The 72,089-nt window shown below is 34.8% G+C and overlaps 2 protein-coding genes and 1 long non-coding RNA gene across 3 annotated transcripts; 1 reads left to right on the top strand and 2 right to left on the bottom strand.

The window, feature by feature from the left end:
* Positions 1–12,914: 12,914 nt before the first annotated feature.
* LOC130052812 (uncharacterized) lies at positions 12,915–20,075 on the bottom strand. Its single transcript, XR_008801202.1, has 3 exons — positions 17,494–20,075; positions 16,258–16,406; positions 12,915–13,682 (listed from the first exon to the last, which is right to left on the bottom strand). It is a non-coding gene; the product is annotated as an uncharacterized LOC130052812 (long non-coding RNA).
* A 14,476-nt stretch (positions 20,076–34,551) lies between these two features.
* Positions 34,552–39,853, bottom strand: LOC130046615 (uncharacterized). The gene is made up of 4 exons (XM_056161010.1): positions 39,776–39,853; positions 37,394–37,449; positions 34,900–35,031; positions 34,552–34,640 (listed from the first exon to the last, which is right to left on the bottom strand). Exons 1-4 carry the CDS (start codon positions 39,850–39,852, stop codon positions 34,552–34,554), a joined length of 354 nt encoding a protein of 117 aa, XP_056016985.1. The 5' UTR covers position 39,853.
* A 15,045-nt stretch (positions 39,854–54,898) lies between these two features.
* LOC130052805 (multiple epidermal growth factor-like domains protein 10) lies at positions 54,899–70,059 on the top strand. Its single transcript, XM_056158837.1, has 8 exons — positions 54,899–55,023; positions 56,847–56,893; positions 57,563–57,712; positions 58,912–59,100; positions 59,584–59,641; positions 67,274–67,320; positions 67,769–67,957; positions 69,431–70,059. Exons 1-8 carry the CDS (start codon positions 54,929–54,931, stop codon positions 69,517–69,519), a joined length of 864 nt encoding a protein of 287 aa, XP_056014812.1. The 5' UTR covers positions 54,899–54,928; the 3' UTR covers positions 69,520–70,059.
* The last annotated feature ends 2,030 nt before the right edge of the window (positions 70,060–72,089 follow it).

Genomic DNA, 72,089 nt, shown 5'->3' with positions numbered 1-72,089 from the left:
TACGCCGATCTATGTAGATGCAATCTCAATAAGGAATTACACTGTAATCGCATTATACAGATGCCGCCCCAATAATTTTGAAAAACAGGAGAGGGGATGAGGAAAAAATGACGAATTTATGACGGTCGGTGAAATAAAACAAATTATTTGCAGCCGTTCTTTGAAGCTTGCATCAATATCTGCAACATTGGAGCAGCGAACATAACTACGACATCTGTGGTCACTGGAGCAGCGAAGTGTGAATTTTTATTGTTACACAAGCTTACCATGTATTTGTTCATGATAATTTGGATTCAACAGCCGCGTAGTTTTGAATTAGCAATTATTACGCTCGAGAATTTTTTACTCATATGGAGACGTCACCATTGTCGGTGAAGGGCTGCAAAACTTAGGCCTATGCTCGACGCCGACGGTCTTTTTAGCGTGTCACACCTGCTGTGACACGGGGCCTCTGTTTTTGTGGTCTCATCCGAAGGACCGTCCCATTTAGTCGAGGCGACAAGCATGGGGTACTGATGACCTACTTTAACCCGGATTCTCACAAAATAAATAATATTATTATTATGATGCTGGTGGAAATATGCACTGGTTCCCCTTTCCCATCCGTCTCTCCAACTTTCTGATGCCCGCGTAGTTCCATATGTTGAACATCGATTATTTTCAAACTTTTACATACATGAATAGTCAATGTATCTCACGGACGCCCTCATACGCCAAAATGTTGTCTGTTCTCCAACCGATTTTTATCTAAAGCTTGAATCATCTTTAGCCCCCCCCCCCTTTTTTAAAAACAAAAACATTGTACAAAATTTGACCGCAGCTGATAAGAACGCCTTGGAGGAATTAATATCAGACAATCATATCGCCATGTAAAAATTCAAACTGATTTCTTTGAAAAACCATATTTCGGAAAACGGACGCATGGTTCCGCATTTACATTTGATTGTGACGTAGGTCGTATATAGGTTTACTTTAAATGTAAAACAAAATCATTATGAAAATTCTTTGTAATGTTTAATGCAAATAAAAAAAAATCAAGAAATGAATTTACATTTCTTTCTTTTTTTAACATGGGCCCTATCACTGTTTTCTTGATTTTTAGAGAGTAAGACTTTCAATATATTTTTTTTTTCATTTATACAATTTGCAGGTCTGAAGATGATAATACATATGTATGTATGTGTGATAAAATTGTTTGACGGGTTCACTGAAGGCTTGTTTTGCGACTAGCCACCTGATCCCAACTCTGGTGTGTCCAGAGATCCGTGTTTACCATGTTTTTAATTTTTTATTCTTTGTAGGGATTATGAGACTTCAGCTTCTCCATTGTCAACTTCCCATATTCGTGTAGCAATATTTCATTACCACCTGTATATAGTGTTTGTCTTTTAACTGATTCGGTACGCAAGAGTTAGTTCTGTTTATGATCAGTTTTTAGATCACGACAGGCTACTAAAACGAAGCTGATGTTACAGGTCTCCTAACTAAAGAGTACAGTTCATTTCCATGGGAATACCAAGATACCGTTGGAATGCGTGATCACCAACGATCACGTCGATATTGTATGATCAAATCTGCAAGTTATTTAGTCAAGTGCTATTTACATAACGCAAAAAATCCTCTTTGAAGTTTGAATTTTAATTCATTTCCCACAAGAAAGTTCTAAAATCTTTGGAAATGTCTGTTCTCAGTTGTGATATTGGCGAAAGGGTATGGCGGTCACCACAAACGCAAAATATGAAATGCGGACGGACCGCTGGACATACCAGGGGTATATACATCACATATAACATATGTAATAAAATATAACAACTTATATCACAACAAAATAACATATGTAATATCGCTGCAATGCAAAATAGAATTCTGTTAGTAATTAACGCGAATACAAAAATCACATAATTACTTTGTGTTGACATTGTTATAAAGATTAAGAAAAGTTCATCACAAATCTAACACACTGTATATACATCAAACAACATTTAGATATCTTCATCGTTCACAACTACTTAATGAAAGGTAAAGATAACGAGCAGTGATCAATCTCATAACTCCTATAAGCAATGCAAAATAAAGAGTTGGCAAACACGGACCCCTGGACACACCAGAGGTGGGGTCAATTGCCTAGGAGGAGTAAGCATCCCCTGTCGATCGGTCACACCCACCATTAGTCCTATATCTTGATCAGGTAAATGGAGTTATCTGTAGTCAAAATCAGTGTGCCAAGAACGCCATAACAATCGGTATGAAATACGTTAGACAACATTTTGCACTATGTAATTGAAACAGCACAAGATGTCAATGCTTATTACACAAGGATTTCCAGGTTAAGCAACCAAATCGTCAGAATGAATTAACGCAATGCAAGCTGTGACTGAATAATTTCAGCTATCCAATTATGCACCGATTAATACTTCTTGGTATAACTAATATAATCCCCAAGATCTGATAAAAATTCAGGAGAATAAACAATGGAATATTGCTTGAGAGCATACATGTACCTACGATGAGAGTTTCGTATAAACCGCCATAGCCTCGGACGCAATCATCGTATACTCGGACATGGAAACGATATTGCTGAACATAACCGGGTGTCTGAGATCGAGGTCATATAAAGTTAGATACTGACGTGAGTAACTGCACGTTTCGTTTCTTTTAAGACTTACATCGTGTTATGAATGACTGTAAGTATTAAGAAAGTAATTATGCAAAGGCGATATTTATTCCTCCTCTGAACCTGATCCGACCTCTGGTATAAATATATCCAGGAGTCCGTAATTTACCAACTCTATATTTTGTTTTGCTTATAGGAGTCGTAGGATTGGGTGCTGTTCGTTATCTTCACCCTTCAAATGAAATTGATACAATGAAATGATTGCTATGAAAGTGACATATCATGTTGTTTACAAATCTGACACATGCAGAGTGCCTTTCTGCCATTGTTTTCCGAAATGGTGACCTCCGAAGTCAATGCACATGGGAGATTACGAACAGGGATTACTCTCAAGAACATAATTATCCATGAATCAACATTTTCTGCTGATCTGATAGGTTTATTGCTTCAGATCCAATCTGATTGAATGAGGCCGTTAATATCTAATCACAAATATGTTATTCTGTTTGTTCTTTTATTTTTCAATTCATTTACCGTCAGTTACAGCTTGTAATGCTTTACACTTCAACACACAAGTAAAACACACTGTATATGCATACTGCATTGAAATATCTTCATTGTTCAGAACAATGTAGAGAAAACTGTTAAATATGTTAATGTTTATAACACAAGAATTTCAAGGTTTGACAATCAAAATCATCAAAATTAAGGAAAGTTTAGCACAAAACTAAAGCACACTGTATATACATCAAACAGCATTTAGATATCTTCATTTTTCACAACTCTATGGTACAAAGAAAACTGCTAAATGTGCCAATGTTTATTACACAATGGTGTCAAGATCAAAATCATTAAGATAATTGGAAAATAAGATTACAAAGATGCGTTTCCATGTGATGTTTTTTTTTGACAACTGCATAATGTATGAACAAACAATGTCACAGTTCGTCAATGCAAAACAAAATTTCCAAGGATTGGAAATGCAATAGATTGTGATAATGCAAAGAATAGCAAAGTTACTGGTGTCGAAGTAGTGATTATGCTAACAATATCTAACAATTTTCGTGTCAAATAACTACGTAACGTAAATGAAAGATCAAATTATGTCAATGTGAGACAAGGTTTTCAAAGTTTGAGTATCAATGTCATTAATACTAAGTTATAAAATTGTTTAAATTGCAAAATGTTCGTTTTCAATTAATTCTAGAAATAATGTTCTTAAGATATATGGGATTCACAAGAATTCAGATCCCGACATTTTCCTAGTAATACAGATTTTGTTTTATAAAGTAGTTCTTTAAAAAAGAGGTACAGCTAATCACTTTGTAGATTCCAACTTCCAAAAATACAGTATTAGTTGACGCTTTGCAACAAAGCAAGAGCATGTTAATTACTGTGTAATCATTTACTTCGTGGGGGCCATTTTTTGTGGGAAGACAGAATTTTGCTGGTTCGTGGGGAGGTAATTTCGTGGATAAGCGATATGTCACTAGGAGATATAACTCTGGTTGGTTTTACAAAATGCTCGAGGACATGTAAATTCGTGGGTCAGACCGGTCTAGGGCTTCAAATTTTGCCTACCCACGAACATTGGCCCCCACGATTTAAAATTATTCCACAGTAATTAACATGTCCTTGCATTGTTGCAAAGCGTCAATTAATACTGCGTTGTAAGTTAGAATCTATATAGTAATTGGCTGTACCACTTTTTTTAAAGAACTACTTTAGAAAACAAAATCAGTATTACTAGGTAAATATTGGGATCTGAATTATTGTGAATCCCATACATCTTGAGAACATTATTTATAGAATGAATTGAAAAAGGACATTTTGCATTTGAAGTGTGTTCTTCGATGATTTAATAAATTGCTATTAATGACATTAATACTCAAACGTTGAATACCGTGTCTCGCATTGACATAATTTGATCTTGCATTTACATTACGTAGTTGTTTGAAATGAAAATTGTTAGATATTGTTAGCATAATCACCACTTCGGCACCAGTAACTTTGCTATCTTTTGTATTATCACAATCAATTTTATTTCCAATCCTTGGAAATCTTGTTTTGCTTTGACGCACTGTGACATTGTTTGTTTATACATTATGCAGTTGTCAAAAAAAACATCACATGGAAGCGCATCTTTGTAATCTTATTTTTTCAATTATCTTAATGATTTTGATCTTGACACCATTGTGTAATAAACATTGGCACATTTAGCAGTTTTCTTTACATGATAGATTTGTGTGAAATGAAGATATCTAAATGCCGTTTGATGTATATACAGTGCGCTTTAGTCTTGTGCTAAACTTTCCTTAATTTTGATGATTTTGATTGCCAAACCTTGAAATCCTTGTGTAATAAACATTAACATATTTAACAGTTTTCTCTACATCGTTGTGAACAATGAAGATATTTCAATCCAGTATGCATATACAGTGTGTTTTACTTGTGTGTTGAAGTGTAAAGCATTACAAGCTGTAAATGACGGTAAATGAATTGAAAAATAAAAGAACAAATAGAATACCATACTTGTGATTAAATATACACGACCTCATTCAATCAGAGTGGATCTGAAACAATAAACCTATCAGATCAGCAGCAAATGTTGATTCATGGATAATTGTGTTCTTGAGAGTAATCCCTGTTCGTAATCTCCCATGTGCATTGACTTCGGAGGTCACCAGTTCGGAAAACAACGGCAGAAAGGCTCTGTGCAAGTATCAGATTTGTAAACAATTTGATATGTCAATTTCATAGCAACCAATTCATTGTATTAATTTTATTTGAAAGGTGAATATAACGAACAGCGACCAATCCTACAACTCCTATAAGCAAAACAAAATAGAGATTTGGGCAATTACCAACCCCTGGATACATTTATACCAGAAGTGGGATCAGGTGCAGAGGAGGAATACGCATCCCATTTAAATGTCGCCTTTGCATAATTACTTTCTTAATACTTACAGTCATTCATAACACGATGTAAGTCTTAAAAGAAACGAAACGTGCAGTTACTCACGTCAGTATCTAACATTATATGATCTCGATCTCAGACACCCGGTTATGTTCAGCAATATCGTTTCCATGTCCGAGTATACGATGATTGCGTCCGAGGCTATGGCGGTTTATACGAAACTCTCATCGTAGGTACATGTATGCTCTCAAGCAAAATTCCATTGTTTATTCTCCTGAATTTTTCATTAGATCTTGGTGATTATATTAGTTATACCGATAGGTGTTAATTGGATAGCTGAAATTACTCAGTCACAGCTTGCATTGCGTTAATTCATTTTGATGATTTGGTTGCCTAACCTCGAAATCCTTGTGTGATAAACATTGAGATATTGTGCTGTTTTAATTATATAGCGTAAAATGTTGTCTAATGTGTTTCATACCGATTGTTAAGGCGATCTTGGCACAATGATTTTGACTACGGATAACTCCATATACCCGATTAAGATATAGGACTCACGGCGGGTGTGACCAATCGACAGGGGATGCCTACTCTTTTGAGGCACCTGCCCCCCCCCCCCCCCCCCTCTGGTATGTCAAGGTGTTCGTGTTTGCCCAACTCTCTATTTTGCATTGCTTATAGGAGTTATGAGATATATCACTGTTCATTATCTTCACATTTCATTAAGTATTTGTAAACGATGAAGACATCTAAATGTTGTTTGATGTATATACAGTGTATTAGTTTCGTGATGAACTTTTCTTAATCTTGATAACAATGTCAACACAAAGTAATTATGTGGTTTTTGTATTCGCGTTAATTACAAACAGAATTCTATTTTGCATTGCAGTGATATTACATGTTATTTTGTTGTGATATAAGTTGCTATATTTTATTACATATGTTATATGTGATGTATATACCCCTGGGGTGTCCAGGGGTCCGTCTTTGCCCTAATATCTATTTTGCATTGCTTATAGGAGTTTTGAGATTGATCACTGTTCGTTATATTCACCTTTCATCAAGCGTATTTAATTATACATGTAGCAAGCAGATGGAAGAAAATCGAGATGGATTTGTATTCAAGGAATGAAGCGTAATCAACCGTGGGTTTCCGACGATGAAGTTCTACTAACTGTTCAAATATATGTTTTCTCTGAATTTCATCGGCATTACGTTTGCTAATTTGTATACTTTTTATTTTCATGCTATATAGAGGTGAAATATTTCTCATAGATGTAGCAGTTTAGTGTTACAATCCCATACTAATGACAGTGGATGTACTATGTAATCCTTAACACCAACATTGACATATTGGAATGAATGTTTGAGCATATCTGTTGTTTGAATATTACTCTTTTAAAAGTATTTCAAATAGTCCAAATATTAATGAAAAACAGATTTACATAGGTATACATATATATTTATATCGCATACGTAGATTTTCATATAAAAGACAATTTGAATAGGCATGTATTGTTAAGATGAATTTACTAAAAAAAATAGTAATTACAATGGGATTTACTTATTTGATCAAAAATCACGAACACGAATTTACAAAATTGCAATTTCATTTCTTTTTTCCATTCCACCATTTACTCATTTCCTATCAAAATCGTTTTTATAACTTTAATTTTTGTTAAACGTAACCATCAAATTGTATATCTGAATCTAAATACAGAAACTAGTATTGTGCTTGATACATAATGCGTGATTTACTGAATCAAGAAATTCGTGCAATGAAGAGATGGTAAAGAAGGTGTTGCACGTCTCATGTTAATTTCCCTAAAGGTGTTGCATGAAAGATTGATAAAATCAAGTTCATCAAATATATGATAAAAACCAATTGAAACGTATGTCTTAATTCAAATATTTCTGAAAATAAGTTTAAAAGACGTGTATTGCCAAAAAAATAGCCAAATTGTTCCGATTTTAAATCAAGCAATAAGCGATTTATATTGTATATAATTTTAGCATTAAAATGGAGGGGTATCCCAGAACTTCAGAAGAACTGCCTCCGTGAATCAAAACAAATTTAGCAGGAACATGTTCGTCGAGTGTTCCTCTAAATAAACGGTCGCTTTGAAAATTTGTTTAACACGGGCATTTTTTTGTTGTTGATAAATTTCAAATAATCGAAATGACCTCACTGATGAAATTTTCAACTTCACCTCTATGTTAATTTTCCTTAGTAATGTATGGTCTACTGCGTGGTTCAGTGGGTAAGGTTATCGACTTTATGTGTAAAGATGTTGTTTATTTTTTTAACGACTTGGTTCGAATCCCTCATGAACACAATTTTTTTGTTATAATACGTTTTTGATCTAGATATTTTCTTCTTAATTGAAACACGATTCTATTTTTGATAAATGTTTCATGTCAAATCCCTGTGTATTACTATGTGCCGAGTTTGAAATAAACTTCCAACCTGGACAATTTTTAGTTTGTAAATAGGACTCGTAACAAACACGCCGAATACAGCATGCAATATCTGTGTATTAATAGTCAAGGTTACTAACGAGAACGTGTATGTTTTTCTGAGTGAAAGTGTTGACAAAGGCATGGTGCGTTTTACGAAAACCCGTTGTGAACTTTGCAAAGCTTTGGAAGAAACACTTAAGACCAAACTGGGTAAATAACGGTTAAACATTTTGAGTGGAGAACATGATATGAATTCCAGTAGCAACTTGCTATGGTGAATCAATTTTTACAGGTTCATGTACTTCGAATTATGTTGAACTTTATTAATGTGTATTAAACTTCCCATATTCTTTTTTTTGGGGGGGGGGGGGGGGGGGCAGAGTCATGTAAAATGGCCAACGGTTGGTTGTAGAAAATAATACATACGAGTAAACTATTTTAGACTGTGGTAGTATAGAATATTAAATAGTTGATACATTCGTAACATGTAACCGTATACATACTCAGAAGAAAAACCACCACAATTTAATTTTCACGATTTCAAAAATTGTGTTTAGACTACATGTATAATGTATCCACATATAAAATGTATTAGGCTTGTCCTTAGTACTCGGGAATTCTACACGTATTAAAATGGCAAATACGCAATAAGAGTATAAATATGGATGAAGGTCAGTTCTACGTCACGAGTGCTGGCACAGAGTTCCGATTAGGGGAAGTCTCCACTTCGGTGCAATACCCTTTTTCGCTATTATTCACCTCGACTATGCAGTGGAGTATTGTCATAATTAAAGCCAACACTTTGATTTAACATTTTCAAACAAAATAACTAGTTTTATTTGTCATTTATGGTCCAACTTTGAGCTTCTGCTATAATTTATGAAATAAAATAAAGGTGAAGATAAAGAAGAGTAATCAATCTCATAACTCCTATAATGCATACAAAATAACAAATGGGCAAACACGGACACATGGACGCACCAGAGATGGAATCAGGTGACTAGGAGAAGTAAACATTCCCTATAGACCGGTCACACCCTCCATGAGCCCTCTCTTTATCACGTAAACGGAGTAGTCCGTAGTTAAAATCAGTATGCAAAGAACGGTCTAATAATAGTCATCCCTTGATCAGGTAATCGGAATTAAAAACAGTTAGCCAACAACGGCCTTACAACTGGTATGAAATACGTCAGACAGCATTGACTCAATGATAGGTTGTATTTCGAAATGCTGACTTTAAACGAGACTGTTCAAACCCCTGTAACATCAACGTGTTTGTCAGTAGCCTGCCTCGATCTAAAAACTGATCATATTAGGACTAGGACGATCCAGGGTTAGCTCGATTCGGTTCGGTTTCGATTCAGAACAGCACGGTTCGGTTATTGTCGATTCGGTTCATATTAGGTCCAATTTATCTAATAACACCACAACAATTAACAATTTTAATGAGTAGCATATTTTATTTTATTTTTTTCAAATTATATAACTATATGTCGTCATTTGTAAACATCATATATATTCATAATGGCATTTTATAACTTTGATAGAAAAAAGAAAATACTGACAGTCTATTGATATTTGTTATATTAATGTGCTCCATACGTTTTGGATTATTAAACAAATCTATAGTGAACCTAAAATGTATATGATATTGTTTTCATTGATATGCAAAAAGTTAAAAATTCTATGAATTAAGAGTCTTTGAAAATCTCTCCTTTATTGATTTACTTCTCTCATCTTAATTGTCAAATCTGTGTCATTACCTACGATGTTGATTTCACTCCACCACTGACAGAAATGCTATATGCCATGTAAATATAAACTGCAATGATCTTACAGACCATATTCTGTTGGTATCTGAGTGGTGAAAATGCTAACTCGCAACACAGCGGTGATTTAAATCTCTGTTGCCTAAAAAACACATGTTCTGCATATCACTAGGACGCCATATTTGTGGTTTTGATGTAAGTAAAATTTAAACCAAAACGAACCGAAATCCGGAATTTGTTCTAGGTGCATCCAATCGAATGGTATGAATCGCGGTGCACCGCAATTTTCGGTGTACCGCACAGCCCTAGATCATATGCAGAGCAAGCTCATGCATATCGAATCAGTTGAGAGATACAAACATCAACTGCAGGAGATATTTGAATATTGCTACATTAATATGTGAAGTTGACAATAGATAAACTGAAATCAACCAGTTTGTCATAAAGTTGATTTATTAGTTAGCCGTTAATATATATTTTCTATAAAATATCTAAGTATGAAGCAGATGTTAAAGACTCTATGTTATCTTTTATTTCGAGTTAACAGTGATGTATCGAATCGACATAAGAATGAAAGTGATTAATGTTAATAGATAAAACGTCGTAGATATATGTAAATGCCGAGTTGAGGGCCGAAGCAAGATACTTCTTCTTCTCATGTAGAAGCTTTTGAATAAATTCTGCTTCATATGAATATAAAAACAGATCAGCTAACAAATGAACACAACTGGTACCCATGGGAATTCCAACAAACTGTTGGAAGACTTGGTCTCCAAAGACAACGGGGATATTGTCAATGAGGAACTCCAGCATATGTTTTATTTCAACTTGTGGGTACTTCAACATGGAATCAGAGTGGTGTTTAAACAAAATAATGTTTTGGATGACTGATTGCTAGATACGAATATGTCCTTGTTTCTTTGTCTATGATGTCAAAAAGTCTAGAATTTAATCCATCGTGAGGAATGATTGTGTAAAGTGTTGAAAAGTATACGTTTTCCTGTTGCTGATTTGAGTTAAAGGTTTACGATTTCAAATTTACTAAACATTCTTAAGAATATTTTAGAATGCTCATTTGATTCACAACACTTCTGGCATATGTTAAGGCACAGTACGTTTGACGTTTCTCCTTCTATTCGTGCTATTTATCAAATTCAAACGAGTGACAATTTGTACCATGTATTTGATGAACTTATGCTGCACGTGCTGTGGAACAACGTACCGACAATTGGGATATATAGCATATGTGTTTGTTCACAGGATGTCGAGAATGTGGGTGTTTCATAAAAAGGTGTGAACGTCTATGGATAATTTGTATACGGATATATGTAAATATCTATATCTATCCAGAAATAACCCCGATTCATAAACATTTTGAGTGTTCAACTTGAAGATAAATATTTCCATCTAACGACGCTGTCCACTCAATCTCTATTTTATAAACAATTTAATTATCTAACGTTATCCGCTTCAAACATATAAATGTGAAAATTTGATCATAACGAAATAAGTTAAGGATAATCAAGATGAATTATTGCGAATAGCAAACACCAATATGTAAACACCTTATGATTGATTGAATATTGTTTAACGTCTCTCTCGAGAATTTTTCATTCATATGGAGACGTCATCACTACCTCTGAAGGGCTTCAAAATTTCGGCATATGCTCGGCCTCTATGGCCTTTGCGCAGGGAGGGATCTTTGTCGTGCCACACCTGCTGTGACACGATACCTCAGTTTTTGCGGTCTCATTCGAAGGACCACCCCATTTAGCTGTCTCTTACGCCACCAAGGGGTACTAATGACCTATTCTAACCCGGATTCCCACGGGATGCAAACAATTTTAACAATGTATGTAAGTTATCAAATCAGTATGATACTTTTTTAATTAAAGTAGTATTATAAATTTAGTATAAAATGTTAAATGATATAAATGTATACAAGTCACCGTTTGATAGGTATCCATCCACTAATAACATTTTGATTACCGTATAATTTTTATACCTACTCTGAACATGGTGGACGAAAATTTTTATAGACAGGTAAAATGTTTGGAAAGACTAACAAATTTTGGAAAACATTATAATTTCTAGATAATGGATGGGGGACATGTTGTCCGAGCGAAGCTTCTTGGGGATTATTTTGGAAAATGTATTCTTGATATTATCATTTCTTTTATTACTTTGTTTTATCACACCGAGGTGCAGAAGGATTATTCGTAACCTCAAGTATGACCCGGGGTCACCCGAAAGTAGTTCTTGTATCTCGTAATAAATGCGCGTAATAATAAATTCAAGTAAAAGTCTTATCTGTTCGAAAAGGGCGAATGTGCCTACTTTCTGCAAGGCTTTGTCATTGTCGAAGCACAACTATTTCGGCAGGTAGACATGCTCCAATCTACATCTTTTATTATGCCTTTCCACTTTTCTGTGTTTTTAGTATGCTTATTAATTGATATTATTATCGTCGATCTACATTTTATTTCCTGACGGACTGATTTTTTTGTTTTGATGTTCACAGATGAATGAATCTCACCATTATATAAAACCTAACAAATTATGCTTTAGTGGGGCCATATTGATATAGGGGAATTGTTCCCAACCTGTTGATCAATGCTTCTACAAATGTCACCCGTGGTCACCATTATGATATACAGATCATATACAATGGTAACCACTGGTCACCCATTGATGTAATGGTCCTATAAGGGTTACTTCTTCTGGTCACCCATTGATGTAATGGTAATACATGTAAAAGGGCTACCTCTGGTCACCCATTGATGTAATGGTCAAATAAAGGTTTCCTCTGGTCGCCTATTCATGTAATGGTCATTTAGGGTTACTTCTTGTCACCCTTTGATGTAATTGTCATATAGGAATTGCTTCTTGTCACCCATTGATGTAAATGTCATATAAGGGTTTCCTTTGGTAACCCATTGATGTAATGGTCATGCAAAGGTTACCTTTGGTCATCGCTGGGAATAAAACTATAGAAAGGTGTCCTTTGTTAACCGACATCAGTGTAAGGATGACCATAGGTCACCCTGGTTTACATTTCTACTTTAAATACATAGCAAGAGTAGCAGATAAAGTCACCACATGACCATCCTACTGGTATGTCCCAAATTCAACTTTCCATCATTGTTATATTTTTATTTACAACAATTGTAATGAATAATTACAAAGTCAAACCCAACATACAATGTAATTTAGACAAAATACCCATAGACCAGCTGGGCGTTACTCTGGACAACCCTTACTTAAAGTTTGGTGAAAATATGCCCAGTAGATAAAACAAATTACAAACAGACAGACAAATGATCAAAACAATTCATTCCATTCTTTGGCTTAGGTAATCTAAAAATTCACCTTGACACTGTTGTAGCATCATATGATATAATATATAGCAACATAATGTTCATGTCTGAAATCAATAGGTGACCAGAGGTCACATTCCAGGTACAACATCATCATATGATTATCTGTAAGTGAATTGCAAATAAATAAAAGGATGGCATTCTAAGTTCAATTTCACTCTCACTGCATTGTATTCATGATAAGCTAGGTTCATATCACGTTTTCGTATTTGGAATGTTTACATAACAAGGACTTGTGACCTCTGTATCTCCCATGTACCTTGACTACTGACATTCAAATTTTTGCTGATCATTAGTAATACTTTAGTTAAGCATTCTAAACATTAAAAATTAAAAATCAAATTTGAAAATGTTCAGCTCAAATCGTGCCCACAGTATTTTCTATTTTAAAATTTTGTAAATATGATATACTACAAAAAGCATTGTTAGACGAATGTCGATCAATCCGGCCCTAAGGTCAATCCGGCCCTAGTCGACCCGGCCCCTGTTGATCCGGCCCCAAGTCATTCCGATTCTGTTTTCCGTCCCATTTTCAATTCCCCGTCCTAGCAACAAAACAAATGTATAGAGTTATATTTAGACTCACTACATATCAATAATAATTCTTAATAACACATGTATATATATTTTACCGAATTGCATTCATATAATATGGTATACTATCTAACTTTTTCCATTATTGAAAGTACTCGCACCTCAGCAGTTAGAGATAAAATAAAAGGTTAAGAGCTCTTCCTGCTTTCAAATTTCTCAGACACCAGTTTCTTAAAACAATGTATCTATACCCAAAGGCGGATCCAACGCCAGCGACCCCACCCCTTGTTTAGTGTGTTTCGCCAGACCTCAGATACTGTAACTCTCCGTTCTGAAATTCATTGATCTGAAACTAATTGCACATGTTATTTAATCAACTTCGGATATTTACATTTTGCTTACTCACCCCCCCCCCCCTTTCCACCTTTAAAACTGTGTATCAGTCAAGCTGAAAGCCTAGATCAAAGGGGAAGCGAATTTTATTTATAGGTGGTAATTTTCACAGGGGCTTAAGATACCATTTCTAATAAAAGAGTTCGGTTATACAATCTGTTTCGTTTCATTTCGGTGGGTTTTCGTTTCGGTAGATTTCCTTTCGTTTCGCACTTTACAGGTACCCACCTGCATCTACATGTATATATTTCGGCATCGTCGGAAGCCCAAAGTTGATTACGCTTCGTTCTTTTCTCCATCACCCGTGGGTTCATTCATTCCTACTCGCTGTGTGTGTGTCTGGATGTATGTCTGTCTGTATGTATGCTGAATTAAGGAACATTTTCATCGTGTCTTTATAGAAAGCTATGTAGATACATGTAGGTATACATATATATATATATATATATATACAGATATATATATAGGCTTGTAGGGAGGGCTGACAGCGGATACTCGTCAGGGACGTAGCAACAGAGGGGGGGGGGGTGATCCCTTCCCCACTTTTAAAAAAATTTCCCTTTCTTCTTTTTTACGTGTTAAAACTCTTTTTGGTTCGGCTGCCCCCTCCTTACACTTCTGGGACCCCAAACGAGATCCTCATCTTTATATCAAATGTTGTTTGATAACATCCTCCCCTTAATTCTAGTGCAAGAAATTTCTGTTCAAAAATTGTTATTTACTATAAAGAAAGGTATACCATAAAATTGGTATAAAATTCGAATATACAGATTTGCGTTGAAAAACTTAGATAGGCTCTGATTGGCGCATAATTGCATTATTGTCGTCCCATACAAAAATTGATTTCATTATTGATTGTGTTATGCCCCGTTATACAGAAAATTTTCATTTAATAAACTTTTGCCCGTGGATGGGGGGGGGGGGGGGGGGACTTGAGGTCTACTTCAAACTTTTAAGACTTAGCAGGGTGTAGGGATTCCTACCATTTTTAGCTTGTTATTTCAGGGGTTGGGGGTGATTATGTAGGTTACCGTCGCCATCTTCATGACGTTTATGTGGAAAATTTTGGAATTGAATCCCATTTTAGCATGTGTCCCAATCTAAGTTTTGTGCTCTCCTACCAACACTTTACGGTATTTGACTACGGCATTGGCGTTGCCTTATAGCTAATAACAAATTCGTCCGAACAAATAGCTAATTCGTCCGAACGAATTACTAATTCGTCCGAACAAATAGCTAATTCGTCCGAGGAAATTGCTAATTTGTTCGAACGAATGTCTATTTCGTCCGAACAAATCCATAATTCGTCCGAACGAATTACTAATATGTCCGAACAAATAGCTAATTCGTCCGAACGATTTTCTATTTCGTCCGAACAAATCGATAATTCGTCCGAACGAATTACTAATATGTCCGAACAAATAGCTAATTCGTCGGAACAAATTGCTAATTTGTCCGAACAAATAGCTAATTCGTCGGAACATATTGCTAATTTGTCCGAACAAATAGCTAATTCGTCCGAACAAATTGCTAATTTGTCCGAATGATTTTCTATTTCGTCCGAACAGATAGCTAATTCGTCCGAACGAATAATATATTTATATATGGCCTTTCTACGCCGCCGTAAGTTCACACTTGAATGATTTTGGTCAGAAATTGATTGTCTGATTTATAAACAGGCCGTGTCGATTTTGGCGATTTCTGGTAATTTCCTTAAAATAATGCCTGACATGACTACATTTTAACTCTATTAATTAACATTTTTGGTGATGGTCAACATGTCGGACTATCGGACCGTCGGAATATTGAACCGTCGGACTATCGGCCCGTCGGACTATCGGACCGTTGGAATACTGGGCTTGAACCATTGAATATACTATACACTTTACCAAATACTGCACTTGATTATGATGTGTAAACCGATAACACCGTGTACACAGCGGTATCAACAAATCAAAAGCGCCCTTTATTCCTTGTATAGAGTAGACATTTTCGGCGATTTGATGTACTAAGAGATGTGTATGCACTGGGAAGAAGTAATCAAAACTATCTTAATGCACAAACTACTATCTGTTGTGAATGATTTTTTTGACGGTGTGCGATTTAAACCCTGAAATTTACACCGAGTCGTTAGTGCGTGTAGACTGTGCTGCCATAAAATTCAAAACATTCCAACTAGTTTTAATGACCTACTTTAAACTCTCGTAAACGTTCTAACATCGATTTGGTCTACGGGAGGTAACCGTGTAAGTTTTCTACAGCGGAGGAGAGCGGTCTTAAAGCCCTTGCTTCATCCCATTTTCCGTTTGAATTCTGGATATTTCCTTTGAAGGCGATGTACTCTAGGAAAAATAATAAAATTAGATATATCTGAGTCAATAATAATTCGTAAGTGTAGAATTGTACCATGAACTTGTTTACATGGTGATCATATTAGTTTAGATGTAATGCTAAACACATTTTTAATTTATCATGTTTTAAATTCTATCAGTTATTCAACTACTAGTAACCAATGCTGGTAGATAGCTTCCGCTGGAGGTATTTATAAAATAGGAATTTCGATAGAATTCGTAGTTTTCATGGGTTTTAAACATTATAATAAATGAAATGTAAAATGCATGCATTCAAAAAAGGTTTTATGTTACTAAGATAGGAAAAAAATGTTCCTAGTTTAACTTTAGAAACGAAATACATCTTGAAATAGTAAAACAGTCTTTTGCCCTGTTCCGGATCACATTTTCATTAAAGGTCATAGAAGACGAAAAAAAAAAAATGTTTTGAAACAGGGTTTCTTTTAAATTTCCAAACCTAAAAGAATTCATGAAATTGTTTTCTAAAGTGTTTTGTATGCGAACTCACCGTGTATACTGACTTTACAGTCGTTTTACGAATTATTTTCTTCGTTGTTTTTGACTGGTACATATATGGTAAATGTTACTGATTACAAAGATTGTCCCAATCTGTCTACTCTATGTACTAGCATACATATATGATGTACATTAAAGTGATATTCGACATTATATTAATGATTTGAAATTCAAAAAGGATTTTAAATTTGACTGAATGGACATTAAGATGTTGATTGAATTAAAAACCAGTATTATATAATGCAGTTATTTTTAGGCACAAAGAAAATTACTGTACCATCAAGTTAGGGTTTGATCCCGATGGAGAAAGGGGCGTATATTCATCCCTGTCCACCCATCTCACGTGTTAGTGGCTTGTTGCAAAAGGTTGCAATATGGGTTAGACCATGTAACAGAAATCAGTGTTTACCAGACTTAGACATAACACCATACCTCACACAAGTTAAACATACATTGTGATTTTTTTTCGAAGCGAAGATGTTGAGGAATAGTTTTGTTTTCTTGGAAATAAATGTGGTACAATGATCTATTCATACTTTGATTAGCATTTTAAACATCGTACCTTCTGAACACCGACAAAATAACAAACTTTAGATCCGAGAAAGACGCTATTCCCCGTTGTCATACCACACCGGAACTGCTTTTGTTTCCTGAGAATGAAAGGGATATTCCAACCCACGTTTTTTTTTTTTTTTTTTTTATTATTATTTTATCCTTAACGTATCACGAGCTTTTTGTCACATGCAGGGAAAACTGATTCCCTATTTGGCTATGTCAGGTGTGTTTACATGCACATATAAATGGTGATTTTTAATATCTTCCGTGACCACTTGCCTTAAAATTAACTTCCGAGTTCAGAAAAAAACAAACATTTGAGTCCACACAATTTCATTGCGATCTCGCACGAGACCTCCCCCGTCCCCGAAGTTTCAATGAGACTAAACACATCGAATTTACTCGTGATTAGTAAACATGTTACTTGGTAGGTTACCTAAGTTACATGTACGTAAACGAAACAAAGCGAATGTCAGCTATTCATGGCAATGATATGACTAGATTTCCACCCGTACACACGTGACGTCACGTGCTATTCCTATATATTCGACGTCATAGTTCCTTATCAAGTTTCAATATTGCATTTCAAAAAATATTTCTATAAATTGATTATTCCATTTAATATCCAATCATCTCCTACTATACATATGGTGTTTACGTCACATGGGTTTCAGGATTATTATACCGATTTAATTTACTGTACAACCTGTCATTAGGTGAAATGTTGTTTGACGTGTTTCATAATAATTGTTAGTCAAGTGATTGATTGCGGACACTCACAAGAAACTCAGTATTGAAACCATTTCTAAAAAGAAATATCGAGAACTGAGAGAGAGAGAGAGAGAGAGAGAGAGAGAGAGAGAGAGAGAGAGAGAGAGAGATTAAATCTATCAGTTTTGTTTTGAAATTTTAAACAACATTTCGAGACTGAGGAGGTAATCCTGCATCTACATCGAAAACAAGTACTTCACTGCAATTGGAATTGGCTGATGATACCTCACTTCTCCTTGATGACAGTGAATAATCTCTCACAGAAACTTTTAGAACTTTAGAAATATTTGGACTACATGTATATATCAATTATCAAAATCATTCATGTAATATAGTTAAATTCCCCAAAAATATAGCAATGAAACTTTGCTGCCAAATTACAGGTTTAGGTGGGTACACCAGATTTACTTTGTTGGGAATACATTTTGACATGGAATTAGATAAGATACCACAAATAAACTATGAACCAAACTTAATACAGATTAAATCAATAATCAAACAATGGGAGAAAAGGTTTTTAACTCTATAGGGAAAATTACAGTTATTAAGACATTGGCTTTTACCATTACTAAACCATGTTTTAATGTCAATCGAAAAACCTTCTTTTCTTTACATTAGAAAAGATATTCTTGTTTATATGGAATAATTAAACGCATAGGGTAAAAAGGAGGTCATTCTTAAAAAAATAAGAAGATAGGGATTAAAAATGGTAAACCTAATAGCATTTATAGCATCTATATAAAATTATTCTGGATAAGTTATCTCATGTTTTCAATTGGATGGATGGAACATTTTATTCCAAAGTTTGACTTCAGAAAATTGATAAACTGTGGAATTGAATACACCGTACATTACAAAATGAAAACGTTGAAAAATAAATTTTGGATAGATGTATTTAAATCATAGCTTACATTACACAACCGTAGTAAAACGTCTGATGTTGCTGCTGATGCATCTCTATTTTATAACCCAAATATCCATGATGGTGGAAAACAATTTTATAATAAACAAATGTTTGACAGCGGCATCAGACAATTTAATGATATTATCAATGAAGATGGTTCATTTCCTGTCTTGAATCGTTTTGCAATACTTATCGAAATACGAAGATTATTTTTTAAGAATATGATAGCATTACTCATGCTGTTAAGGCTTGGGTGAAAATTGTGGATGCGACTAAACTATGAAAAAGCTCACAAATATATTGATTATGTCAAACATATATACAGTGTTGAAATGCAACAAATCAAAATATTGTTTTATGAAATTATAAATCAAATTAGGCAAAACAAAATGGAATGAAAGATACCACTAAATAATGGTAAATAATTCATAAAATGAGTGGCAAAAGATAGCAAAATCCAATTGTTTCAATACAGAATTATCAACTGAATCTTAGCTACAAACTCTTTTTTATTCAAAATCAAACAAACAATTGAGTCAAAGTACTGCAATCATGGTTATTCTGAAGAGGAAACAATGGAAGATATTCTATGGGAATGTGACTTGTTTAACAATTGTTTCTAGCAAAATTTGAGCATTTTCTGGAAAATAAGACTGATTAACAGATAGGTATTACAAAAAATATTTTATTCTTGGTGTTACTGAAAATAATAGTATGATCCAAAACACTATTGTCTGATGGCTTAAATACTATGTACACACAGCAAGATGCACTGCGAAGTCCTTGAGTGTGCGTGCTGCAATATCATAAATAATTATTTTTTTTTATGAAACACCAAAATTTAATTCGTATAAAATGGTAAAAGGAAAAAGTTTGGTGTCCAATGGAATCGATGAAACCTGCTGTCCCCCCCCTCTCTCTCTCTCAAATGATATGTACGCAGTCACGTACCTGCGTATAGGCAGCTACGCGCCTGCATGGTCGACAACCATGTCCTTATCTGATAGAAAATGACTGTACCATCAATTTAGGGTTTGATCCCGATGAAGAAAGGGGCGTATATTCATCCCTGTCCACCCATCTCGATTGAGTTTAATGTTAGCGCGTTTTAGTGCATCTGTCATCCACTAGGCAGGGGCGGATCCAGGAATTGTGGTTACGGGTGGCGTCACTTTATGAGGCAGGCAATGTGGGGGCGGCCTTGAGGGGGCCCAGGGCGCAAAGCCCCCTGAAGCTTCGGGATTTTACAGATTTTATAGGTCTTGAAATATGTCTCTTATTTAAGTCATTTGTACTATTTTCTATCATTTTTGATAAGGTGAAATTTGTAAAATGACGCAAATTTTAAGAGTTTTTGGAAAATATTAAATTCTCCCAATAAAGTAATTCAAGAAATCAAATGATTTTGTTATTCATTTCTCCAAGGGTGGTAGAAATTGCTTCTTTTATCGTTTAGTACATTTTTTTAAACAAGATACCACATTTATCTTAAATTTGAAAAAAATTAAGGGGTGCTCGCCGGTTACGCCCCATCCTTAAATCCGCCGCTATACTAGGTACTTTTCCTAATATAAAATACCCATACCATATATGTACAACCTTACTAATTTGCCTGACAGCTACACACATATACAGATTGACTGTGTAGATCCGGGTTCGAGTAGGTCCTTAGTACCCTCTGCTTGTCAGAAGAGGCGACTAAATGGGGCGGTCCTTTGGACGATATCGCTTAAACCGAGGCCCCGTGTCGTGTCACAAAGTGTGGCATGATAAAGATCCCTCCCTGCTCAAAGGACATAAGCGCCGAGCATAGGCCTACATTTTGCAGCCCTTCATTGGCAATGGTGACGTTTTCATAAATGTAAAATACTCTCGAGAGGGACGTTAAACAATATACAATTAATCAATCAAATTGTCACCAGAAAAACGTATTAATTTCCATTAGATCCATCAACTCAGTACCCAGCCGACGAGGATGACGCAACGCAAATACTACAGCTGCATGATTCTAAATCTCTATTACTTCGTTCCGGACACTTAACAACACGACTGAGTTTCACGAATGTTCTATCACTAAAACACCAATTTAGTGTCTAGTTAATGCTGTATAAGGTATTTTGAAACACGATGGAAACCTTATTTCCGATAACATGTTGCCCCTCCCCCCCCCCCCCCCCCCCGATGTCTTTAATAAACTCTACTGTTCTCTTACATGTATATGTAAAACTTATAGGGTACCAATTTTGATGCACCAGATGCGCATTTCGACAAGTAATGTCTCTTCAGTGATGCTCAACCGAAATGTATGAAATCCGAAATAACAATAAACTTTCAGAGCTATTTTTAATAGGGAAAAACAGAGTGCCAAAAAGTGGAGTCAAATTCGTCAATCATTATGATATATAGAAAAAATAGGAAAACACAAGTAAAATCAGTTTATTGTTTATATCCTTGAGAATTGGTCAAAAGCCTCCCTTTGAAGTGATCCCCTCTACGGAAACATCTAGACTGACGTTCACTTTTTTTCTCATAACTTGTAATATCAATATCTTCTTACTGTTATACTTCGATTTGGATTAAAAGTACATGTATATTGTGGATTTTTTTTTTATCTTAAAACTTATATTTTAATGGGAAATGTTCTCATTTTTGCCTTTTGATATTTCGAATTTTTAAAACACCCCTGCTGAGAATCATAGCTGCTTACCATAATCATGCTTTCTTCTTGATTTTGATTTATTACATTATATTACTTTATATTCTACCATATATCAAAATTTGATAAAATGTAATACGGTAGAACCGAATTAGGCCTGTCGTACTTCATTGGAAGATAAATACATGTAGTAATAAAAGTAAGTTTTAAAAATGCAGGTTTTTTTTCAGGGCTAGAAGGTCTTTGGCTGGGCTGCCAACTCTTACAAGGAGTCAGCCCTGCGTGTCTAGCTAATTTTAGAGTTAGTTTCAAAGACTGCTCATATACATATAATACGATGCGAGAACTGAAAAATACAACAACTCGTATCACATCGACTTGTCACTATAAATATCTACTTGGAATTAGTCGCACAAGGAAGAAATATACAGAACGAGGAACTCATTTACATCCATGCTGATTGACTTCAATACTCAAGCGAATTAATAATGAATACTTTTACAGCATTCCTTTGTGTCACACTGTTTGGCATACCGCTATGTCTTTCCATGAATTGAACTGGATATGCAAAAGGCGAGTGAGTAAATTTCTTTTTCGTTTTACATTTGTCATCAGTTATAAAGCATAATCACATGTCTAACCCATACAACAATGCAAGGTGCTGTTTTAGAATTATGCTTTTGAATTATATGCTTCAAAAGGGGTTAATTTCTGATCTGTGATTATTTGCAGTTTATCATGTTGTACGTTGGCACATTTTTACGTTGAATTGTATCAACTGATAAGGGTTCGCCAACCAAAATATGTTCCTGTTTCAATATCAAATGGGTATCGTGCATGGATACTAATTAAATTCGGTTAGAATTCTTAGTTGGATGAAAATGACCCGGATTTGAAATTATAACACATTACCATACTGCATCTCCAAAATGTCCGGTATATTGACATAAAAACATGTTGTGGGGTTTTAAATTCCAGCAATAGTTTTTAGTTTCAGACATTGTCCAACGCCTGCTTGGACACACTTTATGCTCAACATTCAAGTTTCTTGCAAGTAATTGTTAAATTTCGTTTGCCAAAAAATGTGCATTGTGTATTGTAAAATTGAAATATACATAAACAGTAATATTGTAAGCAAGATTTGAGATAAAAACTCAAAAAGGAAGTGTGTTTTGATGCCGCGTAATGTTATGCTGCCAATATCACATTTAAAATCCATGGTACTGTAATGAATCGATCTTTCTTATGAAAAAGAATAAAATATAAGCTGTCTCTAGTGCTTTTAATTTTACATACTAGTAGGTCAAAATAAACCTTTACCCTATGGTTTTCATTTACAAAGTTTTTTCTTAGTGAGTTCACCAATTCTTCTTTCCAAAAAAAAAAAAGAAAAGAAAGAATCACACTATTTGAAAAGAAGAAACATCATTTTGACTGTTGCCAGTTCTTTGATTAAGGGCATTTCAATTGCTCCTCATGTTGATTTGTTTCATTTTGTGGATGTTTCTAAAAAAAAAAAACACCCCATAAATAATGGTACACAATACAAACGTCCTTGCACTGGTATCTGGTTACAGCTATCAGTTTTACAACAAAAATAAGAGAAACACAAATGAAGCTTTCAATATGATACACATATGAATATTACGTTGCCTCTGTCGAACAGGTGGCTTGTTATAAATGTACCCGTCATCTGCCGTTAAATAGAGCACTTATTTCCTAACCTACATTCATTTCGTCGTCACTAAACCTGTGGGTTCATACTGATAGTTGTTTCAAATCCAAACTGCTATGAAACACTTTTGGGTTTAAAAATCAAAAGCAGATTGAAAAAAATAAAATATGCATTTTGCATTTATTCCAGAACAATTCAATTCAGTACATACACTATGCATAGAATGTGATTTCCCTATTAAAATAATTGTTAAATTATATCTAAAGCATAAATACCTACAAATGTACTTCCTTTATAGCATTAATACTGTTTGATGGACGCCTAATTATGCTTGCTGAACTACAATGCTAGAAATCATATCCCTATCATGTTTCAATGCTACTTTATATGTTGAAAGACTGGACAATTGCTGGTCAAATAATACCGCTTTTGTTTATGATTCTATAACTCAATCGTATGCATGAAACCATGGAATGTGGGTTTTTTTAATATTGAACAAAATATGAATTTCCGATTTGTTTTGCGTAAATATTGTAAAATTATAGTTTTCTAAATGCTGGCAAATATGATTTGAATATTGTAAATGCTGCTAAATGCTAATTACATGTATTCTAGTTTTCTCGTTAATCGCGTCACTACATTTAAATGCTTGTTTTTCATCGCTAGATGTGCTTGCTAGATCAAGTATGATGTGTTTTATACCAATTGTTAGGCAGTTCTTGGCACAATAATTCTAACTACGGATTACTCGGTTTACCTGACCGGGATGTATAGCTCAAAGCGGGTGTGACAGGTCATCATAGTATTGTTACTCCATTTAGGTGTTATGTTGAGAGTTATGGGATTGATGACTGTTCGTTATCTTATATTATGTTTGTTTTCCATTAGGCCTGTACGCTTAGCCATACATTTGAAACATTGGAAATTCATCCGTGTATTGTACAATGCAGTGACAAACACCATATCATGTCATTATGAACTTTGAAGAGTCTGGTGGTTCAAAGATCGTCAATTATAATATTTTCGAACAACAACATAAACTTGCATATTTGTGATAAATTCGGAAACGCATCGTATACAATCCATATTAGATTTTATCCGCGAAATGCTGCATCTTTTCAAAGATTCTTAGATCGTAATTTTTAGAGGATTATTAATGAGTGTTGTGTAATTATTTATGTCATGTAAAAATATATCTTTACATTTTTTCAGACATCTTGAAATGCAACAAAAGTTGCTAGAGCGATAATCCGCACCAACTCAAAATATCAATCTAAATGAGCAGAAGTTTGAATCTGCACGCTGTCTCTTTCACTTCTAAGATACTGCAAGCAATATTCTCCAATAAAGATTATCTAATATTTAGGTGCTGTGCTGAGACCATATGGAATGAGGTTTCGAACAGTTGTTTATGTAAGTACGAAATATCCCATCTTCAACGACAGTGTAGCGAGAATTTCATCGTTATGGACAGTTTATTGACTCGTTCAGATGGTCGAGCGGTCTAGCGCGCTGATCATACCCTGCTTTGATATTTGATTCGGGGTAGGGACGGAATTGGCTTTAACAAATAAGATTTACTTTTGAGCAAATCGTTTAGATATATAATTTATGAAATATATAGGGCTTATGGCGGGTGTTACCCGTTGACAGGAGATGCTTACTCATCCTGAGCATTTGACCCCACCTCTGGTATGTCCAGAGGCCCGTGTTTGCGAAGCTATAGATTTTTACGGCTTATAGGAGTTATGAGATTGATCAATTTTCGTTATCTTCACCATTCATCAACATTCCTTAAATTTGTCGATTATGTAAATGGGCATTTGGCATCCAACCCATTTGAAGTGTCATTTGTTTGGAAATTTATTTTGAACCAAGTCATAACGATTTCTTTTCATAAAGTCAACGTGTCTGAACACTATTACAAAAATTGATAGCAAGAATTACCAGAAAACCCTATACAAGCGGCAGAGGTGATAGAGAAAAAGAAAATGAAAACACTGAGAGAGAAAAAGCCCCCCCCCCCCCCCCCCCCAAAAAAAACCCAGCAAACAAACAATGAGAAAAGGAAAAAAGGAAAATTTGAGTTAGAGAAATTAGAATTTAGAAATCACCACTACTTGAATAATAACAGAAATATTGACTGATAAGCTTCAATGGTTATGATGAGATTTCTAAAGTCTATTTGAATGAAAGTTGTAAAGGATATTTGTTTTTTTTTTTTTTCCAGCTTGTCCTCCTGGTTATTGGGGATTAAAGTGTAACAACACCTGCTGGTTCCCGTACTACGGAATGCGCTGTTTGAACATGTGTAACTGTTCCAATAGTGATTGCGACCCAGCCTTAGGATGCAAATCCTTAACTACATTGACATTATCAGGTAATGGCATCTGTGAATTACTCAGTAAATAAATACGACGTAATCTTTCTTAATTCCATACACAATTTTATTTATAGAAAATAATGGGAACGGGAAATATTCCTCATTTATATTCACTTTGTAACTAAAAGTATACTTAAAATCAAAACAAACAATGTTCTACAAGAGGTTAGCGGAAGCTGAAAACGTAATTGGTCATGTTCATGGGTTGCATTTAGAATGCAAATGTACAGTACATGTTTAATCAATTTAATTGTCATCCGTAGCTTACTCTGATACAAATTTCAAACTGAAGTCCCCAATGTTAGAAATACCTACTCAAAATGATAACAATCGAGAGTCGTGAGAAATTCAACCTCCTTCTGCTTTCGGAAAACAGTTCATGTCGTCTTGCCGCTTTAAACATTTTCCTTTCACCTAAGGGGACGACGGGGCTTCGACAGATGTGTGTGGAACTACAGTAGAACAAATAGATTGAACCAAATTCCAGCACACCTATTTGTACCGGATGAGGGTGTTGAGTTACATTGCTCTAAAATAAAGATTGGCAGTTGGGGGATAGTAAAGTTATGAAGCACAGATACTCCACTCCATGACTCCACGACTCAACTCCACTTCATAAATTACCCCAAGCCTACATGTACTTCCACACGTTCCATTTTCCATCTGATCTGGGGATACCATACCATCTCTCAGTTTCTATAAGTATAAATATCAATTTGTTCTGAATCTTTCAATTCTGCGTACTCTATACATATCCAAGATTTTGACATTATTATGTTGCAAGTAACAGCGTGACTAGAATGCAATCATCATCGAGCGCATGTTTTACTTACCTATATGGTCAAGCATGATGGTCACATGTTGCTAGGGGATTTGGTTTCGCAGGTCCTGAGGTGAACCCCAGATAGTAACAGCGTGGCTAGAATTTCATGGTCATCGAACGCATGTTTTTTACTTACCCATATGGTCAATCATGATGATCACAGGTTGCTAGGAGATTTGATGGCCTTCATGTCATTTCTAAAGTGCATATGAATGAAGTAAACGATATTAGTTTTATCTTTTCAGCTTGTCCTCCTGGTTATTGGGGAATGAAGTGTAACAATATCTGCAGGTTCCCGTACTACGGAATGCGCTGTTTGAACATGTGTAACTGTTCCGAAAGTGATTGTGATCCAGTCTTAGGATGCAAAACCTTAACTACTTTGGCATCCCCAGGTATAAAATATAACGTTTTATAGATAAACAAAGCCAATGTGTTCTTTTAAGTACCCACGGAGTTTTGAAGATGAACGATGTTGGGATTTTTATATGCACACCATAACTACAAGTGAATTACAGCTAATCTTCTTTTCTGTAAGAGTAGGCAAAAAATAAAAAGACACTGATGTCATAGAGAATACCCTGTGCAAAAATGTAAAGCATTTTCTAAAGTACAATCACATGGGCTCAGCCCGTTTTGGACCCGAACTCTGTGATACCATAAATATAGACAGGGGTCTAACTCAGACCCAGATAAACGAAAAACTACCCACTTGCTTCAATTGCCTAAAAATTCTTAAACTACATGTAGGTGCGGTGTGCGTAATTTGCCGGTCTCCTTGCATAGATTAATGATTTAACTACTTGCATGTATTTGAAGCTACAGGTTCTTGAGATAACAGATATACGTCATCAATTTCTCGATTTCACATGTTTATTTTTACTAGTACATTTACATGTCCAGCTCACCGAGTGATTTCGCGCCTATGACAGCAGCTAAATTCAGACTAGTGTAGAAGATATCGGACCTGTCGATTAAAGTTTCACATTCATTGCTTCCTCATATCACAGAATTCGGGCCAGAAACGGGCTTAGCCCCTGTGAGTACAGTGCATAACTATTCACTCAGTTCAAACACAGGGGCTTCTTATCCATTTTGTTCTCAATCTATATACAAATATCTAACAAGGGATGACACGAAAATAGGATACCGGTTGTAAACAAAGCTCAAAATCACCATAGTTCCAAGAAACAGATCGAATATTGTTATACAAAGGGTGTTAAACATTTCGTAATACAAGTCCAACATAGTCCGATCATTTCATATTTAATTTAATGAGTTTTATAAAAGAAAATAATTCAAGCTTTCGGCGTTGTCGTCGATCACTATTTTCCGTAACAAATGCATGTACAACTTTGAAATTTGGTCACAATTTCTCCCCCATGAAATGTAAGAGTGAGTTTCCATTTTCACTGGATTGATCCGTCCTTGAATTACTTTGGAGCTACAAGTAGGTCAAACAGTTTTCCGAACTTTTTCGTTACAGATACAAATATTGCACTGTAATTTACACATAAGCTTCCTCTAAGAGGAATAGAAGTTAAGTTAGCATATCTGTTGGATTCACCCGTCCGTCCGTGACCTACCTTAGAGTAGGTAAAACAGTTTTCCTGGGTTTTTTTTCATAATGGGTCAAATATTGTCCTGCAATTTAGTCACAGGCTTCCCCTTTGAGCAGTACAAGTTCAGTTTGCATTTCAACTGCATTGGCCCATCCTTGATCTACTTTTGGGCTAAGAATAAGTCAAACAGGTTTCCGGGCTTTTCTTTCATTACGAATACAGATGTTGCGCTGAAATTTAATCACAGGCTTTCTCTTGCAGGAATACAAGTTCAGTTTGCATTTCAGCTGGATTAGTCCATCCTTGACCTACTTTTGACTAAAAATAGGTCAAATAGTTTTCCGGGCTTTTTTCATTATGAAAACCGATATTACGCTGAGATTTAGTCCCAGGCTTCCTCTTGGACGAATACGAGTTCTATTTTGCATTTCAGTGGGATTGGTGCACTATGACCTACATGTACTTGAGGGGTAGAAGTAGGTCAAACAGTTTTTCAGTTTATTTTTGTATGATCAGAGATATATTGCACTGAAATTTTGACACAACTTCCTTCTCAGAAAAATGCATAATCAGTTCAAACATTTCAACTTAATGGGTGCACCACGACCCACTTTAGAGCTAAAAGTAGATCAGATGGTTTCCTCGACTTTTTATCAGCATAAATAAATATTGTACCGACATTTTGTCACAACCTCACTCTCAGAGAAATACAGAATCAGTTCACATGTCAAGTAGATTGGTGCACCATGACCCACTCTAAGGCTTTTCTATTTAGAATATGTGGTGTATCAATTCAGAGTGCACAATATGCTTCCGGGTTGAATTTCACTGTCCAACGGGCGTATATTGTACCGTTTGCGATATTTTGTTAAAGTCTATTGGAATGAAATTTGTAAGCGATATTTTTCAAAATGTTTTTCAGCTTGTCCTCCTGGTTACTGGAGAATAATGTGTAACAACATCTGCAAGTTCCCGTACTACGGAATGCGCTGTTTGAACATGTGTAACTGTTCCGATAGTGATTGCGACCCAGCCTTAGGATGCGAAACCTTAACGACATTGACATCCCCAGGTATAAAGTATAACGTTTTATTGATAAATAAAGTCGATATGTTTCTCTATATTACACATGACGTTTTTAAATGAACGGTACAGGAAACTTTACATGTATATGCACACTATACCAACAAGTGAATAATATATTTAGAATTGCAACAAATCTTGTTTTCTGCACGAGTTGGCAAAAATGTAACAATACTATAAATGCCATAAAAATATGCTGTACAAAAAATTTAAATAATTTTCTTAAAGCACGGTACATAAATATTCACTCACTTCAAACATCAAAAACGTGCTGAGACCATGTTTCGTTACACACCTCAATTGAGGTCCTGCAACTGTAAGAAACATATGTTATACTCACTTTGATGGCGCGTACAGGTGAATATAATGTGTGTGGTTTTGGGCTCAAGCGGATCAAATGCTTCAATTCATTCTGAATAAGATGATAGAGCAAAAGTCCGATATGGAACGCACTATGACGATGCAACTGAATCAATTCAAAGAAGAATTGTGTCCTCTGTTTCCTATCAGGTTAGAAAGCGCCAAGGTGACCAAAGTACTACCTGAAAAAATTCAAGTAATTAGGAACAATATGAACATTACAAGAGGGTTTCTGATACTTGAACTCGAGCTTTGTCGGCGTTGAATGATAACAAACATGATCAGTGAAAGGATCGTACAGGTGAAAGAAAATATAATTCGATAAAAACGCAATAAACTTATCAAAATGGTCGGTATATCTCCCGGTGGCTGTTGCAGAGTTAAGTATTACATCTCTAACTCTGTAGCAAATGATTCTGATGATGGAAAGCGTATCAACAAGGTTGAAATTAAGGCTCTTAGAGAAAAAAAAGGAAAAAGAAAAACAAACAGAAAATTAAATTATAGAAATAATCGTTCTAATGATGTTAGGGGCTTTGTTCCGTCTTATTTTCATTTTCCAAGGCAGCCACTCCGTGGGTCATCACTCTTTCATTTTGGATTTCCTGGAATGTCGGATCCGAGATTCGCCACCAGAAGTTTTCACTGTGGAAAACTGATTACTCTACCCGAGCAAATAGGACGGAAAGAGAATCTGATCTGATGCATATTCTACGGAAATGTCTATTTTGATATCTTACAATTTGATGATTGTTATTCATGAATACAAAGAAAACGGTAAAGTTTTTGTAAGGATCGTTAAAAAGGTAATTTTCAGTTTTGGAAAAACATTAATGCACGCAGGTTTATTTTTGATACACTTAGTTTTGATTACAAGATTCCGTATTTTTTTTTTTTTTTTTTTTTTTTTTTTTTTTTTTTTTTTTGTTGCTACAAGGTAGATTTTCCAAGAACAACAATTTTGCTCTACAGGAGGACGAAATTGTACGAGGTGCGATTATAGATCTGTAAGACAATGGTTTGATCTCAGACGAATACGCAGTGCCTTTTCCTATTAATCCTCTTTCAGTTTCAGTGGATTACAGTGGTAAAAGAAGATTCAATCTAGATTCAAGGAAATTCTTGTGATTTGCTTGGAATTTTGATAGTGTTACGCGTCATTTTCAGTTCCATGTTTTGCCGTTGGGTCTTACTTTTACATCATACATTTTAGCCGAGCTTACTAAGGGCTTGATCAAGAAATGACGTAGACAGGGCGACCATTTTGATGGGTTTAGATAACGGTTTTGCATGTCACTGTGCAAAAACATGTGAAATGTACTCAAATATGGTTTATCGGGTCTCATACCAAAGGCTTAAAAGTCTATATTGTATGTGGATACCCTGTCAAAAGATAGAATTTCAAGTCATATATTTGAATTGTGAACAGGGCACTTATCATCCATGTCCCTACACGAACATTAAGCAAACTTTCAGACACGGAGAGTAAGGCGTACTGTTAGTTTGGTTGGTATGGTAATTTCTATGTCTATTGTTATTGGCACTGTTTCTCATCTTGCGACTAGATGTCGTAGCATTGATACGTTATCTTCAACATCCTGGAATAGCATGACGTATTCATCTGAAAGAAGTATCAATTCATTTCAGCATGGGGAAATATGTTAGATAACATTAATGGAAGAAAAATGAAGTATATTTCATGTTCCAATCGGATTGTTTATACTATAACGCAAATGAGACGTGATTTGATGATTATTGTGCACATACAGGTTTCTTATGGTGTATCTGAAAAAAGGGAGAGAAAGAAGGGCTCCACATGAAAAGAAATAGTGACCGTAGAGAGGGTCTTGTGCTTCTTTTTTTTCCTTTTCTAGAAATAAAGAATATTAAATGGTTCACAGATTTACAAATGTCGTATCTATTGTAAAAAGGGGGGATTATGAAATGACAAGAAATTGCGATGATTTTGTTTTAAATTCTAGAATATAAAATCCGTTTACAGATATAATGGATTCCCAGAGAGATGAATGATCAACAGATTATCTAAGTCATATTGTTGATTATGATGATTGGGTGATTGGGGGAGAACTCGAAGTATATTTGATGAAATTATCGTTCATGGGGTCCTTACGGCATAAATGTATTTACTTGGGATTATAATGCAAAAGTTGAAAATGTTGCTCCTTTGCAGTTGATAATTTTACCTTGAAATGGAAAAACTGGAATGCCTGGATAGTTCCTTCAAATTATTTGATTGGTAGAGTTTTAGAATATATATTTACATGTAGAGGGTTTTGCACGCAGATAGTTCCTTTGTAAGAGTCTTCGCTTTTTTTTTGGTTTATTTTAATTTCAAATATTATCAAAGCACATATTGTTAAGAGGAGAAATCTTCCTGTTGGGAAAGAATTCACCGATCTGGTAAATTGAAATCTTTTATTTTCAGTATAGAAGATTTAAAATGTAGAATGCTTGCAATTGTTATGCTTGGTTTCAGAGAATGCTTTTGGGAGAGATCGATGCTTTCCTACTATTCAATTATGTCTTTCTAGTATGAATCTTAATTGTTTATTTTCATTTTCATTTCCAGTATTATCGTATATGCAATTCTGTCATTTGACAATTTAGTTGATTGCCCATTTTGTACATGCTGTTATTTATTTGGCATGGAAGCTGGGAATGTTGTTTGAAATTTGTTGTTTGATACAAATTCTGATAATTGATAAAGATTTGTGTGGCATGTTCTTTAAGTGAGAAGTCATATGAGAGATGCCATTTGGGCTTAATGATGCTTTGTTGCATCATTTAAAAGTTTAACATTGTTTACAAATTAAAAACAGCTGATGTTGAAGTTCTTGAGAATGGTTTCGAGATGCGTGACTGGTAAACTTGTTTCCTATACTAGAATGCGGGAGATTTTCCTCAAAGCGTTTACAGGAACTGTCAAAAACATTTAGGTTTATGGACTACAGAATGTGAAATATGGTGGAGCTATGGTTTGTGTGCTTCGAAGGATTTGTAAGAGTCATAGACGGTGGTGGTCGGGATCGGCGAAAGATGGATGCATTAACAATCCACTCACAGAACGATGCTATGTGTCTAACAATCTTGGACTGTAATTGTTGTAAGCAACGATGTTATTCATATAATAAATTTCCATATGTATTGATAGATTTATTACAAATGAATTCCAAAAATGTACATGTATGTTTCAGTATGTCTTCCCGATTCTCTGCATTGTAACCTGCTGCCTAGTTCACTTACATGTACAATGCAGTGTGTTACCCAAACAAATGTATGTTGCCTTATTACTGATCTTGTATCACAAATGAATGGATACAATCCAACTTATATGCACCTGCTGTCATGCAATATATCATATTGTTATAACATTAAAGCTACTGCGTATCGTTGCTAGTTCATTTTGTGTGTTGTGTTCTTTTTTTGCCGAACTTCTGTCAAAAATAAGAATCTCATCTTATGTGGCCTTATAAAGAAAATAATTTAAGAGTTACACACACAAACACACGCTCGCACACACGCACGCACACACATACGCACGCACGCACACACGCGTGTGTTTTTTGTGTATGTATGTGTATGTGTGAGTGTGTGTATACCATAAGTATAATGCATCTTCACGTGCCCGTTCAGCCTTCACTCTTATATCAAATTACATTTAGCTGAGCATCGGGTAAATGGTAAAATTTGGAGTTTACTGAGTATTGGAGCAGGACTGCAGATATTCATACAGTGCGTGTATCTGACATAATCAGATACAATAATTCAAAGTTGATCGGGGTAAGCTGTTGATATTTATTAACAAGAAACAGAAAATAAAACTCAAGATTTGTTTAATTATTTAATCTACTCCTTAAAATCAGAAACATTTTCATTCCAAGCATCCATCATAAGAACACTTACACTCTCATTTCACGTTATATTCTCCTGAATGTCAACACTGACAGCTGGGATAGTAAAAACACAATTATTTTCGCTGCATGTTTGGTATCAAAATACCTTTAAAATGTTGGACTTTCTGATTTCATTTCATACGATCCCGCTGACGAGTCTCTGTCGTTCTTCTGATGTTAAATGGTTTCACCACAGAGAGAACATTTTAATTTCACGCAACGAATGCAAACTAAATTCTTCCCTTTTATTCCACTTGATATTTCATTAACAATTGTTATTGTATATATGATCTGTAAACGTATCATGTCTGTAAACGCATCCATTATGTAAACGCATCCTGTCTTTACACGCATTGTGGACACTGAATTGACTATGGTTTTCATCCACTTTGATTCATTGGGTTACTTCACTTAACCACGGTAATTTGTTATGTTAATTTTCCCGAGTTTTCTGTCTGTTATATCAATGTAAATAGTGTAGGCATGCACATGTATTCAAGCTGCACATCCCTACGCATTAACTGGCACATGTAGTAGTTCAAAAATAAAAACATACATACACCCTAACCTTGATAAATTCATCAATATTTGCTTATTGTCATTTTGAATCGAATTCAGAACATTATCTTAAAACGCATTTAATTGCCTTTTAGATATCATTACATCATGGATAAGATAGATTTGAAAATTTGAGTTAGTAAATTCGCAGCTTGAAAACACTCCCACCCCCTATTTCCTTGCTCGACGACTTTTAAAAATCAAAATTTATTTGATGATCAAGTAGAGTGTAGACAGATATGTGTTACAACACCTCATCTCACCGAACGTGCCAAATTTGGTGACAAGAAATGTAACATGGAAGCGTTTTGTTATTAAAACATGTTAATTTTAAGACAATTCTTAAAACTAACCATTACAGAAAAAACGACATGTTTTATTTTGACGATATCCTAGCATACGCACCTGCTGACGTTTGTCGTTCTCGATAGATGAAGCTTGATTGTTTTAACGTCGTTGACGACTCTGAAATGTTCATTTGTAATGTAAAATTCTAGTGGTGTTGTTAAAATGTACAGTAACAATGTATCAACATTCCTTTTTACCATGGCAAACAAAGGTTCGTGTTGTTTTCCTTCTGCAAAATGTATTCTCTATGACTACCAAGGTTTCAGAAGTAACATTCATTAGGTGGCTATCTTTGATTTATCAAAAGAACCAATGTACCGTATCCTTTAAATAATACTTATTAAAAATCCCTTCATTGAGTACATGCTAATCTAACCATAGTTGGGACATCCGATCATGAAGTTACATCTGTCCTGTTCACAGTCACACTTCCTCATACAGCGCCTACCGTAACGTGGATATTCACAGGTTTCATTGCAGTACTGGCCAATGTATCCAGACATGCATTCTATTAGTAAGATAAAAAAAATATGTTGTTGATTGGGCACATTTTGAGTTTGATTTGTGCACTGTCATTTAAATAAATGCCACACACTTTTTGCTTCGGAATTACCTTGACCCTTTTGTAAAAAGAAGTGCATCAGAATCAACATGCGTTGAAAGGGATTGACAGAGAACTCCACTTAGAATCCATCAACATTCAATTTCCAATTCGTTATCATGAATTTATTGTCATAAGAAATCTAATCCGTTGTAATTATTTTTTTCTTTATCATTTAATAGCATTATTTATAATCCATTATCCTTTATTTTACCGGTTTTATCTGGTTCTGAAATTCTCCCCAGGAATTTAGATTTGTATCTGTGCCCTTGAATTACCGAGACCGTTGTAAGTATTAATGGGGAGTGAAACATATTCCTGTTTTGCATTAACGAGCTGAATCAATACAATATTTCCAAGCTATGAATAAAAGATAACATTTACATCCTTAATATTGTTGCCTTTGATATCTTTAAAAATTCCAATTTGATGGTAGCCATTTTTTCATGAATGCGCTGCGGTTGTGAACAATGCTTGTATGAATCATGATTTATAAATTTATACAGTATTTTTTATTTAAACGGCGGGGAATATTGATGGAAATGAGAGTGGAATACAAATGAAAATTGATAAATTGAATAAGCGTAATGTTGAAATCTAATCCTTGCACATATTCTAAAGACCCATTTCGTGTTTGCTTGAAGTGCAAAAGAGCTTCAGGTAAGGAGAGAAAGATATATTGTACAGGTGAAGATAAATTGCTCTTTGGGATTGTCTGTGATCTACTGCCTCGAAGCTTGCTTTCCCTCCGTGTCAAATTCTGAATCGTTCTCCAATGCTCTTTTTTCTATGTCGAAAATACATTTCTTTTGTACAGTATTATGTGTATAAAAATACTATACACTGAAAGCACAATTTGTTTGAAACGAATTTATTATTGTTTCGCGTGAAAAAAAAAGAAGATTGTCAATCATTTTATATCGCATTGATTAATGAGTAGTTGAAGATTATAGTATGGTAAGAGGTGTCTTTTCTTTTAAGTTAATCCGGGTTAGAAAAGGTCCACAGTACCCCTTGCTTGTCGTAGAAGGCGACTAAATGGGGCAATCCTTCGGATGAGACCGCAAAAACCGAGGTCCCATGTCACAGCAGGTGTGGCACGATAAAGATCCCCCATGCTCAAAGGACATAAGCGCCGAGCATACGCCGAAATTTTGCAACCCTTCACCGGCAGTGATGACGTCTAGATATGAGTGAAATATTCTCAAGAGAGAAGTTAAACAATAGTCAATCAATCAATCAATCAATCAATCAATCAATTAGCAATATGTTTGAAATACTAGCAATATAAATGTTATCAAAATGACTCCATAACGATAGAAGCATTTGATGATCAAATAATCTATAAAGAAAAAATGTTAAGTTGAACTTTCTTCAACTCCCCTATGTCATCACGCACTGCGCGTATTAATATATTACCAAGGACTTTGGCGTAGGCCTATTCACATCCTCGTTGTGTTTGAAATATTTATAACGTGTGTCCCAGAAAACTTTCTCCAAACAATGTGATTTTATATTCAAAAAATAAATAAATAAATAAAACAGGAGAGCTTATTTCAAATCATGAGCACATATAAACAAATAAATGTTCGTTATACAAAATGATAGGAAAGGTATTTACGAGAGTTTTTACTTTTATATTTGAAAATGAGCATCGCACGCTAGGCATTATATGTGCAAGTCCGAAGCTGATTTGAGAGGTTCGAAATTAATGAATGTCTGTAAACTATTGAACTAGAGTCTCTCTGCATATCCATGTAGTAAATGAATAAATATAAGAATTCATTGAACCAACTTTAACTGCCTAAATGTTAACTTTATGAAAAAGAATGAATAACACATTTAAAACAAACCCACAGAAATACTTTGATAATTATTTACAAACTGAGTATATACAAACAATATTTTCCTTTCTTTCAACAACTCCCACGAGTGCAAACTGTGCTTTGATTTAATACGTAATTGCGAATGAGTGCAAAATTGCATACTATTAAGGATTTTGATGAATCAATGATCTCAGGTGGGTTTTTTTTTTTTAGCAAATACATAATCCGGAAATGCTCTGGATGACATTGTATGAATGTACCATACGGCACCAGAAGTCTCGATGAACAACTCCATACTTACATACACTCCTAATTACTGAAACTTTTGATGAATCCATGCATTTGTTTATGTAAATTCCACAAACTAAACACTGTAAGATTTTTTTCTGTGACATATCAGGTAAATTACGGCCTTTCAAGAACCTGTAGGATCTACAACAAACCTGTGCATTTGCCGAGCGCTTCATTCCAAACTGTTTCAGCACAACATCCATTTTTACTAAAAATAAAATGTAAATGTAAAGAAAACCTTTAAGAGATTGTTCAAAAACTAAGTAAACAATATCGCAATAATTCAACGTGCTGCAAGATACCAAACGATGTATCAATCACAATCATGTCATTATAAATATCCAAGATTTAAAACGTCTCCATATCAGTGAAAAAATCTCGAGAGAGACGTTAAACAATATACAATCAATCAATCAGCAGGGATTTAAATGAAATTTGAGATTACTATAATTCTGGGACTCCCAGAGTAGCGCACTATGTCACCCAGAGCGTGTACATTAGCTACAAAACCCCGAATTACATGGAGTAGGTAAACATGTCAATGTTTTTTCTTACTCTTATGTATAATACTACAACCAATCACATCCATTGTTTGAAAACGTACACATGCGCAATATCCTGGCAAGAAAGACATGTCGCTACCACACTAACCCTCGTATAAAGCAGAGGTAGTTGGGTAGAGTTCAAATGTCACATTACTTTCTTGGTAGAGCGGTGCGGAAGTGAATGTATTTATATTTTAATATATGATATATACGCAGATTGTTGCGCATGTCTTGCACTGAGCTAGTAGAATGAGAAACAGCATTTAAGCTTATGAACATCAAAATTTTGCTGCCAGATCTATATCATTGGATTAAGGTAAGAAACTCTAATATCTAAAACAGATTGTGTCCCTTGTTGAATTTAAACTGTAAGGTCCATTTCAAATGCATGAACAACTGTTAATGCTGAGGAACTACAAATATTTCATATCCATTATTACATTGTATATAATTATAACTATATTATTGAAACTTAAAATGAAACATCTACATATTTCAAGATATAGAAAAATGATTTGTTGTAAAACAGTTTTACTTCACCTATAATATAAAGTTTCTGTCAGAAAGACATGTCTACGGCTCGCTTACATGTATTGCAGTCATTGTTAAAGGACAGCCACTTGTTTCAACCATTCACAACACTTCTTGTTATAGTCGATTTTATCATTCAATAAGATTCAGATCATCTCCGCTAACCAAAGGTGTCCGATCAACCCACTCATTCCCATCAATGACAGATTTTGGTCAGCGATTCGTGATTATCGCAGTTTCCATTAAATAGGATAAATGAATTACGCTCATTTACATGTCATCGACATCAATCAATGATAAGCCATCGGGAATTACTCTTAAAGCTGTTGTTAGATATAGTTTAACTAGATTTCAATGGCGGAGATTGGTAATACGAACAATTGTTTTTCACTAGAAGAACACATTTTAAATGCACTCTCGATATCTATATTTGTTATGGGGATATGATCTAGAATTTCGTATACAATTCAAAATTGTGAAGTTCCATGATTTTAGACATTACTTTAATATTTGTTATGGAAAGATCAAGTATTAGCTAAATACTGAATGGAGAATTATACATGTACCAATAAATGGAGCGCATTGTTGCAAAGAGTTTCCTTATTGATAATTTTCAGTTGATACACCTATCATTCTGAAAAGGTTAAGGTCATTTTTCATCGTAATAATCACGGCACACTTTGTGGTTCATCTTATATCAGCAAAACTTAAACCAATCAGAATCGATGCACCACCACCACCACCATCATCATCATCATGTAAAACTTAAACGGTACCAATTTTGATGCACCTGATGCGCATTTTGATAAATAATGTCTCTTCAGTAATGCTCAACAGAAAATGTTTGAAATCCGAAATAACAATGAAGTTTTAGAGCTATTATAGGTGGGGGGGGGGGGGGAGTGTGCCAAAAACGTGGAGTCAAATTCGTCTAAGGATAAGAGCTATGCGTGAGGGAGATAATCTTTAATTTTGAAATGAATTTCTAAATTTTTATAACAGCAATTAAATATACATCCGTATTTTCAAGCTAGTAACGAAGTACTTCGCTATTGAACTGTAGAGACCCTCAGGGACTAACAGTCCACCACCAGAGGCCTCGACTCAGGGGTCATAATGTAAAACTTATACGGTACCAATTTTGATGCAGCAGATGCGCATTTCGACAAATAATGTCTCTTCAGTGATGCTCAACCGAAATGTTTGAAATCCGAAATAACAATGAAGTTTTAGAGCTATTATAGGGGAAAACAGTGCACCAAAAAAGGAGTCAAATTCGTCTTAGGATAAGAGCTATGCGTGAGGGAGAAAATCCTTAATTTTGAAATGAATTTCTAAATTTTATAACAGCGTCATCATCATCACCATCATCATCACAATCATCATCATCGATCTAACAAGCGCTATACATTATGACATTGAATTGAATTATTTCAGATCCAGAAGAAAAAAACATACTTATCGCTACAGCCACCTTTCTGTGCTATACTCCAATCGTGTTGAAATGAAACAAAGAAAACAAAGTACACGATCATGTTGCTGCCAACTGTTTTCTAATGCATATACAATGCAGGACAAATATATGCTAATTTCTTTCATTTTATTTACTTCCTGTTTTCTGTCCACTTGACATTTCCTCATTGACGGTCTACATATGTGACTATCACGACAAAATATCAGGAGGCTAACAATTGCCAATAATATTCTGAAACTATGCAGTTCATTTTACTATATTTATATTTTCAATGTATCTGACTTTGGTATCTTAATAAATCATAATGATAGCCATTCCCAGTGAATGCGTTGCAGATGTGGGATTAAATTGCCACGTAATACATTTGTACATGATTGACACCTGTGACCTAGACAAGTTTCCAGACATTCTATAGTTAGAACGATGTATGTCAGATCAATATAAGATGTTCTAGAAACACAAACTCTGGAAACTTCATTTCAATATAAATTCACTGTAAATTTTGTAGTATTAAGCACACGTAAGTATTTGATAATATTTTGGGATTTTAGACTGATTTAGGATATAATAGCTGATTGGTAACAGTTTACATACCTTGTGATGGAATTTAGATGGTCAATAAACCCGCATGCGACACTGATTTTGTATACCTATTGTAAATTAGTAACTTGATATTGATATGTTTTTTCTTTCAATAATTGTAAATAAATTGTGATGAATGTTTGTGATTGATGTCTGCTGAGTTTATATTGGGTTTATGCTGACCCATAACACTATTGTGAACATATGGGTTTCATGTTTTTACATGTACTTGATTATATGTTGTGTACATGTACATGAGTGTAGACCTATTTTATAGCGTGACCGCTATCCTAAACACAGATTCTATATTTACAGTGTTTGATAATATAGCATAGATAACTGTTTCTTATACTTCACTATCCTGAAAACACGTCAATTTTTTTTAATAAACAAATTTTTAAATGGCAAATTCAACAAACAATAAACCCGTGGGTTACATCGCTCATCGGAGTCACCTTGGCCACCTTTTTTCAGCTGTTGTGATTCTAAAAAGATTTGTTTCGATACTTATTACCATGAACATTTTTTACCCCATAATGTGGCTCCAAACTAGCCCTAAAGGCCCATGAAACATTATCCCAAGGTACAAATTAATTGTATGAAATTAAAGGACTTGCCTAAAGAATTGATATATATAATACAAACAACCCTATCTTAGATTGTTCAGAAGACATTGCCTCAGTTAGATTTTCTTAAAAGTAGGTCAAACTCCAAGCTCAGGGTTACAGGATTATAAACTTTAAAACCAAAAGAGAAGTCTTTTAACAAGGAAAGCACATTTGGAACATGACAACCCTATCACTCACCATTGAAAAATTGAGAGTAATATTAAAGCTTCTTAAAAAGGCAGGACAAAACAGAACCCTCTGCCCCCGAACTTAATCACAGGGGCATAAGAAAACTTGAATCTACAACTTTTGTATTTTCATACGATTCATTATTTAGAGTGACCCTCCTATTCTTGAAAAGAATTTGTTTTGACTAATTTCCTGCATAATCCCATATAAATATTTTATTTCCTATTATGTCCCCAACCTACCCGGGGCACCTGAAATGAACACCCTTGAATTCGGACTACCTGAAGATACTTATATATCAATGCAACTTATCATAGTCCTGCTGTTCTTCGGAAGACGATTTGTAAAGATGTGTCCTCATATATTCCAACATAAAACTTCACTGTTTTGGCCCCCTCCTTACCCTCGGAGTGGGGTGTCAAAATTGAAACACACTTTAATCTGCACTATATGTGGCTGATTGAAAAATTCCTGTTTATTCTTATGTAAAACTTTAATCCCCTATTATGACTCCATCTAGCCGTTTATTCCGTTTCGGAAGCTGTTATGAAGTGACCTAATTCGTGTCACTATAGAGAAACGACCGGCTGTATATTTCTAAAATTCTGAGAGGTAGTAGAATACAAATAAAGATATTGTGTTCGTGAATGCGGCAGGGTGACCTTCTCGGTCTTGAAATGTTGTTTGAAATATAAAAGCCTTGGATTTTATATTTCAAAACGTAGAAATAGCACAGAATTGGGGTTCCTTCTATGGCGTACTTCTGTGGTGCCACCTTTTGAAGATTCAGACAAAAAATACGAAAACTTAGTACGTAATCCCTTTCAAGTGTTCTCAAAGTCATTCAAGCGAATGATGACCCCACTTAAAAAAATCATGAAACATCAAACAATTCAAAATTTTATTCAATTTTTACCAAAGCCATTTTCCGCCTATAAATGATTAGGATAAGCCCCGTTAGTATATCATAATCAACTCAAACAGAGAGAATGAATGGAATCACAAGTATTTGCATTGAGTTATCTCCCTGAACTCGCATGCGCTGTATTCAAACCATTAAAACTGAGAATGAGTGTTAACATGTATGCAAAAGCATATACATATATTTCACTTCCTATAATTAAGTATCTAAAAATAGCAAAAATGTCGACAATTTCAGGTGTTGCTTTCTTTCATTCATTATGAAATGAACCATACATTGTAAATTATCTGATACATCGGTACTTGTTCGTTTTATACAAGTACCATTGTGTGAATTTTCGTGAGTTTACATTAAATTTAGAAAAAAGTTTGAATGTCGTTTTAGTAGTACTGTACATTTTTTTCGTATGATGTTGATGACAACATAAAATAGTCCAGAAACACCCAATTGACCTCGTATTATCTTCCATTCACACTTACAACAGTTTAATAGATACTATAGGGTAAATTCCCTAAACTGCCCAATCTGAAAAAAGAAACAAAGATTCTTAACTTGAGTCTTCATGTACATATACGATCTTCAGTTCGATTTCTACACTCAGAAAAGGCCACAATGTTCGCCTCTACGTTTCTCATTCGCATCTAAATAATGAATACCCATTATTTTATTTTATTTTCTTTATTCAAAATTATCATCACAGGAGGTACATTTTGTGTGCTGAATCTAACTAAAACGCTTAGAAATGTGCACTGTAAATCGGTAATCAAAGACTAAATATGAACAGTGTCTTAGCTTTAATATATAAAAAAATAACTTGTATTTTAAGGAATGAATTGGGGAATTAATGAGGCACTTAACAATACACACGTGTATATTGATTTAGAAACAACTTAAAGTACTTATATATATATATATATATATATATATATATATATATATATATACATATTTATTTGAAAACAGGAAATAGCCGTATATTTTAGACCTATGACAATGTGTTATGTTTGATCGTGTACGTATGTTCAATCTGCTCTCCACTTGACATTGTTCTCTATTTCTTAATTGTTCTGATTTACAGGAATTATATCACGTGAATACAGGCGGTCCTTTCTCATAATGTTCGTAACTAATGCGAACACAACTTAAGAAACTTCTCCCGTATAATATCAGTATAATGCCAGGATTTTGTTACAGAGAGAGACAGAGACATATGTATTGATGTTTAAATGTATATACGAATAACTGCGTTCACCTGATCAAGATATGGGGTTCACGGCGGGTTTGACCGGTCGACAGGGGGTGGTTACTTCTGCTAGGCACCTGATTCAACCTCTGGTATATCCCTATGGTCGTTATAACGATCTAGTTCGTCAATACAACCTATATTGGGTGAAATGCTGTCTGACGTGTTTCATACCGATTGTTAGGCCGTTCTTGGCACACTGATTTTGACTACGGATAAATCTGTTTACCTGATCAGGATATAAAGCTCACGGTGGGTGTGACCGGTCAACAGGGGATGCTTACTCCTCTTAGGCACCTGATCCCACCTCTGGTATATCCAGGGGCCCGTGTTTGTCCAACTCTCTATTGTGTATTGCTTATAGGAGTTATGATATTCATCACTGTTCGTTGTCTTCACTTTTCATATAGAGAACGGGGATATTATATATGCATATACAGAGGGAAAACTATGAACAAAGTTTAATTCCTGTATGTATATCAAAATTCATCTATTGAAATGGGTTTTGTATGTAATAAAACATGGTTATATAAAACTTCGAGAGCCAGTGAACAACGTTAACAGTTCGTTATAACCAAACGTTGCTGTATCCTATACAATTTTCATGATTTTCCTCTCGTAGGGAAATGAATATTATAGTACACTTAAATTCGCAAAAATTATGTTCGCTATATGCATAATTTACTTTATCACAAAAATATTTACATTGAGGGTTCAGAGTTTATTCTCGAAATCGAAATAAGAAATAGATTGAAACCTTTACAGATTTTCTGTAATTTTGGAAATAATGAAATCCACGAGTGGCATTCGAACAAGGCGAGGAGAGATAAAGGGAGCTTGATTTAGGTGCGCATCAATTTACAATATTTGCATGATAACCATTCGTAGGATCATGTAATTGATGTTCAGATTTGCTTTATTTTCGCTTGCAAGTTTGCCGCCGAAAAGCTGCAGGTTCCAGACAACACTTTTTACTTATTATTTTCGAGGTAGCTGCAATTATGTAGCTCTCTGGGAGGTTATTAGGATACACCACAGAGGTACAGATCCATCCATATAAAAACTCACAATTTACGACGCAGAAACATATGCACATCGTTGATGCCTTATATCAATGCCTTATCAAAACTTTAATATGAAAAAAACACGTTTTACACATCCTCCAACTGAACTTGTGTGCAAGTATCCAAAGTTACAGTCAAGAATCTTTATTCTTATTTACCTTCATTCTTCCCTATGCCACCCAAACATTCACAGCTTCAAATGTTTTGTTTGTTGACGTAGCCCTGTTAAGCAGCCAGTCAAATCGCTATCGCTCTGGTTTGTCCCAACATTTTTCCAGAAAGCTACAGATCTGTAGCTTTTTACTGCCTCTGTATAATCATGCAATGCAATAATGATTTCTGAAAATTACTTAAGATGAATTTTACAAGAAGAGTATATATATATCAACAAATGTTGATTATACTGGGGGTTTCAATAGTCATGGTTAAAGTCAACATTTTGGAAATTCGATGATCGTTATACCGATCTAGTTTGCTAATGCAACATCTTTGGGCCAAATGCTGCCTGATGCGTTTCATACCGATTATTAGGTCGTTCTTGCCACACTGATCTTAACCCATTTAGCTCGGTTAGCAATATGTTTTCAAGGAAACAGATTATTACATGATTGTCATAATTATTCGCATTTGGGCTGATTCTCAATTCTCAAAACAGTAAAGATAGACTTGATTAATCTCATGAGGATGGGTTATCTAACGATGGTGATTAGTTAAAAAATCAACCCGTACTAGGTGAGATTTTCTCGTTACTATACATTGTATGTGTATTCTAATCATCCATGGGGAAAATGAGGACATGCATGAAAATATTTGTTGAAATCCTGTGTATTATAGTTGCTAAATGTAATTTACTTCATTGTTTGTAAACATTTATATTCGTCATTTACTTCCTTTTAAAAAGTCATACTTCATTCTTACACTATTTGATAATTAAAGGAAAGACAACCTTCACCGTGGTAATAGTTATATAAATAAATTATTAACAGGATAAAACGAAAGTAAATGATGTGGATTAAACAGAGGATTAGCAACATAGAAAGTAAAATAATCATCAGTTATCCCCGTTTTATCATCTATTGGCTAGAAGGGTAAAATAACCAATTTTAGACCACGGAAATCTTATGTAAAACTTATACGGTACCAATTTTGATGCACCAGATGCGAATTTCAACAAATTATGTCTCTTCAGTGATGTTCAAGCTGAAATACTGGAAATTCAAAAGAACTATAAACAGAGAATGCCAAAGACTGGAGTCAAATTCGTTTAAGGATCAGAGCTATGCATGAGGGAGATAATCCTTACTTTTAAAATGAATTTCTAAATTTTATCACAGTAATTAAATATACATCAGTATTTTCAAGCAAGTAACGAAGTACTTAGCTACTGGGCTGTAGAGACCCTCGGGAACAAAAAGTCCACCAGCAGAGGTCTCGACCCATGGGTCGTAATGTAAAACGTATACGGTACCAATTATACAAGAGTTTTGGTTTTGTCTGTAATGGTCAAAGTCAAATAGTGGCATATTATTCCACGAAGGGCGCATACTCACTGTTGGAAAACTAGTCTAGTACACCTTTCTGTCATCCAATTATATCGTCTAGTAAATAGGAAAATTAAGCAAAAAATAAAATGAAAATTATAGTGTATATACCGTTGTACACATGACCAAACGAATATAGGAAAGTCAGAACCTGTAAAAGGTTTAGAAATATTTATCCTAGTAAATTCAGTAGGTCTTTTGATACATTGAGGATCGACTTACTTCAGCCTGTGTTTCCAGAAGTTTCCTTTCGATTGCGTTTGATATCTGACTAACTTGGGTCATGGTCAATAACCACGATTGTCATGCCCCCCCCCCCCCCCCCCATCGTTGGTTACTACGATTAAAAAGTGTGCCTTTTGGCAAACATAATTTGTTTTTGACAAAGAATCGATAGTTGTTTGGAGCGTCTAATGTTTCTTTTACTTGTTTTCTTACAAAAAAGAGTCAAATCATCTTTTATTATTTATCTTATGTGATCAGGAAATTCCAACTTGGGGACAACAGTTCTACATCAGTGATATATAATTAAAATCGTGTCACATACTTTAGATTAAAAAAAATAAATCGTTGAAGGCATGTGCAATATAAAAGTAAGTTGATGTCATTTTTACATTGATCCTGCTGCATGCTGCACCGTTGGGAAGAGTGCAGCTGCATGTGTTTATGATAGGTAAAGATAAGGAACAGTAACCAATCTCATAACTCCTACAAGCAATACAAAATAGATAGTTGGGCAAACACGGACCCCTGGACACATGAGATTAAGTGCCTAGGAGGAGTAAGCATCTCATGTCGAAGGGTGACATGTATGAATTCACACAATAATTCTCCATGTTCCACACAGTGCTAATCTGTCGAGGGAGTCTAACCTATACACGAAACACTTTGTATTTAAAATAGTGCAGGTGAATAAATTAGACACTTATATATTTTTTTTTTCAAATCGTAAGTTGAGTGGGGGTTGGGGTCAGATCCACATACTCCCCTATATATATATGCTCCTGACATAGTATTCCCAATGGAAATAAAATGTGTCTTTAAAACAAAACACGACAGAACCGCACAACGTCATGACAAAAAACCCTCAAAATTGATTTATTTGATTTCTCGGATATTAAGCTGCGTCTTTTAATTGATACACTTTATAAGTACGATTTCTTTGTCATAGTAAGTAAAGTTTGCATCTTTTATGCGTATGCATGACGTCACTTCTCTCGTTTTACCACAGCTTTGATACAGGATACTCCCAGGGGTATATGTGGCAGCAAGCCATAATATCCACATCACCCGGGTAAATACAAAAAAGAAACTAGAGACCCGTTACCAGAAATGATTAGATCATCCGGTACATTACTTCCGGTACATAGCTTCTTGGCGTAAGGGAACCATTCCAATATATCTGAGGTAGTGCCTTGACAAAAACCGGGAAACCTGTGATCAAGATTTAAGAGGGAATCTAAAATATGTTACAACTGGTGTGGACGAGCACTACCGGTGGTGTTTTACTCTAAAATGCAAGGTGAAGATAACGAACAGTGATCAATCTCATAACTCCTTTAAGCAATACAAAATAGATAGTTGGGCAAACAGGGAACCCTGGACACACCAGAGGTGGGATCAGGTGCCTAGGAGGAGTAAGCATCCCCTGTTGACACCCGCCGTGAGCTCTATATCCTGATCAGGTAAACAGAGTTATCCGCAGTCAAAATCAGTGTGCCAAGAACGGCTTAAGAATCGGTATGAAACACGTCAGACAGCATTTGGCCCAATGATAGGTTGTGTTGACGAACTAGATCGTTATGACGACCATAGAATTTGCAAAATGCTGACTTCAATCGAGACTGTTGAAACCCCTGTACCATCAACTTTTTTGTCAGTAGCTTACCGCGATTTAAAAACTTACTTTACGCAGAACAATCTCTTGCATATCGAATCAGTTGAGATATATAAACACCATATGCAGGTGATAATGGAATATTGCTACATAAATATCGAAAGTTGACGATGGAGAAGCTGAAATCATCCCGTTTGCCATACAGTTGAGTTGTCAGTTTGCCGTTAATGTCTACTTTCAATAAAATATCTAAGTATGAAGCAGAGGTGGACGACTCTGTGGTGTCCTTTATTTCGAGCTCACAGGGATATATCAAATCGACATATGAATGAAAGGTATTATTGTTAATAGACAAAACGTCATCGATATATTGAAATGTCGAATTCAAGGCCACCGCGATAATTTTTTTGTTCTCACGTAGAAGTTTTGAATAAACTCTGCTTCATATGAATATAGAAACAGGTCAACTAACAAAGAAGCACAATTCGTGCCCATGGGAATTCCAACATACTGTTGTAAGACCTGATCACCAAAGACCACGAAGATATTGTCAATGAGGAACTCTAGCATATTTTTTCTTTCAACTTCAGAGTACTTGTGCGTGGATTCAGAGTGGTGTTTAACAAAGTAAGTTTTTGAATGACTGATCACTAGATATGAATATTTCCATTTTCCATGTTTGTTGAAAAAGCCTCTGTCTATGATATCAAAAAGTCTAGTCTTTAATTTATCGTGAGGAATGCTCGTGTATAGTGTTGAAAAGTCATAGGTTTTAATGTTATTGATTTTGGAAAAATTCTGTGATTTCAAGTTTACTAAAAGTACTTTAGAATTTTTTAGAATCCACATTTGATTATCACTACTTCTGGCATATGTAGTCGCACAGTACGTTTGAAGTTTCTCCTTCACAGGTGTTAATATTTTCGTGAGGAGCAAAGATAGGGGCTTGGTAGAGCACTTACTAGATCCAGCAATGTATCTTTGTTTGTAAGGGGTTTCATGTAGTTTAGGAATCCAGTATAGGCACGGTAACTCATATTCATTCGACCCATTGACTGGGATATTAAATGTGTTTTGAAAGGGCAGTTGGAGTATAAATACGATTACCAAAAGTGGAATTAATGCCAAGTTCGTTGAAAATACAGTTGTAATAATGAGCCTTACAAACAAAGACAATGTTGTTATTAGCTTTGTCAGGTGGAACCAAAACATATTCCTCATGTAACCTATCTTATTCTTTTATCACTTCTGGTTTACTAAACACAGAGGGATATATGGTACGTGCTTTTGTATTGATATGTCGAATGTGGGATTTTAATATTCCTCTTATCCTTTTCACCCAATCTGACAATGTATCAAGTTCTTCTTTTTCATATTTAGCCCATTGTCCGGCATAATCTTCGACATATTTCATAATAGAGATGAAGTTATGTCGCCAATTAAAAGACCGAGTTTCTCTGTATTTAGGACCGTTTAGAATAAGTGATTTGAGGTCCTCATATTCAACTATATCAACATCACCAGTAATGACATGTCTAGCTGGACTACAACTGAAAGAAGATGAAGAAGAAGAACACGTTGGTTGATTACGTATAAGATGGTCTATATTTAGGCACTGCAAAGTTTGTTTATAATTAAAAAGTTTGGATGCAATAGTAGAATAACAGCAGTAGGAAATACAGGGTGTAGACTTGAACGTGAAATAAGTTGAAATACACGACTGAAGCCTTTTATGGCGAAAAATGTTGCTTATGTTGACGACATCTATTCCTTTTTTTTTGTAAATTGGAGCTTGAGGAACTGACGGCATGATTTGGAAGGAATACCATCCATGGTCCGTGCTGGTTTAAAGAGCCTGTGATGGGCAACATCCATAATCATAGAGTTGAGTCTATATTCAGGTGTTGAAAAATCAAAGTATAGACTAGCCATAGTTTCTTCAAATAACGTGTGTAAAACTCTTAATGAAACAGAGTAAAGTTTTGTACGAATATGATGTGGACCTAATTGTCTGTTGACGTACGGCAATGATGAATCAAACGTGACATCATTTATACTTGGTCTTTTATAAGAACGATGCCCATGACTGCGTTTCTGACTTTGGTTATTGGGAAAGAGTCCCATCACATTCACGTAATTTCCTTGTGGACTTGTCAAATTTCCCACAGCATACACATTATCATTGCATCCGTATGGAAATACAGTGCCTAAGGTTCTGATCCAGTGATCTTCTTGTTGTCTACGAAAAGGGATGCTTAATGTTGGATTGTTTGTATGATGGTAATATTTTTCCAAAATCATTACCCTCATGGACAAGATGGAGTGGTCAGGTGCATTAAAATGCTTGTAAAGAAGTTGGTTACCACCATTATTAATTTGAAATATGTGCCCCGGAAATCTCATTGTCTCTATATTCACTATAAACCGCGAAAGTTTCAAGGTTTAAAAAAAAAAAAACGTTTTACACCAAAAACGGATGGGGAAAATGTGATGCAGACCTTCTAACAGGAAGCGAATTGTTGGTCATATCTCTCATACACCTGTAGTTCCAAGCCAAACAGTGTTTATTACGTCTAAAAATCTCATTTTTGTTAAATGTTTTATAGATTACAAGTTCTCTTATCAGAAATTATATTCTAACATTTTTTGTGATGACTGGAAGTGACGCATGAAAATGACAAACATATATCAGATATATATTCAAAGAATATAATGTATCATCCATACAGATTCCATAATTGAAAGTAAAATAGTTTCTGAGAAATAGTAAGAAGAATAAAACGCATAATTTTAAGTTGAGATTCCCCACGCATGCACACGAAAACAAACATATATAAACCAATCTTAAACTTCAATGTATATTGTACACATTTCATAGCACTTGAAATATAATCGAGATTTATAGGACCACAAAAGACGACAATTATGAACATTTTTTATTAAGAAACTGGAAGTTGTCGTTTCGACTTCCGATAAGTTTAACATTTTCTGAAACTGCAAAAGAAAGTTAACTATGCCATGCAATGTTTATCTTAAAGATATAATTTTGAACTTTGAAGTTTCATTTTTTACTTCCGGTGACAAACGTCACGGCTGGCAAATCTAACCGCATTGGGCTGGTCTACTATATGAGATTTATTATTCATACAAATTCTGTGTATTCATCTTTCATCGTGTTTAAAATATCGCGTAGACAAATTATCATTTGAAAAACGGAAATCGGACATATCTCGCAAACGGAAGTGAATTTTGGAAAACACTTTGAGGTTAATGAAAAATGTCAATAATATGTATGAAAAATATATTAAACATTTGATCTATAAGCGAGATATATCGAGAAAAAAGTATTAATGTTAGTAAAATTGAAAAATGAGATAACTGTCGACATTTTAAGATTAGACAGTTTGTAAATACAACATCAAATACTTACATGAAAATTCAAAATCAAGTTAATTTCAGTCGGTCACAAGGATTTCAAACTGGGCTTTGTTCACTCAATATTAACATATATTCTCTTAAAGATAACGCTAATGCCCTAGCTTTCGTTGGCGTACACATATTTTGTTCTCGCTACGCCTGTGTCTCCTCATTTCTAATCATTATGGTACATTGCATTGTACAGGACAATCTCCACCCGTAAATTCGTAACCTCAGGTCAACGAGTTGTGACGTTTTAAGATTAAGAAAGGATTATGAATTGTTATAGGTCTCGTGGCATGGTAGGCGTTGGTATATTAAAGAACCTTCACTGATACCGTCTTTTGCGTAAACCATAGGTGTAATTTTGTGATCTACCTAGAGTTAGTTACTTTTTAATATAAGTGGAAAATATCCAATAAGGTGTTTATTTTGTTTGTTATACGTCACGTCGTACTCATAGGAAGAAGTTACCAGTTTTGGGTGCAATACTTCAAATTTAGACTTATGTTAGCGCTTACGGCCATAGCAGTGAAGGTTATTTATCGTATTAACGCCTGCCCTGATACGAGACCTCCGTTTTAATGTTGTATTCTAAAGATATGTTGTACTTACTTCTAAATGTCGAGCGTTTGGCGAAGGGGTAATCACAGCCTATCTAACAAGTTGTGTCTTAGGTGCCACGCGACTAAAGTATCAACGAGGCTCGGATTCATGGCTTCCCGGATACAAATCAAACATTCTACCACTGGGTTACCACGGCCGGTCAAATGGATGTCAAAAATTCCTTTGGTGTGTACAATACCGACAATAGAAAAACCGAAGATAAAGAAAAGTGATCAACTGCATCATTCGATATGGAATAAACAATTTAGAGTAGGGCAAACATTGAACTCTGGAAACTTCAGAAGCTGGGTCAGTCTAAGATCCCAGGGGAAAGCATCGCCGTTGACAGGTCATGGTGCACTTGCCATTAGTCCTATGTATCTTCATCAGCTAAGCGGAGTAATCCGTAATTAATTCAATATGTAAAGAATAGGCTAGCAAAAAGTATGTAACGCATTAAATAATATCCGACTAATGACAGGTTTTATTTGCAACAACATCATTATAAAAGGCTGACTTTACATAAAATTGTTTAAACTTCACTAATGCCAACCCATTTATCAGTAGCTTGTCTCGGTTTTAAAATTTATTACACGCAGAACAATCTCTTGCGTATCGAATCAGTTGAGGTGCATCAACACCATAAATGTACAGGTGTTAATGAAGTATTGCAACATAAATATAGGAAGTTGACGGTGCCATTCTTGTGCTTGTAACGACAAATAAATTTTCCGATATAATTCAACAAAACACACGGATTGAAAAGTCCAAGACATTGAAAAATGATAATCGATGAAATACATCCAGCGTATTTTCTGTATGTACCACATGCCTATATATCCTATTAAGACATTGGCAAACACTTACTCTATATTTATAAAGGTACACTGTAGGGTCAGTATTCTGACATCCGAGAGTCTACTTTCATTGCTTGTGTATATGTTCTTACACTTCAATATCAATAGCACACCTAGTACACCTGTTTTTAAGTATATATTGTTCTGAAGATGTTGAGCCTACGCACTTTTCATCCATGATACCGTGTACATAAGAGAAACTTCTATGTTAAAAACATGGAAGTTCCCCTTCTAGAAAAGAAAGAACTAACGGACAGTCTTTTTTCGTATTTTGCACCACTTTCATTATCGGTCACGGTAGTTTAGAAGTTAGATAAAGTGCTCTTTTCAGAAGGTTTCACGTCACATTATGCGTTGATATAATAAGGAACTGTATTACTAAGGTCTTGAGCTCCATGCATCAACCAAAACTGGTGGCACTTTACCTAAAACAGGCGATATAAAGATAGCGAACACTTACAGTGATATATCTCATGCGTGAAAAATCATCCGATAAGGCGTAAAACAACATGCGTGTACCATGGTAACTGATTCCTACTTGTTCATTAACTCATGTGATTGCATAATCTTTAAATATGGCAATGTGTAATCCTAATGATAGGGGGAAATACTTTTCATAAGTTTAGAAAATAGGTCGGGGAAAAAACAACAACATAAAAAACCAACAAAATATTGGATTTCCATGTAGCTATTGATATATGTTATATCTCTCGTTATTGGAGAGTGTATTTCCCTATTTATACGATAGTAAGTAGAACGAAAGGCTAAACAAGGCAAAGTCTGGTCTTTCTCACGGTAAATAGTGTCGTCCTGGATTGAGCTGTATTTTAGGTATACGTTGGTATAAGTTTTCTTGAGGACATATACCTTTAACTATGATACAATATCAACATTTGAACCGTCTTGAGATGTTTTGGAGAGGGCAATTAGTCTGTGAAAATGTACAGTTTACATCAATTTTAAGTAATAAAACATAAACTAGATATAACACTGCACCACGTTGTTTGATTGATTGTATCTTGCTTAACGTCTCTCTCGATAATTATTCACCCATATCGAGACGTAACCAAGACCGGTGAAGGGCTTCAAATTTCGGTCTATGCTCGGACTTTACGGCCATTGAGCAGTGAGGGTTCGTTAGCGTATCACACCTACTGTGACACGGGGAATCCGTTTTTAAGGTCATCTCCGAGGTTTGAAATTACCTCCAACTTTAAAAATGGTGTATCCATGTATATCTGGGTTGTTTATTTATCTATTTTAGTTTCCTATCAATGATATATATCTAAAGTTTCTGACAATTTTTTAACCCCCCCCCCCCCCAATAACTTGATCAATCATCCATATAAGTGATGAATCAATTTAAGGAACCCTTCATCATGAAAGTAAAGTTCAATGTATGACTACACAGGCATTTTGAATCAAAAAAGCTTGAAAATACCGAACTTGATCACTCATTCGGAAAATGAATATCAACTGCAGAAAATATAGGTCAACTGTACATGTATCATCTCAAGCAAGTTTGATGTTTACAGCATTTAGGGTGTTTTTTTTATAAATTTAGTATTCTAAAACATCAAGTTTCTTAGAGTCAAACTTCTGTAATGAGATACCACTGTATCGCTTATTATAAGAGATCCCATGCAGTATCAGACAATTCAGTGCACATCTACAGGTTAAACACAATCACTATATCATAAAATCAGAATCCAAAACCCTTTACTAGATAATGCTTTTCAATGATAAACATCATAAGAATTCGTCCATGTTTGATCTATTCGGACTTCCTGGACCTACTTCCAGGTTCTTAAACGTTAGTGTATATCTATAGAATATGTTCAGTCCTTTGATAACAAGTTTGTTGTTGATAATTGGAATGCAGACGGTGAGATATAATGACTATAAAGGATAACATGTGGATATCAAGTATACTGTGTACATCAACGTGCTTTAGAAACTGCATGCATAATAAGGAAATACAGTTTTGTAAACAAAGCCTCAATCTAATATCAATACAATTTCCAATGAAAATAGTGACGATAGAGAGCACTGATCAATCTTAGAAATTCTCTAAATCATTATTAATGCAATTATCAGATATCATTTGTAGATGATTTCTCGTTCATAATTTACTATATTTGGACGTGGAAGGAAATGTATATGATTTTACTTCCTTTATAACTTTACATATTGCTATTATTACACAGATCAACCGACTGATAGATGTACATACTCGTGTGCATTCACACTTTTGATGAACATTTTGGAAAAATGGATTTTAGTCCCACATCACTAGTACTTTTTATTGCAATTATAGTGACTGGTGAATGTCAAAGTGAGAAATGCACTGGACTTATACAAGGAATGTGAGTACATTTTCCATCCACCTGGGATAATAAAACGTTTGTTTGAATCAGCAATTGTAAATTTATAACTTACACAAGTGCATACAATGATTTGTTAAAATCAGAAATACGTTACATTGCATGTGTATACAAAACTGTATTTCACGACATTTCTGCGTACGTGGTTACCAATACTATCATTCGGAATCAAATGTGTGCATGCTGAATTTTTAGTTTGAAACGTAATAGTACTGATAAAAAGCGACTGTTTTGACATATATTGAAAGTATCGGCGGAATATTACTAAATTATGCTTGAAACATATGTTTGGTTTTTGTGAAAACAACAGTCCAACTAATTAGATCATTATATGTAGACTTCAGTACAATATATCTTTGTCATTGGTAACTCTTGCAACAATTCTCCATAGAAGACTGGGGAATAATGTCTTTTATTGTATATAAACGAAATCACAAATTTCGATTTGTGCCAACTGAGAAAAAATATTTTGTCTGGCACATGAAAATATTTGCCGACCGCCTTATGAATATCTGGCGGTTGCCAAATATTTATTGGACGCCGTCCAAACGTTTTTATGTGTCAGTCGTTATATAATTATATGACGTCTGCCAGATAATAATATGGCGTTCGGCACATACTTCTATATATAAATATATAAAGGCCAATAGATGAAATATTCTTTCTCGTCAACCAGTTTTCATACGAGATCTTTTGCGAAAAATGATTGCCTGGAAAACATTTTAACATATTCATCTAAAGTTTGTCGTTTGATCAGAAATTTTATAAAAGCCTCAAGAAGTAAAAACCATCGTGAATTTCAAACTTGAATATGGACATGCATTACATACCATACACATTTTTGGGAGATATGAAGAAGGCAAACAACATCTATGTAATTTCTTTGTAACATTTTTTATTTCATTTTATCATTTTTTACACTTGAGTTTTACTTCTCAATAAACAAATGAATAAAACCATTATAAAGGTATATTGTGTACATGAATTTTGACCAAAATAGATTAGCTGACAAATTCATTTCATTTTAAATCTTTGAAAGTCACAATTTGTTTTTGAAAGAGTATTTGTAAAAGATATCAAACAAAACAAGGAAAATACGTGTTAAGTTAGATTCGTGATATTGTAATTACTATTTAGCGCTTCTGTTGTGTTGATTCAGCCTCATCATCTGCCAATTATGGTAAATGTGACACAGTGAATTACTTCATTTTATTGTATATCAAGATATTAAATGTATGTAATTCAGGATTTACAAACAAGAAAAGTATGATATCAAAACGTAAACAGCCCTAATACGATAACTTGTACTAACATGACTATATGAAAAAAAATGAGATCATTTATGAAAACGTCATTTTTCAATAAACAAATGCATTTGATGTTTCAACCAATTCAAATTCATCTAGGAGTCCATAAATTAGCTATTGAAATAAGATATCCAAAAATACCTTGTTGATTTTATTTGACATTCATTTTCCATTTGAATTAGTTTTTACAAAACCAAATTCAAAGATTTGATGTTTGTTGGTGTTTATTAGAGTTCACCATTGAATATCCCAAAAACTACAGCAATCATTTTTATAACAGACTCCAATTTGCCACTGGTGAGATCACATTTCGAACTTCTTTTTCTAAGTTTTAATTCTTGAAACTACAATGATAAATACGAATGAAATTATTACATACAATATTAATGAAAATGTTTGTGCATTCCATTATCAGCATGCATCATCCTTTTCCATATCACTGTATTATCAATTTACGGTATTGTAATCATTAATTTACATACTAACGAACTTATTCAGGTGCTGTTCGGGACAGGTATGGAACAATGTTTCTAACGCTTGCGAATGTAAGTATACAACAAATACTAAAGTATGAGAGTCCATTTTCCTTATTTTCACGCCACATTCGAGGTATTTTCTCATATAGGGCTCACCGCAAGTTTGACCGGTTTACAGCCTATCAGATGCTTACTCATCCTAGGCACTCGATCCTACCTCTGGTATATTCAGGGTCCGCGTTTGTCCAACTCTCTATTTTATTTTCTGATAGGAGTTATGAGATTGATCACTTTAGTTATCTCCACTTTGCATGAATATGTCAATAGCTAGCTATGGGTAACCATCTCGCTCAAGACTGTTGCAATGGGGGTCCTTTAAAATGTGATATCCGAGCGACTTTGCACCACTTTCACGTTTTAGCCAGCCTCCTGACGAGGGAAATGCTACAATCTACATTGTTCTTTATTGGTTTGAGGCAGCGGTGTAACCGAGAATCTAAGACAGGACTTCACAGTTCATTTTCACTTTATATCTCCTGAATAACCATGTGGCACATACATGTAATAGTGAGGCTGTAGAGCAAATATCCATCATCAGTCGAAAGCAAATTTTACATCTTGCTTAAATGATACAGATGTCGAGTGTACAATGGTTATATGCAATGATTAATTATTATCAAGCAAGAATGAAAGTCTTTTTACTGAAGAATGTAATGACTTTTTTCTCTTAATTATCAGCCTGTGCTCCGGGTTACTATGGTAAAACCTGCAGTGATCCCTGTAAGCACCCGTACTATGGAATGAGCTGTATGAATAAATGTAATTGTTCCGAAAGCGAGTGTAATCCTACTCTTGGTTGCAACGATTTCGCCCCCTCATCAAATCCAGGTGTGATATCATTCTGTACATTGCATGATATGTATTCAGGTTTAAGTATCAATTTTGTATGTTAAATACAAATTTGATCATGCACAGTGATGTAATTGTCACTAAGTAACCATTACCTCAGAATTATCTAGTTATACACATATTGTATTCCTAGCCACCTGATCCCACCTCTGGTGTATCCAGGGGTTGGTTTTTGCCCAACTATATATTTTGCATTGCTTATAGGAGTTATGAGAATGATCACTGTTCGCTATCTTCAACTTTCATATTATTACGTTCAGTACTATAATTCATAAACAAAACTATATGTATCGCCTGGAATGCTATCCAACCTGTATTTCTAAGGCATAAGTAAATATAGCAATGCTACTTTCATCAACTGCAAGGAGAATGACAAAAGTGGAATGCAGCTCCCTATCTTAAAGGGACTGGATCACGATTTTTGAAAAAAAAAATCATTATTGATGTTAAATATAAAAAAATATAGCTGATCAAATGTTGAGAGTAAAAAAATTGGAACTTCTGAACGCAAGAATAAAAGCAATATTTTAGCCTTAAACCTGTGTTATGTAAACAAAGACTCGAGTCTTTTCATGTATACAAACAAACCAATGAGATGTTAATTTATAATATAATGCATCTTAATTTTCCATAGTCACAAATTGTAACTTCTAGATGACACATTTTACCCAAAGAATGCTATAAATGTGAAAAACATAATAAACTTAGATTGATGTTGATTTCTTTTGAATTTTTCATAAACAATAACATACCGCAATCTTTGTTTACAAAGCAAATTATAAACTCTCTAAAATGAGCTTTTGTGATGAAATGTAACCTTAATTTTTATGTGAAATCTTTTAAACACATTAGACAATAGATTTTGATCATTAAAATTGAAAAACAAAATGTTGGGGTAAATCTTGAATCAGTCCCTTTAACCTTTTAAAACATTGTACATACGTATACTGTATGATGTTGTGGATGTTTCTGCTGACACTGCAACGTATAATAGTGTGGGTATAATTCCCTCATCAGTTGAAAATATAGTTTACAACTTCTTAGATGGCCTAGGGGTTATTGTACAATTGTTACATACAATTGTTACATACAATACATAATGATACCCTAATGTTACTGAGCAAGAATGGACGTCTATTACTGAAGGCTGTAATATTTGTTTTTCTCTGATTTGTCAGATTGTTCTCCGGGTTTCTATGGAAAGACTTGCAGCACTCTCTGTAAAAAACCGTACTACGGAATGCATTGTATGAATGAATGCAATTGTGTCGAAAGCGAGTGCAATCCAGTTTTTGGCTGCAGGGATCCTGTTAGCTCACCAATTCCAGATACGAGATCAGTCAATATATTTCATCAGAATGATTCAGGTTTGAAAATTAATTGTGTACAATGCATTCAGAATTGATCTTATACATGTATGTAATCGTGTAAATAACAACTGAATAATCGTTACCACAGAAATGTCCAATTATTACACATATTATAACGTGCTTTACTACCATTCACAAAAATGATATATAGCATCTTAAAGACTCTCCGTCTTGTACTCTTTAGTTTTAGGAAAACGAACAATACTATCTCCTTCTCATAACGGTTTGATCATTGCTAAAATGAAGCAACTGAAAAGTGGGAAACGCAACTTCCCCAGTTTAATGAGTATTGTTCCTTTTTAAGAACACTGTACATACTTGAACATCAATTAATTCATATTATCGTTACATATTTTGTACAATAACTGTTGATCCGAATTCAAATTTGTTCACTAAATTCCATTCACATTTCACCGCATAACGTTAAAGGACCTGCAACTGTATTTCCCTGCCCTATATTCATTGTCCATTTTGCATTAGACGGATACATTCATTCTCCGGCGAAGTCAGGGAACGGTGAAGTCCGTTCTATCCGAAGGTAAGTATTTACCTTGTTTAAACCGTAAAACTGACACCTTCGAGTGTTTCTAACATGTGTTGCATTTTTAATCCTATGCTTCAGTATCAAATGTTTTACATCAGTTATTGTGTCTCCAATTTCTTAAAAAATCAATCAAGACAGATATTACTCAAAAGCTTCTTGTGAAGAGGAATATCTGGCTGTGATCTTATATTCGATTTTTAGATGAAAGGTGAAGATAACGAACATCGATCAATCCCATAACTCCTATATGACATGACTCCTGTATGACAATCGGGATGATTTCAGCTTCTCCATCGTCAACTCCCCATATTTATGTAGCAATATTCCAGTATAACCTGCATATGGTGTTTATATATCTCAACTGATTCGATATGCAAGAGCTTGTTCTGCGTATAGTCAGTTTTTAAATCGAGGTAAGCTACTGACAAACAAGTTGATGGTACAGGGGTTTCAACAGTCTCGATTGAAGTCACCATTTCGAAATTTCTATGGTCGTTATAACGATCTACTTCGTCAATACAACCTCGCATTGGGTCAAATGCTGTCTGACGTGTTTCATACCGATTGTTAAACTGTTCTTGGCACACTAATTTTAACTGCGGATAACTCCGTTTACCTGATCAGGACATAGGGCTCACGGTAGGTGTGACCGGTCAACAGGGGATGCTTACTTCTCCTATGCACCTCATCCCACCTCTTGTGGTGTCCAGGGGTCCGTGTTTGCTCAACTATCTCTTTCGTATTGCTTATAGGAGTTGTGAGATTGATCACTGTTCGTTATCTTCACCTTGCATAAGCAATGCAAAATAAATAATTTGGCAAACACGGACCCCTGGACACAGCAGAGGTTGGAACAGGTGCCCAGGAAAAGTAAGCATCCCTGTCGACCGGTCACACCCACCGTAAGCCCTATATCCTCAGTTGAGAGATATAAACGCCATAAACAGGTGATGATGGAATATTGTTACCTAGATATGGGAGTTGAGGTTGGAAAAGCTGAAATCATTCCGTTTGTAATAAAGTTTAGTTGTTAGTTTGCCGTTTTATATCTACTTTCAATAAAATATCTAAGTATGAAGCAGAGGTGAACGGTTCTGTGGTGTCTATTTTTATTTAGAGTTCACGGGGATATATCGAATCGACATATAAATAAAAATTATTATTGTTAATGGATAATACATTGTTGAGATATCTAAATGTCGAATTGAAGGCCACAGCAAGATTTTTTCTTCTCACGTAGAAGTACAATTCGTGCCCATGTGGATTCCAACAGATTGTAGTAAGACCTGATCACCAAAGGCCATGAAGATTTTGTCAAAGAGGAACTTCCGCCAAAGTTAATGTAAAATAGGTTTTGTTTCTCAGTATAAAAAGGTTCAACTTACAGATAGGTATGAAGCAAAAGTGGACGACTCTGTGGTGTCTGTTATTTCGAGCTCATAGGGATATATCGAATCAACATTATAATGAAAGTTAGTATTGTTAATATATACAAAACGACGTCGATCTATCTAAATTTCGAATTGAAGGCCATAGCAAGATATTTTTTCTTCTCATCTAGAAGTTTTTGAATAAATTTTGCTTCATATGAATAAAGAACCAGGTCAGCTAATAAAGGAATATATTTCTTGCCTATGGGAATTCCAACAGACTGTTGGAAGACCTGATCACCAAAGATGACGAAAATATTTTCAATGAGGAACTCTAGCATATTTTTTATTTCAAATTCAGAGTACTTGTGCGTGAAATCAGAGTCGTGTTTAACAAAGTAAGTTTTTGGATGACTGATCACTAAATATGAATAATTCCAATGTTATTTATTACAATTGTTTTGATTGGACAAAAATAAAGCTGAACAAGAGTTTATACATTAATATATCCGAAAACGCGATGTATTCATACCCGCCTGAAAACAAATAACATAGTGCGGGGAAACTATTCAATTTTTTGCAATTGTTAATAAAGTGAATGAATTGGAATTATAAGAATCAAACATTCGCACTTTTATTCAGTTTGTGAGTAAAATGTCCGGAGTTTACACATCGATAAATTCTTCAAAAAGAATGTTTAATCCTATAATATTTCCTTTTTCCATTCTTGTTAATGAAGGAACTGTCTATGATGTCAAAACGTCTACTCTTTAATTTATCGTGAGGAATGGTCGTGTATAGTGTGTGTATGTATTAGTGCATATTCAAGATCAGTCTAAGACTCCGCCTATTGATATTTATTTGAGGGAGTATTCATTGTATGATAGTGAATGTGTTTTCCAGAATATTCAATGTCGAGCATATTCGGCTCTAAATAAATCTCCTAATATATAGATGATATAATGTCGTTCTAGCTACACCCTGTCTCCTCATTTCCAATTAATATGACACACTGCATTGTTTGATGGTTACATATTGTTTAACGTCCCTCTTGAGAATGGTTACTCAAATGGAGACGTCGCCATTGCCGGTGAAGGACTTCAAAATGCTGCCTTATTCCTAGCACTCACAGCCTTTGAGCAGTGAGGGATTTTTATCTTACCACACCTGTTTTGACCTGGGACCTCGCTTTTTGTGGTTTCATCCGAAGGACCGTCCAGATTAGACACCTCTTACGACAAGTAAGAGGTATTGAGGACCTATTCTAAATCGAATCCCTATGGGATCACAATACTGGTATGAAAATAAATTCATAATCTCAAGTTAATAAGATGGGACTTTTTAGAATTTAGATAGGATTATTAGTGTTTGGAGACACAGTGTCACGGCAGGCATTGATACGTTAACGAACTTTCACTGCTACCTCCTATGCGCAAAGCATGCATCAGTGGAATTTCATGGTACACACATGAAGATAATGAAAACCTATCAATATCATAATCCGATATCAAATACACCATTTACAATAGGGCAAACATGGATCCCTAAACACCAGAAGCAAGATCAGTATAAGAGGAGAAAGTGTTCCTCGTTGACAGGTCAAACCTTTCGTGATCCATATGTTTGACGTATGTACACTGTTACACGTCAGATAGTATTCGCATGATATAAAGATTTTATTTACAAAAACTATCATTAGAAAGACCGTGCTGACTTTAACCAAGACTGTTCAAACTCCTTTAGCATTAACTTGTCAGTAGTCTGTCTCGGTTTTCAAATTGATCACTCGCAGTACATGCTTTTGCATATCGACTCATCTGATAAACATAAACACCATATGCAGGTGATAATTCATTATTGCTACGCAAATATAGGAAATTGACGATGTCATTGTTGCTCCTTTAAAGACAATTATATTATCTTATCTAAATCGGAAAAAAACACAAGGTTGGAAAAGTCCGAGACATTGAAAAATAGTAACTGATGAAATGCATCTGGTATTTTTTGTATGTGTCACATATATATTTCGCCACATGACGAACTTGGCATTAATTCCACTTTTGGTAATCATACTTATACTCCAACTGCCCTTTCAAAAGACGAAATTCTTCAAAACCATGCTTCAGTTTTAGACACATTTAATATTCCAGTCAATGAATCGAATGAATATGAGTTACCGTACCTATACTGGATTCCTAAACTACATAAAAACCCTTACAAACAAAGATATATTGCTGGATCTTGTAAGTGCTCTACCAAGCCCCTATCTTTGCTCCTCACGAAAATGTTATCAGCTGTGAAGGAGAAACGTCAAACTTACTGTGCGACTACATATGCCAGAAGTGGTGTTAATCAAATGTGGATTCTAAAAAATTCTAAAGAACTTTTAGTAAACTTGAAATCACAGAATTTTTCCCAAATCATTAGCATTAAAACCTATGACTTTTCAACACTATACACGACCATTCCTCACGATAAATTAAAGGCTAGACTTTTTGACATCATAGACAGTTGCTTCTTCAACAAAAACGGAAAACGGAAATATTCATATCTAGTGATCAGTCATTCAAAAACTTACTTTGTTAAACACCACTCTGATTCCACGCACAAGTACTCTGAAGTTGAAATAAAAAATATGCTAGAGTTCCTCATTGACAATATCTTCGTGGTCTTTAGTGATCAGGTCTTCCAACAGTCTGTTGGAATTCCCATGGTCACGAATTGTGCTCCTTTGTTAGCTGACCTGTTTTTATATTCATATGAAGCAGAATTTATTCAAAAACTTCTACGTGAGAAGATAACATCTCTCGCTGTGACCTTCAATTCGACTTTTAGATATATCGATGACGTTTTGTCTATTAACAATGATAGCTTTCATTCATATGTTGATTTGATATATCCCTGTGAGCTCGAAATAGAAGACACCACAGAGTCGTCCACTTCTGCTTCATACTTAGATATTTTATTGAAAGTAGACATTAACGGCAAACTGACAACTCAACTGTATGACAAACGGGATGATTTCAGCTTCTCCATCGTCAACTTCCCACATTTATGTAGCAATATTCCATTATCACCTGCATATGGTGTTTATATATCTCAACTGATTCGATATGCAAGAGCTTGTTCTAGGTATAGTCAGTTTTTAAATCGAGGTAAGCTATTGACAAACAAGTTGATGGTACAGGAATTTCAACAGTCTCGATTAAAGTCAGCATTTCGCAAATTCTATGGTCGTTATAACGATCTAGTTCGTCAATACAACCTCGCATTGGGTCAAATGCTGTCTGACGTGTTTCATACCGATTGTTAAGCCGTTCTTGGCACACTGGTTTGACCGCGGATAACTCCGTTTACCTGATTAGGATATGGGGCTCACGGCGGGTGTGACCGGTCAACAGGTGATGCTTACTCCTCCTAGGCACCTGATCCCACCTCTGGTGTGTCCAGGGGTCCGTGTTTGCCCAACTATCTATTTTGTATTGCTTGTAGGAGTTATGAGATTGATCACTGTTCGTTATCTTCACTTTGCATGACACACTTGTACTCTATATTTATTAAGGTACCCGAAAAGCTACCATCCATTCATGCACATACATGAACAGACAGCATTTCACCCAACGACAGCCTATCCATTCTTGCTTTTTAAAAGAAAATGTATGATTTTTCAAAAGTCACTCAGCAATAAAATATACAGCATTGTGTATTTACACACGTCACTACAATGATTTGAATTATATGTTTATCATAGTAACTTATTCCTATTTGTTCGTGCACCCACGTGACTCAATAGATATTGCTTAAACACACACCTCTGCAATAAAATCATACAAATAGGAAATAACTCATCGCAAGTTTAGAAAACAGGACGGAAACAAAAGCAACAAATTAATGGGTTTCCATGCAGTGATTGATACAAGTAATTTGTTCCATTGTATTTCCGTATTTATACGAAAGTAAGTAGAACAAACAAATATAAATATGGTAAAGTATACTCTCTCTCTCTCAGGGTACGTTTTAGTGGTGTTCCGTACTGTGCTGCGTGTTAAGCATAAGTTTGTATCAGTTTTCCCGATGACATATACCTGTAATCAAGATATAAAATCAACATATGAACCATTATTAGGTGAGAGAGAGAGAGAGAGAGAGAGAGAGAGAGAGAGAGAGAGAGCAAATAGTCTGTAAAATTGTTAAGTTTATACTAATACTTAAGTAATAAAAATAAGCTACATCTAATACTGCACCATGTTGTTTGAAATTATCTCCAAAATCAAATTAAGTGCATCTTTGTTTTGATTATTCATCTCGCTTAATTTCATATCAATGAAATATATTTTAAAACTTTCTAGGAATTTATTTTGGAGCCCATTTTCTTTGGGGGCAGGGGGGGGGGGGTGCCTAAAAGGAAATATTAACTTGACCATTCATCGAGACAAAATGTTAAACAATTCAATATATGAAGCAAATCGTTTGACACACTTTCAAGTATGAAGGATATTTGATCACAAATTCAAAGTTATAGGAATGAATATGCATGCATTTTGAAAGCAAACAACTTGAAAATACTTAACACGATCACTCAATTGGAATATATAGATCAACTGCATAAAACATTGATCAGCTGTGCAGCATCTGAATAAAGTCTGTTGTTTAACAGCCTTTTTGTACTCGCTTGTAAGATTATTATTTTTTGTTTGTTTTTTTAACAATAAGTACTAGAATATACATGTAATTATCTGTATCGCTTTCTGTAATATGTGTGAGAGTGTGAGTAAAAGGTGTATATGCATTGGTGTTAAAAATGATGAAAACAAAACAAATGATAATTTTAAAACATCAAGTTACTTAGAACTGGATATTCTAAAAATATTCTATGTCACATATCATGATAGATCAATTTGAACACCCCAAAACACAGTAGACATCTACAGATGGACATTAAGCATACTGGATGCATCAACGTACTAATGAAATACATGTAAAAAATAGTGTCAAATACCTCAATATAATATTACTGCATTTTTCAATGAAAATAGAGAAGATAATTAATAGTGATCAATCTCATCAATCCTATAAATATACAAACAAAATCCGATAAATATACAAAGTATTTTGAAACTATCAGATAACACTTGTCGATAGTTTCCTGTTCATAATTTCGAATAATTGGGTTTCAAGGTGACTACATATGGTTTTACTTCCTTTAGTACATTACACATTATTATTTTTACACAGATCAGGTGGTTGATACTTGTGCCTTTTCGCGTTCATTGATCCTTTCGTAGACATTTGAAATAATGTATATTTTTCTCGCATCACTTTTTATGGCAATTTTAGTAACTGATATATGTCACAGTAAGAAATGCACTGGACTTGCACCAGGAATGTGAGTAAAATTTCCATCCACATGAGATTAAAAAACGTTTGTTTGAATCAGCAATATGATATCATTACTGACACAATCATTGTACACAGTGATTTTGTCAAATTACAAATGTATATTTTAAAAAAATGCAAGCACTAATGTGTACCTGTAGAATATTAGTTTGAAATCCACTGATAAGAAAACGCTATTGTGTCTCATTATGCATCTCTTTAGACGTATCTTGAAAGCATCGGCGGATGGTTTCTAAACAATGCTTGAAACACATGTTTAATTTTCACGAAAATTACAGTGGAAGTACATGATCATTACATATATAATTCAAAAAGGTTTATCTTTACAATGGGTGACTCTCACAGTGGTTTTCAATGAAATGCTGGAAAATTATATCTCTATTGTAAATTAATCAGATTACAAATGTCGATTGGTGCTGGGTGAAAAAAAAATCAAAGAAATGACCTAATATTTGGCATGAAACACGTCAGACAACAATTGACCTAATGGCAGGTTCTATTGGTAAACTAGATCGTTTTAACGACCATAGACGTTGTGAAATAATGACTTTTAACAGGACTTTTGAAACCCTTCTAACATTGCAGGTGTTTGTTAGATATCAACATTGAATATCCCATAAAGTACAATAATCACTTTTATATCAGAATCAAACTCGCCTCTTGTGCATATGTATTCAAGAACTTCTATTATGAAGATTTTATTCTTCAAACTACAATAACAAACATCAATGAACTTATTGCATTTAGTATTAAAGACAATTTTAAACGTATTCCATTAGTAGCACATATCATTTTTTGGTATCTTTAGGTTATTAATCCACTGTATTGCAATCATTAATGTACTAACGAATTTATTCAGGTGCTGTGCGGGACAGGTATGGAACAATATTTCTAACACTTGCGAATGTAAGTATAAAATCAATTCTAAAGTATATTTATCCAATTCATTTCATTTTTAACGTCATTTCCGAGAAATTTTGCATAACTTTCACTTTTATTGCCAGACGACTGACGAAGGAATTGTTATCATCTATATTCATCTTTTTGGAGTGTGACGCAGCCTCGCAATTGCGATTCAAACCCATAACATTACAGTTCTACTTTCCTGACTCGCATGACTCGTTTTCTTTATGAATGACCGTGCAGTATGTGCTAATGTGGCTGTAGGGCAAAAATCCATCATCGTTCGAAAATAAGTTTTATAACTTGCTTAGCTGATCTAAAGATCTAGCGTCCAGTGTTTGCATGTCTTGATTATGATTTTCCCAATGTCACTAAGCAAAAATGAACGTCCTTTACCGAAGGTTTTAATGTTTGTTTTTGGTTTATATTTCTATTTATCTATTTTTGTCAGATTGTTCTCCTGGTTACTTTGGAAAGACTTGCAGCACTCTCTGTAAGCAGCCGTACTATGGAATGCGCTGTATGAATAAATGTACTTGTTCCGAAAGCGAATGCCATCCTATTTTTGGATGCAGGGATCATGTTAGCTCGCCAATTCCAGATATTGGATCAATCCCTATATTTCATCTTAATGATTCAGGTTTGAAAATCAATTGTGCGTAGTTCATTGAAAATTGATACGCATTCGTGTAAATAGCAACTGGATAGTCGTTACCAGAGACATGTTTAATTATCACACATAGTATAAGATACTTTCTTCCAATTCACAAAACAGTGATATATACCATTTTAAAGACTCCCCTCCCCGTCTTGTATTTCCTAAGTTTTAGGAAAACGAGCAATGCTATTCCCATCTCTTGACTGCTAGATCAAAGATAAAGTGAAGCAACTAACAGGTGGAAAATGTAATTTTTCCATTTGAGTTTCACATACATTATGTGAATATATTTACTTTTCAAGAAGATTGTACATACTTTGATGCCGATTAATCAATATGATTTTTAATACAATATATGGTGGTATGATCTTACATTGATTCACCAAGTTTCATTCAAACGTTACCGGATAACGCTACAGGGCCTCAACCGAAAACAAAATATGTCTCTCTGCGCCTGTGTTTATAGTCCGTTTTACATTACACGGGCATGTTCATTTTTCGGCGTAGTTCGGATCCGGCGAAGTCTGTTCTGTCCGAAGAGGGTCTTTAACATGTCTCAATCTTAAAACAAAAGCCATCGGGCGTTTCGTGTTTCCTGTTTTGAATTCTGTGTAAGACTATGAGGTTTATCATATCAAAACTTTTGTCTTCCATTCCTTAAAATAAACGGGGAATGATGTAATATGTGTAATACATGCTAAAGTGCATGTTTCTTTAAATGTACGAAATGTACTTCTAATTGTCATCTTGGGTTGTAAAACTGGCTTTGGTTAGCATTTTGTTTAGATCGGGATCTGTCGTCAGCTGTTGATAATATATCTGGGTTGTATAATTTTCTTCATTTACGTAGATTGTTCATGAAATTAGAAAGAACCATTTGGCATTAAAGGGTATATTTCTATTACTTGATTTATAGTTACATTTAACTACAAAAGAAAAAATATAATCAGCACAGATACATTATCAACAGCCTACGACAGGCTATCGAATTAAAAAAAAATGCTGAGCAAAAGCCTTTGTACAACACAGTGGCGACTTTAGATGCGGTATATGCATCTATAGAAGGAAAGGAAACATAATCCGGCTTAAATCGGGAATGCAAATCCGCGCCAACTTCACAATATTCAAACTGCAAATCGGAAAGTGTAATTTACTGTGCCATTTTTCGAATTGCAGAGAATTGGAAATACTAGTAATATCAATAGAAATTAAATCAACAAGCAACAAATCAAAGATCAAAGTGTCCGTCATACGCCATTCTAAACATTTTGCGGAAATGGGAGATGTATTTTATTCCCTTTTTATAAACTTCGGAATAGCAATGAAAATCTTCGTTTAACATAGGAAAATTATTTCATCAAACTTTCAAAACCTAAACGTAACTATAAATAGTTTTAATACATTTATTGTATGTATATCAGTATCATTTTTTACTTTGTATTATTGCTTTATTAGGTAACCTGTTTTTATATCCATATGAGGCAGAACTTATTCAAAATTTCTACATGAGCGGAACAAATATCTGGCTGTGTCGTTCCACTTGACGTTTAGATATATTAAAGGTGTTTTATCTATCAACACTGTTCATGATCATGCATGTTTTGAATCGATATATCCTTGAGAACGTGAAATACAAACCACAACAGAGCCACCCACGTCTGCATTGGTCATATATGTCAATGGCCAACTGACACCATAACATTATGACTTAGTTTCTCCATCGTCAACTTCCCTAATGACTGCCTTCTTACGTCAACAAGGCATCAACACGCTTCGAGGGCCAGTGTTTTCACCTGATCTGAGTCAAATTGAGCAGTTCTGGGACCGGTTAGATAGGGCGGTAAGACAGCGTCATCCACAGCCACAAACACGTCGGCAGCTGGAAACAGCATGGTAGACAGATTGGAGAAATATACCGCAAGTCCGAATACAACGCCTATTTCGTTTTATGCCTAGGATATGTCGTGCATGTCCATTGCTGTACAATCAAGTATTCAATTTCAAAGACAAGATGTTCACTTCCCAAAACTATGTGAAGTTGACAATGAATTTACATGATGCAAATAGCATTTCTGATAAAATGTATGCACCTCTTATTCATTGTTGCGTTTTCATTGATTGTGAGTGTACATGTATAAGAGTTGACGTTAAAACTGCAGGGTCTTACATTCTTCTCTCATTCAGAATCTGTTAACCCACTTTTTCACCAACCAATGGTAATGTTTTGTCATAATAAAATTATTTATTCTGTTCTTTGATTATGGTGAGTGATGTGCAATTTTCCTTCAATTTTCACAGTTGAAAAATCCTGACATTTCTACTTTTTACGCACACGTTCCGTTTCCATTTTTGGCTTGCTATGAAGATCGATCCTTTCATTCTAGTGTTCCGAATGCCAATGAACGGTGAACACACGATGAACATTTGGTGAACGCACAATGAATGATTTGTGAACGTAAAACTGTAAATTGAGAGCGTGCAATGAACGCACGGAGATCCCACGGAGATAGTTTCTAGTGTCTAGATTTGTGATACACCTAGTGGCATTCATTTGTTTGTTTTACGTCCTGTCGAGAATTGTTGACGTATTGAGACGTCACCAGCTGTGGGTGAAGTACCACTAATTCAGATTTATGATTTGCGCTCAGGACCGTAACAATAAAATTTCTTTATCGTGTCAACGCATGCTGAGTTAAGGAACCTCCGTTTTTAAAGTCATATCCGAGAGACCCATAGTTCTCACTTCTAAATGCCGGATTTTTGGCGAAGGAGTAATCACAATCTATTTATATGTCTTAGGCTCGATGCAACCATGGCACCAGTGGAGCTCAAACACACGACTTCTCGGGTATGAAGCGAATGCTCTACCACTGAACTGGGCTACCATGACCGGTAAAATCCACGTCAAAAATCCTTTCGATATATACAATACCGCCAATATAAAAACTAAAGATAAAGAAAATCGATCAATCACATAATCTGATATGGAATACAATATTTAGAATACGACAAACGTTGAACCCTGGAAACACCAGAGGCAGGGTCAGCCAAGAGAAAGAAACATCACCTTTGAGTGGTCATAACTGCCGTGAGCTCATATAGCTTTATCAACTAGACGGAGTAATCTCTAGTTAAAATCAATATGTAAAGAACAGACTAACAAATATTATGTAACACATCAGATAATATTCGACTGAGGACAAGTTTTATTTGCAACAGCATCATTATAAAGGTGATGTTTATGAAATGCTGACTTTACACCTGATTGTTTAAATTTCTCTATCCTCAACTCATTTGTCAGTAGCCTGTTTCGGTTTAAAATTGATCTCACGTAGAACATGCTCTTGCGTTTTGTTTCAATTGAGATACATCAACAGCATAAATGAGCAGGTGATAATGGAATATTGCTACATAAATATAGAAAGCTGATGATGCAATTGTTGTGCTTTTGACACGTAATCGACAACACACATTTATGGAAACGTTCAAGACATAAAAAAATGATTGATTGAATGTATCAAGTGTATTTTGTGTATATGTCACTTGCCTATTTAACCCTATTGACACACATTTATTCTATTTTTGTAAAGGTACCTTGTAGGGTCAGTATTTTGAGACATGAACGTATATTTCAATTTTCTTACATCTATGTTCATATATTTAGATATAAAAGTACGCCTATTTTGTAAGTTTGGAAGAGTTCTGAAGATGTGTTGTTGTCGTGAGATGCCCTACAGTGACAAAACTCTAGACCGAAAGTTCCCCATTTTGTATTTTAATGTGCATGGGAAGAAAAATGCTAAAGGTCGGAGGTGTAATAAAAGAAAATTGAATATTTGAATGAACCAATTTACAACATAAATTGAACTTTACACATATTGAACCTACAACTTTGGCATCCATGATATCGTTTACATCTTGGAAATTCTACTTTCTGTGAAAGAAAGAATGAAAAGACAGTATGTTTTGTGTTTTTGTATCACTTTATTTACCGATCGCTGTGCCCTATAGCTTAGGGCGTTCTCTTCGCAAGGTACCGCGTCACATTAGGAGCTGGTACGATAAGGAACCCCAATACTGCGGTTCTGAGCTCCATGCATGAATCTAAACTGGT

The sequence above is a fragment of the Ostrea edulis genome, chromosome 3 (assembly GCF_947568905.1).
Source record: "Ostrea edulis chromosome 3, xbOstEdul1.1, whole genome shotgun sequence".
In the NCBI taxonomy this organism is placed as follows: domain Eukaryota; kingdom Metazoa; phylum Mollusca; class Bivalvia; order Ostreida; family Ostreidae; genus Ostrea; species Ostrea edulis.
The sequence above is the reverse complement of the archived record's forward strand: the minus strand, read 5'-3'. Positions and strand labels throughout refer to the sequence as shown.

Bases quoted from the DNA above. Each gene is read 5' to 3' on its own strand.
- LOC130046615 (XM_056161010.1), bottom strand. From the start codon at position 39,852: ATGATCGTGTACTTTGTTTTCTTTGTTTCATTTCAACACGATTGGAGT. The intron at 35,032-37,393 runs GTTTGTTGTAGA...TCTTACTAATAG, and splicing joins AGCGCTCGGCAAATGCACAG to AATGCATGTCTGGATACATT. The intron at 34,641-34,899 runs GTTAGATTAGCA...TGAACATTTCAG, and splicing joins GATCGGATGTCCCAACTATG to AGTCGTCAACGACGTTAAAA.
- LOC130052805 (XM_056158837.1), top strand. From the start codon at position 54,929: ATGGATTTTAGTCCCACATCACTAGTACTTTTTATTGCAATTATAGTG. The intron at 59,642-67,273 runs GTAAGTATTTAC...GAATTTATTCAG, and splicing joins GAAGTCCGTTCTATCCGAAG to GTGCTGTGCGGGACAGGTAT. The intron at 67,321-67,768 runs GTAAGTATAAAA...TATTTTTGTCAG, and splicing joins TATTTCTAACACTTGCGAAT to ATTGTTCTCCTGGTTACTTT.